We start from the raw sequence: 55,764 nt of genomic DNA on the forward strand, positions 1-55,764 counted from the left end.
AAGTTGCATTTTGAGTGTCCACGGTACAAGGTTGATTCATTTTATCTATTATTTGTATATCATAATTCTATTTCTAAATAGTTTTTGTTTTATCAGGACAACATTTTTCAGTGCCGGATTAAGGTAGGTACGTACTTATTGGCGTCAGGAGCAAATTCATTGTGGGTCTAAAAATACATAAAGCTACCATTTATTCTGCTCATTTTAAGTAAGGCCTCACGGCGAATTAAGATAATACAAAATGATTGTTTTTAAAAAGTATAAAATACCTATATAAGCTAAAGGAATGTTTTTTTTTTAAATTAAAATACAGTCGAGCTCGGTTATTACGATCACGGATATAGCGAGATCTCGAATGCAACGAGGAAACATTCGTTGTCATTTTAGATTATGATTTTCTCCATACGTTTATTCACTTTTATAAGGAGCTCCTTATCGGATATACCGAGCTAAAATAACGTCAAAAATTTCTTAAAACTGTAAACTGTAATGGTTGAAAAAAAATTCAAGGTTTGTGAAGTATGTAGGTACCTACTAGCGTTCATTACAATAAACAATTTCTTTTGTAGTTTGTGAATGCCATGCTTATTTCGGGGAAAAATTCTAATTGTGTTATGTGACCGCTCATTTAAAAATACCTATTGTCTCATATAACGAATAACGTTTATAACGAGTAAATTCAGTCGGTCCCATCTTCCTCGTAATAACCAAGTTCGACATAATAGGTAGATACCTACTATAAATAAAACTCTTAGCCAAATTAATATATGATTATATTCACCAATGTATCTATAATATCACTGCTAGTGACGTACGTATAATTAACAAAATTACGTGAATACAAAAATAGTTGAATAATCTGGCTAGTGGTCCACCATAGTAGTGTCTTCGGCGCAGAAGTAGGAGGTCTGCATAGAGTAGAGGCGATCTATGGGATTCAACGAGGGGGCGCTGTGCGCGTGCGCGTGTGGAGGCGCACCCAGAAACTGCTGAAGGGCGTGCTGGTGCTCCGCGGAGTATGGAAAATTCAGAAAGGCCGCGTCCATCTTCTCTGCCGGCGTCATGTCTGTAAATAAATAATTATATGAACTATTTTTTTTATATGCCTACTTAAAATATTTCATGTTGCGGTAACATCAGTTCTCCACATTTAAAAAAATTCAAACTAATAAAAAAGATCACTCAGGAACCTCTAAATGTTTAACCACCGAGGAATGCCAAAAGAAATGGCGTATTTCAAAAAAACACTACCTTATTCTTAGGTCAATAATTATTATAAATCAATCATTATTCATAGGATGTTTATCACACTTGAATGGTCAAAGACATAGCTTATAAATGGTATCTTTAGAATTATCTTCAAATGTGTTAATCTTGCCCAATTTTTGAATAATAAAATGCCTAATTCTTGTCAAATTTGGGATCACAGAGATTATCAATATAATATTTATCGTAAATATTTCACTATAATAATGTCGACTAATGGTTTTATAAATGCGTTTAATAATTAATAAATGTAAAAAATCGTAACACCACTGCACATGCATGTACTGAAATATGACTATATTCTAAAACATTAGAGCGAGATGTTTAAAAGAATACTATTTTATGTAATAAAAATACGTTATGCAGTCATCAAATGTTTAAAATAAATATAAAGGATAATAATTCTTCAAAATTATATAAATAGATTATCTACAACGTTTAAGGAATGTCCAGGATCATGCTTTGAAAATGCAATAAAGCTCCATTTTGACCTACGCTGAGCATGTCCCCCCTTAAATAATATTGATATTTTCATATAATATACATAAATTTATGTATACATAATAATTATAATAATACATATTTCTCAATTTGCTTGGGGGTGCTACAGTTCCGCAGTGCATATGGACGAGCCGCCACTGGTTATTACGCTTAGGTACTTTATTATATTGAATTCTCGCAAACAGAGGATTTGAACCATACAAATTATCGCTACACAGGCATATATTTACAGAAAATACGTGTAAATTGAAAAATAATTTTAATAGATATGAAATCTTTGCCCCAATTGATACATCCAGGAATTCTTGTATGGGTACTAGTTTAAGACGTTAACAAAAACTATGAAAATCAATTACGGTAAAGAGAATCTAAATATAATGCCTACTGAGCGGCAAACATTGGCTTATAACATCGTGGGTCCCAGATTCAAATTCGGGGTCTGGCAAACACACATGTTGTTTTATAATTTGTGTTTGGAGTCAAAGTACGTGTATGTACCTAATCAGTTGATCAAACATCCGTCCGAAAACAAAAATATGTCAATACAAAAATCCACTCTGTGGAGGCCCAAATGATCTAATTGGGTTCGGACATGGTCAAAAGAAGAAAAAAAAGAATGATAATCTGAAAAAAATAAGTAAATCACTACTCTTCCTTCTAATCGGAGCATTTGGACTAACACAATATAAAGGTTCTTTTAAAATATTTTACTCAAGTATTGGCTGTCAACCATTTGTCCAAACCGTTAAGAGCGTACATAAGTGAAACGGCAAATAATTTTCAACAGTATGTGAAACGAAATTTCGCAGTCGTTGCCAGTCGGAGAGTGATAGTCGACCTGTGAGTACGTCAATTTGTTTTGTGATGGCGTCGGAGGAATATATTCTTAAATCGTGTAAAGATGACTATAAAACGTTCCGCATGTACTTGGAAAAGAAAACATGTCAATGAATATACTATTATTATTACGAATATAATAATAAACATAACATACAAAGGACGCATGTTGAATTTTTATGACAAATTATATTTCGTTCGGCTCGCGTCATTTGCACAATCCGCACATCGCCTAGTCACGATTTTTTAGACCATTCCTCAGCTGAGGTATAGCCTTAAGTTTTTGTACTAGATTAAACACACGTCATGTAATTTTTAATAGCCGCCGCACGACCCACGGTTTCATATGACGGACGCTCTATAGACATGAATACAAATGATTAATCTATAAATATTAAATTATTTTCCCAACTGGCAAGGGAATTCAAATCAAGAAATTGCAATACTTTTTCAGTTTGTTCATATTTTTGACGTTATTTAAATTTACAGCATTGTGTATTTGATGATTGTTGAATATTTTCATTCGAATTTCTACGCCGTTACATCAATTTTAACGTTTAAACTCATAGTTAAAACAATCCACTCTCCCGTTCGCTTTCCCCCGCTGATGTCTCTTTCATCTTTCAAAACGACGTGTGCGTTAAAAATAACGACCCCTCACCACTCTACCCCACTGCTGTTTTATAGCGTGATATCGTTTTATTATTTTCCGTTTATTTAATGTTCAGAAAATTTTGCGCGACCCGCCAAGCGATATTGGATTTTATTTGACAACAATTTTACGAGATTTTTAATGTGGTTTCTTTCTACACCCCGCGCGCTATGGTAAATACATAATATGAGTGTGGTGGCAAACTTTTGGCAGAGATCGTCATGAAAAAAAATCCCTGTCCACGATCCCATTTGAGGTAATTTATCAATTTTTTATTCGCTCTAAACCAGTGGTCCTCATGTGCGGCCACCAGAGGATTTTCAGTATTTAATTTAATTAACTGGGCTAACGTTAAATATGCGTTATTGGAAATGAGTCATGACCAAGTACCTACTTAAAATCCATTTTAATAATACCAAGGTTGAAAAATTTTGGTCTAAGTTATACGTTGACCAAGAATCAAGTCAATTCAAAGAATTGGCAAGAATTGCTTTATTAATATCGATTTTTCCTACTACTGTATACTGTGAAAGATAATTCAGTATAATACATTTCATAAAAAAAAACCAAATATTGAAGCCAGTTGACAGACGTAAACTTAGAAGCAGCCATGCGGCTATTGGCATTGGAAGAAATTGGCAAAAAAAAATGGCATAGGGCATTGGAAAAAAGGAGTATTGAGGAATTTCCATTTGTATTATTTTTAAATAAATAGATATGTACTAAAATGTTCAAATGTCTTTTATTAAATTGATTTGTCTAATAATAAATTGATACATTTTTTCAGTAAATAAAATGTAGCTTTAATTTTTTCAATCACAGCAAAAGTGAAATTTGGTGCGGCCACCAGACGTTTCCATAGAACTGTCAATGTCAATTGTGCGGCCACAGTTAAAATTTACGCGAGAACCACTACGCAGCACCAAAGCAAAAAATACGATCATGAGCAACATGATACACGATGTTAACAATAACATAGTAGTTATATTATAATTTTAAAGATTCGTATGAAAATTAATTTTAATAATACCAATATTATGTCGAGGAATTTAAGAACTTAGTTTAAAATGAATATTTCATCAAGTAGCTTATGCAAAATAATTACAAGATAAAAAGAACTTTTTATATACAACGTTTTTAAATTTTCTATTGAACCATATAAACTTGACTTGACTAGCTTAAACGATCAAAAAAATTTGTACTTGACATGTCATATTGATTTCCATAGTAACGCACGTATATATTAATAATTTTGTTGCTAGGACCCCAGACCCGTTAGCAACCAATAATGGCGTCAAAATAACTTTTCATACAAAACAGAAGTAACTGAAAATGAACTCAATTCTACTTAAAGATGGCTAAAATTAAAAAAAAATGCATTGGCATCGTGTTCTGATATATTCTAAAAGTTTCAAATATCTAGCTAGTCGGAAAGTTAGTTAAAAATCGATTGCAAGATTTGTACCGGATAAAGAACCACCGGACAAATAAGAATACGAGCTAAGAAAAACGTTGTAAAAAAATAAACTATTTTAGGTATGCGCAGTAAGTAAAATCTCCGGTAGAATGAATCCGACTGATGTCTAAAAAAAACTTCTCGAATAGCAAAAAGGAATAAAAATCTCTGGATGGGCTCTAAACAGCAATTATTATTCGAGCTGCAATGAAATTATTTAGTTAGGATATCTCCAGGCTCAGATTTCCCATAAGTATTAATTTTTCTTCCACATTCATTCAAAGTATTATTGAATACTTTTATTTTATTACTAATTTACTAATTATTTTTTGTTACACATCAGTCGGATTCACTCTACCGGAAATTTTAGTAATCCCCAATCTAAGATTTATATTAAAATCAATATTCATATGCATCTTCAAAATTATAATATAACTATGTCTAATATAACCATCGTGTAGCATATACTGCTCATGAGTGTATTTTTTTTTTAATAATTTCATTAATATTGTAATAAATAATATTTTTTTACACTACATTTTTTGTATGTATAATAGTATTACAACCGGTTCGAGTAAGTAAACGAAATCCAATAATAAAATAACGAAGTCTTACTGGCAAAATCTGCCATCGCCATATGAGCGCCAGGGTCTTTGTAAAAACTGTCATCCGAAGTCAGTTCTTCTTTGATTGGTAAGAAGTGTCTATGTACTCCGCCGCTTTCTGCATCACAGGGAGGAGCTTCAGTGTCACTGCAACTGTCATTCAGGAAGGCTGATAATCCATGTGGACCTGCAATAAGAGAATTCAAAATATTTTACATAGTATCACCCATTGAAATAATATTATTTATTTATGCTCTCTTCAGAAACAGTTCTAGTTTTCGCGAAACTCATCATGTAACACACATTTATTTCACAACTCCTCACGTTTTCATAGTGTCTCGGGTGTATACTGCGATGCAGTGGCGAAGGGTGGAGGTAGGCTTTTAAAATCAGCCATAAATAGTGCACACTAAACTTTGTCAGTCATACGTCTTTGTTTTAATTGAAATGAGACTACAGCTTACAGAGGGTGTTTGTTAGTTTATAAAATTCAATTAAGCCCTGCGAAACCAAGCCATAATAAATAATAGTCAAAAAACACTCGTCTATCTATAAAACATCTAAAATTATGCAATTAAATCATACATAACTTTGGATATTTTATAGATAAAATAATATTTTTTTATCTATTATAGTTTGGTTTACGCAGGGCTTGATAAATTAAAAAAAATGAACTAACAATATGTGTAAGATGTGTTCTTAATCTAACGAAAACAAATACGTATGAATGAAAAAGTGTGCACAATTTTGTCACATCGTCCAAAATATACCAAAACTATAATGGTTTGGTAGGCAATGTTTAATTGATTTTTAACAAAAATCTACGAAAAGTTAAATAATTATTGTCCCTTGCAGAAAAAGGTTCCTATAACCGACGGATCTAACTAAAGGTCAAGCAGATTTGAGAAGGTCTTTTTTCAACCGATGCATGAGGAATATGAGGACCCATCAATGACACTCAGCTCGAACAAGTGAAATACTACATCTATCTGGACAACAAGTGTCTATAAGATGCATTTGATGAAATTGTTCGCAGAGTAAAGTTGGGCTGTAATGCTTTTAGATGCTTGAATAATATCTTCAAAAATGACGAGCCTAAAGCGTGAAGTGTTCAACCAGTGTGTGCTTCCCGTAATTACATATGCGTGTGAAACATGGACCCTAAGTAAAAGAGAGATTCAGAAACTTAGAGTAGCACAACGTTGTATGGAGAGGTGCATACTGGGCATAACGCGAAAGGACAAAAAGCGGAATAATTCTATTAGAAAACAGACATTTTGTCATGTAATAGAGTTTGTTAAAAACCTCAAATGGAAATGAACTGGACACATAGATCGAATAAGGGACAATCGCTAGATAAATCTAGTCATCCAGTGGTAGCCAAGAGGTACAAAACGTCCGCAACGTAGACCGAGGGACCGCTGGATCACTGAAATGATTAAGTTCTGCGGAAGTACGTTGCAATGCAACTTACAGGACCGAGAGAAGTGGAATCAGCGTGGAGAGCAACGTTCCCTCTAATTTTTCTATTATGTGTGCGGATCATCAACGCATCTGAGCAGTGGCGTAACTAGAGTTGGTGTCTCCCGTTAGTGACGGCCGTCACTCGGTGCGGTAAATTTACACCCCATAAAAGGTGGCAAATCGAGGAGAATCATTAGGTAGTTAGTTAGTAATAACGGAAATATCTTTCCATTAAAAAAACAGCTCGCTGTATTTATTAGATACCTACTATCAGTGACGTCCCGTGGGGGTAGGCAGATTGAGCGTCGCTTGGAGGCGGCAGTTATTTGAAGAGCGATAAATTGAGGAGAATCATTAGGTATATGTAGAAATAGCTACCCAAACTTAGTAATAACGGAAATATCTTTCCATTAAAAAATTAAGCTCACTGGTTGGAAACAAAATGAATTAATCAACATAAAAGGTTTCACAGGAGTGAATTTTTTGTCGGATTCGCGAAGTCTAGTTTACTTCCGTTGTTCTTGGACGTCAAGTTCTTGTCAAGTGCAGATTTGCGAATTATAGGTAGATACATATTTATCTAATTTAAAATTTATCCAAAAATATTTTGGATGTGTATTTCATGTGTATTTGTAAATGTATCTGAAACTGTAGAGATGGCATTTAAATAAAATTAGATTTAGTGGTAATTATATTTTGTTAGTAATGTATCCACACATCACATTTCTTATAATTGGAGTCATGAAAGAATGATACCCACGTGTTTTTTTTTATACAAAACGTATGTATGGGTAACAATAACAATATTGTTTTCATGCGTAAATTATTCCAAATTCAATGGAGCTTGCCTCGCTATAGGTACATTTCTTGGTGTTAGTCAATGTCCGCTGTGACATTATATTTCAAATTACGATGGTAGTGCTAGTTATTGATTATCTTTGAATGGAAAGCTGTAACCTGTTCACAATAAATGAAGATTTTTGGATTACATAATATTTTGTTCGAATTATTATCATTTATTTTAACATGCAACCTTCATGGCCACCACAAGGGGGCTGAATTATAAGAATTGTTACAATAACTGCTATGTTCTAACGGCACCTCTCTTGGCTGTGATACTGATAATTTTTGGAGCGAAATAGATAGTTTTTACAGTTCAGACCGCTAACTTATTGTAATTGTTACAATAAGTGTTAATAATTCGATACTTTCCTACATATATAGCTGCCGTAGCTGACCGAAAACAGTCCTGAGTATAGAATAGATGAGAACTGGAACTCTAAGGTTCCGCGGAATCTGGTTGAGAATCACTGATCTAAGCAATGGTTTGAATTGTTACGAATTGTACCTATATATTATTCTGCACCAGGCAGGATAATTATTCACATATTTCTAAAACTGACATATCATTATAAGTCCTAAGTTTTACTGTTCCAATTTATAATATGTAATAATTATAATATGCTCCCGACAATTGAGCGTGAGATTGCAAAAAATTCAGCGACACTAATTGGATGCAAGGAAAGCATTTTTTTTTTCGTTGCGTTAGGTCTGGCCAGTGCATTCTTATGCATGAGTGTAGTGTAGGCCGTAACAAAAATATCGATATTTTGAAGTATCAATACTTTCTGAAAGATACATCGATATTTTGCTATTGATAATTTCTTTCGATAACGATGGATATATAATAAAATTATAAATAATCCTTGGCAAACAACCATAATTTGACAACGATATTTACAAACATGGCCCCCACAAGGCAGGGGGGGGCTAACAGGGCTCTAGCCTGGGGGTCAATCAGATAAGTGAGATAAACATACATCAAAAATTTGCTCTAATAGTAAAAAAGTTGCCTGCGCACTATTTTATTTCAATGATATTAACATTTTAACAATAGTAGTACGATGCATTTTGTATTATCGTGTGTCGATACTTGACAACACCGCAATTCAAATAGATATAGATTCTAATGGTTTTAAGTTTTGTACTATTCCATTTGGATCGTTTTTTGCGATACGGGTATTGCCTTTCGGCATCTTCGGGCACTATGCGCACTCACCAGTGGTAATACAATTGACACACCGACCCAGGTCGTAAAAAAATGACCCATTCACTGCGTCCAACCCATTTGGTGCGTTGCCCATCGGGTGGCCGTTAGATATAATTATGCATGCTATTTAAATGTGGTAATTAAATAGTCCGCGGTGAATAGGGACTGCGGATCTTTTAATATAGAATAGTTCAAACTTATCCATTAGGATTTAAATTCAAATTTCATCAAGTAAGGACTCTTGGTCGATAGTATTAATATCAAGTAGATATATTAAAAAATACACAAAATCACTAAAAATACAGTGAATATCCTTAATTATTTTACCTCGAACACCATTTGAATGCTGTTTTTCGAAAACGTGGCCTGACACATTTTAAAAAACAGTGACATAAGTTGCAAAAATCATCATATTACCAAAATACACAAATGTTAGTAGTTTTTCTTACTATTATCTTACACTTGCTATAAAATAATATATTTTACAACTACCTACCTATTTATTTTTATACCTATAGGATTGTTTTCACTATTTCCACTAAAACACAATAGTGACTTGTAATGTTTTCAAAATATACCTATCATTCATTTTGAAAACGCTAATGTCGAGCGCTAATTGCTTTTAACCCTAAGAAAACTTAAAGATCCTGGCCTGGGGAGTGGGGGCCCGGTTCAGGTTGTGTGGGCCATCCTTTCCTTAAAGGACGATCCTTCGATACTTTACATCGATACGATACCCATTCCATGTATCGATACTTTTTCAATGGATTGACAGGTCTATATGCATTGTAACTTCGTTTTTGCTACCCGTTTCAACTTATGCTCGCCTAATACCGCGCAAGAACAATACTAAGAATGAACATGAACATAATTTGAGAGAACGAACTCGTATAGGTTTATTATTAGACTCATTTTGGTGGTGTTAATTGCCAACAGGGTGAGAAAATAAGCTACATGGCAGAAAAAGATTCTAAATTGTCTTATTATTGAAAGAGTGCCCCACACACCAGCATTTCAAAAAATATGTCGTAATTATTAAAATTATTTTTATAAGAGCAAAGATCAAAAAAGTATTTCGTACCTACTACCTCGTATGCAAGGACCTAGGTATGTCATAAAAAAATAACCTAGGAATGTATGAAATTATTGAAATTTATACTTTCTTCAATCATTTGAACGATATTAACTGTCGATTCTAGGTGAAAAGGCATTGTATTAATTAAAAAAAAAATTAGGACAGATTTCATTAGCCTGGGGTATTATCAACCGATAAAACGATCCTGATCAATGATCATTATTCGTTTATGTGGAATAAGAACCTAGGTACTATTAATTATTATACTATTGTGTTCAATGACTATTTGTTAAATTAGTGTTAAATTATATTTATTATTAATCTTTCATTATTATTATCCTACAGATTTGCCCGTTTTTGCGAGCGATTGTGTGCCTTATTCGTCACGTCCGATGGGTTAAAACGCCAAACACACTTATGGAATGTTCGAAATTCAAATAGGTCATATAGAGTATGACAGGAAGGGTTTTCCGAATTTAAGTTATCTTGCGATATAATATTGATGTTTCTCTAAAGCTTTCCGGCACATACGTCACATTATTGACAATATGGGAATTTATTTTTTCACAATGTTTGCAACACTCGAACCGACTAAACAAAGATGGCCGCTTTAAATTTAAAATGCGTTTTAACCGATATATACAATCAATTTTCACAAACTAATCATAATAAGATTGATCGATCAACATATTAGAACTGATTTATTTAAATTTTTATGAATTAAGTTCTCTGTTTAAGTTAAGTTTCTACACCTCTGACGGAAATCAAGTCTTTTGACACTATAAATTTATTACGCTATGTATACTAACATACGGTATTTCAATTGACTGACCACATATTTACTTATGAGATGCATTCGAGTGACTGTAAGTTGAAGTGAGCACAATTTTATATAACTTAACACAGTCACAAAAAAATCACTTTTAAAAACAAGGTAACATACGTCATTATTTGTTGTTTATGTAAAAAACGACAGGTGATATTATTTACGTCTCCTAATGATTTAAAAATGCACAGCACTATATAATAACTCACATTTATAACAAGCACCCATAGATAACTATAAATATTCAAATAAACAATAACATTTATACGAATTCCGATTAAAACTGATCATTTCATTGAAACGCGGGCGAATGACATATCGGCGTTTTACGACACCAAGGAAAATTTTAAAATATGATGTCACTTTTTTTTTTTTTTTGTAAGGCTGTTGAATCAATTTTTATTTTGAACCAATGAAACTTATATACATTTAATTAGCTCATTATAACCCAAAAATATTTAAAAGGTATCAACCAGTGTTGCCAACTAACATTTTCAAAGTTCAGTAGATTTTTTGATTTTTTCTTCAAAATACCATTGATTGACAAAAATGTATGAAATTCAACGATTGTGTTTGGTGAAAGCGTGCATATTGACATAATCTCACAAGTGTCTTTTAAAAAATCATGTAAAAAGTGACTTTTGTTCATCACAAATATCATTATTTCTTCTTTTCCTGACAACAATTTCAGTAGATCTAATGAAATTCCAGTAGACATGGCAACACTGACTATGCGATCAACCCAGTGTTGCCAAGTCAAAATTTAAAAATTCAGTAGATAGACATGGCAACACTGACTATGCGATCAACCCAGCAGTGTTGCCATGTCTACTGAAATTTGCCAATATACTGAATTTTTGATTTTTTTTCGAAATTCAAGAAATCTACTGATATTTGTGTTTCTCCATAATTGTAAATTAACTGATGATTCTTTCAATAATAAACTTGAAATGATTTACGCATGACCTTTTTTGATGTTATACACTTCTAAATTGACATAAAAAGCATTGTAACTCTACCCAAGAGCGCCATTTTACCCATTAATATCATCATTGTTTACAGTAAATTAATATTATTAGTTATTGTTATTCTTATTAGTTTATATCATATCTAATAAACCACATTTTTCAAAATCTTCTGAAATTTTAAATTTTGACTTGGCAACACTGGGTTGCAGTGTTGCCAAGTCAAAATTTAAAAATTCAGTAGATAGACATGGCAACACTGACTAATGCGATCAACCCAGTGTTGCCAAGTCAAAATTAAAAAAAAAAATCAGTAGATAGACATGGCAACACTGACTATGTGATCAACCCAGTGTTGCCAAGTCAAAATTTAAAAAAATCAGTAGATAGACATGGCAACACTGACTATGCGATCAACCCAGTGTTGCCAAGCCAAAATTTAAAAAATCAGTAGATAGACATGGCGACACTGACTATGCGATCAACCCAGTGTTGCCAAGTCAAAATTTAAAATTTCAGTAGATTTTGACTAAAAATTCAGTAGATTTCATAAAATATCAGTAGATTTTGAAAAATGTGGTTTATTAGATATGATTTAAAACTAATAAGAATAACAATAACTAATAATATTAATTTACTGTAAACAATGATGATATTAATGGGTAAAATGGCGCTCTTGGGTAGAGTTACAATGCTTTTTATGTAAATTTAGAAGTGTATAACATCAAAAAAGGTCATGCGTAAATCATTTCAAGTTTATTATTGAAAGAATCATCAGTTAATTTACAATTGTGGAGAAACACAAATATCAGTAGATTTCTTGAATTTCGAAAAAAAATCAAAAATTCAGTATATTGGCAAAAAATATCAGTTGATCTACTGAAATTTCAGTAGACATGGCAACACTGGATCAACCATAGAATATTATTTCAAAATTTAATAAAGTAACATTTTTTTATGGCTGTTAAATGATAATTTTTTAAACCAATGAAACTTATATACATTCAATTGGCTCATATAACCCAAAAATATTTAAAAGGTATTCAACAATAATTGGTGTTATACATATTATTTAAATCATTATCAACCAGGATCAATCCACTGCTATAGCAGGCCTAGCAGCCTGAAGTGGTGTCAGGTGATATTGTGAAGGCCTGACTCCAGAATAGACTACGCATATGACTCCAAATTTGTATTGGCAGTGACGAGATGCAAATCGTAAAACTGACAAATCAGCGAAATGTCAAAATGTCTGACGTAAATTAAAATCCATCCCGAAGGGAAAACTATGGCGCCGTTTATGCATACTTCACAATTATATTAATATACAATACCGCCAAGCCGTCTGCAAGACCTAGCGAGACAGACTGGCGAGAGCCAGCTGGCTCAGCTAGTATAAATTAATATGCAATTTTCTAACAAAACAAACTAGAAAAACTAATTATATTTTATAATATAGGTACAACGTAAATTATTAATCGTTAATCTTATGATTGTTTCGTAACTTTATTGGGGTTCGTAGTATTACTAAAATACTTTTTTTTAATAAAAATTATCCAACGATTATAATATTTTATTTATAGCAACACTATTTGTTCGCACAACGCTGTTTCGTTTACGTACCATCCTCCCGACTTTCTGTGCGCCTAATACAAATCCTTTCATGAAGAACGTAAGAATAGTAAGTATTAATGCGATTCGTATGCAAACTTGCCGTTTATTGAAATTATAACAATATCGACAGTATTGTGCAAAATCTATATAATACCTATGCATTATTTTGAGGTCGTGTATCCCTTATTAAAATAATCTCTGTTTTTGTGAATGCATCATTTCTCTGACAGTGGTTGGTTTATTCATAAGAAAATACTCTTGGTTCATGCGCTCCTAATACAAACTTTTATAAGTTGGCTGTATTATAAATTTCGAAAATACATCTTATTTAGTTATTTCATAGAAAGAATCGATTGAATTAAATTCAACTTTTGTATAAAAACGTGGAGAACGTGACGTAATATTTTAAAGTCGATAAATTATTATATTATTAATTATGAAAAATAAATATCAGCTTGTTAGAAAAACCAGAAAACAATCTCGGTTATCGTGCTTAGGTTTATAAAATGACAGTAGGTTCATGATGTAATGCGTTGTTATTGTAAGCACCAAAGCACCTACAAACAAATAACCAAATTAAGTCGTTTCATAATGTTTTTATTCAAAATATTGATCTCTTCGTTAATTATGGTGATAGTGATACGAGTAGTATAATATTATGTACTAATAATGTTGATTGATGCTAATTCTATAAATATTTTTAATTTTGAAGTTATACTTCTTTAGGCGCGTTTGGAAGAGTGTATTTTTGGCGTGTGACATGTAACACATAATTTATTTTTTCACACAAAAATAAACGCACTCGATTGGATTCGAACCACCGATTGTTCGGTTATCAGCCGAACGCACTACCATTACGCCACAGTATGATACTTCAATCGTGACGTATATACAGTATAATATTATAGTTTAGAATTGTTCCATTGCTCAGGCAGCGAATTTATTATTGTCGGCCATTTGCAATTCCTTACGTAAACAAACTATTAAACGTCATAGTGGCAGTTGTTACTTAAACAATAAAAACAACGATAAATAATTATATAATTTAGTAATATAAGTTAAAGTGTATAGAAATAAACCAACGGCGTTCCAATAAGCGGTCCTTTTTCTTGAGTGTGTAATTTAACAAGCTAATAATTAAGAGCTAGTCGATGAATCTAGGATATCACAAGTTTTGTTACGCCAAAGAAGTATAACTTCTAACGCGCGTACATAATATAAGTAACACCGATTTTTTTATTGATATTCAACTAGGCAGGTACAATAATATTAGTATGATTTTAACAATTTTGCAGAAACTGCAGAAAATGCCTAATCAAAATATGTCCATACAATATTAATTAATTAAATAGTAATGCAATATTCTAAAACAAACCCAAAAAACAGATTAAATAGGCAATATATTATATTTTATTATGTACCACGTAATTATTAATCGTTAATCTTAGGATCAAATAAAATATTGTTTCACAACTTTACGTTCGTACTACCTACACTAAAATACTTTTTTTATTATAGAAAATGTGTAACGATTATAGCAACACCATTGTTCGCCTAACGATGTTTCGTTTTCCTACCATCCTCCAGACTTTCTGTGCGCCTAATACAAATCCTAGTGGTATTAAGCGTTTCGTATGCAACCAAAGCGTTGAAATAATAATTGTAACAATATCCACCAACATTGGCAGCCGGTCGAATTTGAAACTAAAATTGTCTATCGAGGATAAATTTGTCACAAACGCCATTTAATTTTACAACATGTTTCTCGAATTATGGATTGCGCTTGCGTTTATCTAACTCTCATGGCGTCAAAATATAAAAAAAACACATTATATTTAGTGTTGATACATAACATATACCTACTTACAAAATATGAAAAAAGATCAACAAGTAAAAAAAGCTTTTTCCTTCTAAATAAGAAATGTACCTAATACATAATTTTTTTATATTTGATATAGTATTTTATAATCAAACGTGTGTTTGTTGCTAATTAAGTACGCTGATTTTCTTGCTCCCAAGATTTTTATTGTTTGTACATTTGTAAACATAAAAAGAGCATTTTAGATTATTAATAAACGAATGTGACCTTATAATATTTGACATTATTCGATAGCTACTTAGCACCAATTAATTTGTAAGTATTTAAAGTAAGCTATATTTGAATATAATCAACAACCAATTATAATGTCTCCACGAAAAAATTAATGCAGACGAAGCGCAATCTAAAAATAACTCAGTGGCGTTTACTGATTGGACGTTATGACAAATTTATTCCAGACTGAGTCAAATGTTTACATTGTCAAACGTCAGCGTGCAGAATTCGGGATATATATTTTGTTATTGAAAATAGAGAAGAAATAAGTATAGTGCATAATGGCAAGTAGTTCTAAAACAGTTCGTGGGAATGCCAGAGATATCATTCATCAAGTATTGCAGTTCTGCGATGACGAGAAAAGACAAAAGGGATTGATTATTCCTATTGATAACGCGATACAACGGGTAGCGGATAAAAAAATATAAATGTAGGATACAATATAAATTAATAGTTACTTATTATTTGTGAAAGTAAACGAATTTACAAAATTTAGTATATTAATTAAACTGACATTTACAAGTTCGAATTCCATAATAACGCCTCGACAGAATTATCAACATGTATTAAATTACGATAGATATATATTATATAGTAGTATTCTATATTTCAGGTGTATCAAGTAAGACAATTAGCCGAATTAAAATTGAAGCATCTAAGACGATAGATGAAAGACCGAAAATTCCTACGCCAGGGAAGAAAAGGACAAGGAAGAAGATAATAGAGCTGGATAGTTTTGACCAATGTGCCATACGCCATAAAATACAAGAATTATATTGTGTCAGAAAAGAAGTGCCAACATTTAATACAATTTTGGCTTCTATAAAAGAAGATATGAACTATAAAGGAGAACGAGAGACGCTCAGAAAAACGCTTCTTGCAATGGGATTTAAATTTCAAAAATGTCAGTCCAAAAGAAAAATTTTGATTGAGAGATACGATATTTGTGCATAGCGAGCAAGATACCTAGACATTTTACGTAAAAATAGACAGTTAGGTAATTAATCTTAAGCGCCCAGTAGTATAATATTGATGAAACTTACATTCATCCCACATACGCCGTATCAAAATGCTGGCAAAGTAATGAAGTTCACGGCGTTTTAGCTTCTGAATCTGTCGGGCAAAGATGGATAATTCTGCTTGCGGGTGGAGTCACTGGAGAAATGGGTTTCATCAAAGATGCTTTATTAATTTTTAAAGCGAAATCATCCACAGGAGATTAACACGATTCCATGAATGCTGACAATTTTAAAAAATGGGTAACAGAAAGACTTTTACCCAATTTACCCGAAAACTCTATCGTAGTAATGGATAATGCATCTTACCATTCGGTGCAGCAAGATAAATGTCCAACAATGGGTAATCGCTTAGGTGAAATGAAGAATTGGCTTCTTGAACATAGAATTCCAGTTGTTGACGAAATGCGAAAAAGCCAACTTAATGAATTAATTTTATCCTACAAAGGTCCAAAGAGATACGTCATTGCTACGAGCATACGAACTGCTTGCCAGCCATGGTCACACGGTAGTAAGACTTCCACCATATCACTGTGACCTTAATCCGATAGAATTAATCTGGGCCACAATGAAACGCAGGGTTGCTCAAAAAAATGTCGGAAAATTGAATAGCAATATAGGTATGTGGATTAACGGAAACAGCCTTTGGAAGTAGTACCACAGAAGAATGGCAAAATGTGTGTAAGCATGCCATAAAATTGGAAGAGCAATATTACGCCAGAGATGCTATTATGGATGGTTTTATTTTTACCGTAAATGGTCCTGAGAGTGTCACAGAATCGGATGATAGTCTATTTGGAATTGAACCATAATAGTAGTTATATAATTTCTACATTGTTTGTGTAATTTATAGTTTGTTATCGTGTTTTATTTAAAATTCCATTATGTTGATACTATTTTACTGTCTTTAGAGTGAATTTAATTTATTTTCGCCTTTTTTATTATATTTTTTCCATGACTAAAATATACACAATACTACTTTATATTTTACAATTTATGATTTTTCCAACTATGCATTTCTTCCTCGTGGTTATAAAGAAAGTAACGCGTTTTTATTTTGATTGTGTTTATTTTTTATTTTAATATTTGTACATAAATCTACTACCAATAAAAATTTATAAATAACCATTTTTGTTAGTTATGGCAACATTCTCAATGTCATACTAACGCCCTCACTGAAATGCCAATTTATGATGGTAGATCTATAGTATTATTGCATTATTTTGTGGTCTTATTAAAATAATCTCGGCAGGTTTTTGTGGGTGCATCGTTTGACTAGCACAGTCAAGTGGTTGTTCAAAGGAATACAATTAATTAATTAATAATGCAATTTTTAAACAAAACCGAAAAAGATAGGTAAATTAATTATATTTTTTTAATGCACAAAAATTATTAATAGTTAACCTATTATTATTATAAAGTATTGTTTCATAACTTTATTGGGGTTCGTAGTATTACTAAAATACTTTTTTTTATTAAAAATTGTGCAACGATTATAGCAACACCATTCATTGTTAACCTAACGAAGTTTCGTTTTCCTAGCATCCTCCCGACTTTCTGTACGCCTAATACAAATCCTTTCTGAAGAACGTAATAATGAGTAAATTATTGATCGTATTGAATGTCATTAATTGATTGTATACAAACCAATGCTTTGAATTAAACATCTAGGTTACTTATTAATTATTATTATATTGTAGTAGGCAGTTTTATGGAAATTTAAATGCATTATTTTCACACGCGTCACATATTAATATGGTCAAGTATCCCTTATTAAAATAATCTCGGAAGGTTTCTGTGAGTGCATCTTTTTACTTTCTGGGTATTACAAAAAATTACTCTTCTCGTTCATATTCTCCTAATACAAATTTCAGCTACAGGCAATTCGCGGTTCGATTTAAAATATGATGTGAATTATTATAATAATTACTTGGCTGCCTAGCTATTCACTTCGTGAACACGAATATTATTGTCGCATTCCTTCCATAGATTATTTAATATAATATGTCTATAAAAAATAGTTCTATATTATTTAAAAGCACCTAGGTAGATATATATATATATATATATATATATAGTATTTTATTATTTATACAATATGCTCTCATCATGAACCAGAGATATAACATTCGTTTTGGCAAGTGACATGCTGTACAAATTTGATTATGTATACAATTACAACTAGCCTTACAAATAAATTTTAATTCAATTCTAATCTGAATGTATCAGAATATAATATTATTGATATGTAATATACCTACAGTCGAATTTGGTTATTATGAGGAAAATGGGACCGACTGAATTTGCTCGTTATAAGCATTACTCGTTATATAGTTATAGAACATTTTTCGCGCCACGTTCTATTTAAGAATAGAACATAAAAAATCTGAAAACCATCGTACTAATCCCCGAAACAAGCATGGCATCTATAAACTACAAAAGAAGTTGTTTTTGTAATGAAGTGCTGAGCCGCCGGCACTACATAGTAACTCTTTGAAAAGGATTTTAAAACTAATTCTGATCAGACATGTAAGTAGATAGCAGTAATATCAATCAGTGACGTCCCGTGGGGGTAGGCAGATTGAGCGTCGCTTGGGGGCGGCAGTTACTCGAAGGGCGGCAAATCGAGGAAAATCGTTTGGAATATATAGAAATAGATAAGTACCTTAACTTAGTAACAACGAAAATATCTTTCCACTAAAAAAATCAGCTCACTGGTTTTGTCGGGTTCGCGCTATCTAGTTTACTTCCGTTGCCCTTCGACGTCCTTGGTGACCAGAAACGACACGTGCAGATTTGCGAATAATAAAATTACTCTGATATTTGGTTAGTAATGTATCCATACAACACATTTCTTAGATATTGGACTCATGAAATGATGATAAAAATAATGTATGAACAAATGAGGCGGCATTTTGGCGCTGCTTAGGGGCGGCATTTTATCTAGCGACGTCACTGGGTACTATAAAAGTTTAAGCAGGACTTTTTTTGTCGGGTTCGCGATGTCTAGTTTACTTATGTACTCTATCTTGGACATCACGTTCTTGGCGAACAGCAATGACATGTGCATACCTAATATAAATTTATCCAAATATGTTCGCCAGTCACTCGCGAGTTTTGGAAGTTGTCAGGTGTATTTTTAACTGTGCCTATCTGAAACCGTAGACTCGCAATATTGTCTATTGAAGCAGAGATGGCATTTAAACTAGATTTAGTGGTATATATCTTGTTAGTAATGTATATGTAACACATTTCTTAGATATTGAAGTCACGAAAGGATGATAAAAAGCACTGTATAAAAAAATGTTGCAGCATTTTGTCTAGGGACGTTATTGGCGGTCATCGATTTACAGGATTTGCTATAACTCGATAGATACTATGGAAATGAATATAAATTTAATTTATAATATTAAATTTAATATCGCCTGCTGACACATGTAATGAATTGTTTATCGCCATAAATACAAATAACTAAATTGCTGACAATAAAAATAGTTAATAATAATAATGAAAATATTTTATACTTAACTATGACGACATTCGGAATAAGACCTGATACGATGATCTAATTGTAAATTGATCTCCATACCTTTTGAAAACTTCTTAGATACTTAACTGCCTATATACTTAAGCCACAATATCCAGACGCATAAGTACGTATATTGCGGGCGTATATAAATAATCTTGCAGCGTCAGAGCGTTCAACTCAAAAAAGCTCTAAGAGGAAACATATGGTGCAAAGAAAAATAATAAAAGCTACTAAAGCGGTTGCTGTGGAAACACATCGCAGCCTCTACGCTGGGCTTCTATACCGTAGAGGGGCGCCGTAGAGGGGTGCCGTAGAGGGGTTACAATGCTCGTGCAATATCGGCCCCATTTAGTGGCGTGGTCAGGGTTGGCATTATTATTCAATAATTATAAACAACGATATAAATATATAACTTTTTAAAATAAATTTCTATAGCAGAATAGAAATTAACACAGTTTTATCAGTTTCGCAATTAATCGTGTTAATTTTTCAACAACTATGAGAAATAAATCTATAATAGTGAGCAATTATACAATTTATATTTTAAACAAGTTTTAACATATAACAACCGGTGTAATAAATATAACAATTAATAATTCAATGAGATTATAATAATTAAAGGCGTATATATTCAAAAACCAATAAATCCAATATTCAATATTTGAGATAAACAATAAAATTATTCTTTTTCGTTTTATCCGTAAGTGGTAGGTTTTAGCGCTTGTTTCTTTTTTCGTTAATTTTTAAGTTAGAATAACATGTTCATATTCATGAACCAATCACATATTTATTTCAACAAAGCAAAATTAAATTTGACATACCGGCATTTATTTGCATCATTTTAATTAATCGATTTCTGTAGGCAATTAAGTTTTTTTTATATGTTTTATATTCTTTTGGGAGGTTTTGGAAATACATGATAACGATGTATTATGTAAAAGTACATTTATATAATAATGTGTAGGTAGGTATATCAGTTAAGGTATGTTCAACTATGACAACTATTTGAATAAAAGAAATGTAGAAGAAGTTTTAAAACTAAGTATATGGTCAGCACACGCGACCAGGTACCGCTGCAGAATATAGACATAGGACAGCATGCATATGAAGGGGTGAACAAGTTCACGTATCTCGGATCCAGCCTAAATATCCAAAATAAGACAGCAGAGGAAATAAAAATCCGCCTTATCTCCGGGAATAAATGCTGGCATGCCTGCAAGCGACTGGTGGGGTTGAAAATTCTAGGCCGAAGAAGTAAACTTCTAATTTATAAAACAATTATAAGGCCAGTGGTCACTTATGGCTGTGAGACTTGGTGCTTAACTCAAAACGAGGAAAACAAATTAGCTGTCTTCGAGCGCAAAATACTCCGCAAAATCTTTGGACCCACGTTGAAAAATGGGAACTACAGAATAAAAATGAACCACGAGTTGGAAAAGCTGATTGAACAGCAAACAATCATAAGATACTGTAAGTCCCAAAGACTACGATGGGCGGGACATGTGGAGAGAATGCCTGAAGTTAGAGCGACAAGGATCATGACGAAGTGGCTACCCCAACGGAAGAGACCCAGAGGCCGTCCAAGAAGGAGATGGGCTGACGCCGTAGAAGTGGACTGGCTTCATATAGGAAGACCCGGTAACTGGAGAAGTGTGGCGAGAGACCGGAGTGAGTGGAGAGCGGTTGTGGAGGAGGCCAAATCCCACCCCGGGATGTAGCGCCGTGGAAGAAGAAGATAGAAGAAGTTTTAAAAATAAAATAAGTAATTGTGTTTTTAATTATTAAATAAATTGTTGTTTAATTCTCAGAGCTAAAATTATTATTCACTTACTTAATTATTATTATGCTATCTATTGTATCTAGGTTCCATGGAAAATGTTCAGTATACCATATTGCATTATTAGAGCCGTATAATATTTAAAATCGCAAGATTATTTAAAATGTGATGCATACTATATTTATTTATTAAAGTACATATTAATAGATTAATTGGTGGAAGCTTTTTTTGTTGACGATATTTCAATTAATCGAGAAATAGTGAAAAAAAAATTTCATTATGAATGTTGACAGCCCTGCACTTTCTTTGACGGTTGGAGATTGCCTTCATCCTATAAATTAAGCGGCGCCAATATTGCCAACCAAAAAATGTAGCAAAACCTTCCAAATATTATTTACTTAAAGTTTTTTCCTGGTAATTTTATAAAATAATGCCACAATAAAATTTGTTACAAAATATTGTTTTCTTATTATTACTTATTTTATTCTTTTTTCTGATTTTGCAAAGTAAATTGATATAATATAAAATGTAGAATATTTCTTGAAGTGACGGACATACCTAAGACTAAAAAATGTTGTAACTGATTAAGTAAACTTTTCATCAGACTAATTTAAAAAAAAGAATTTTTGCTAACATATTTTTAGAGATTAGGAGATGACTTTATATATAATCAAACTCTATAAAATAATTACAATTCATAAACACATCCTACATCGGTCTTTGGCTTAGAAATTCGACATATTCCAACATAATATTTTTCACTACCCTACACAACGATATGGCAAACAATGTATTATTTTAATATAATAATTAACTGTTGACTTTAATTACGCGTCACACGACTGAACTGGACCGTATTCTCGGTAATAAAATACAAAATATATATATTTGAATGCCTCACATCTCTTAGACTGAGATGCTACGCACAGAATACAAAAAATAATAAATATTACAACAAAAAAACATGTTTCAAATTTCATACTTACTTTGATCTTCTTCTTTGATTTTTATTTTGGATTTTTCTCCGCCGTCACTGTTATCACAGCTGTCTTTGGACCCTCCTGAGCCGCCCTTGTTGTCTCGCGCCTTTTTCTGAATCTTTTTCATTTTCGCCCGTTGATTTTGAAACCAAACCTGTGAAAAAATATTTTTTTCAATTTTATTTTATAAAAATGCCGGATACAACTAATTTAAATCGTGACTAGAGATTGTATTTTCTCGATTCTCAAGATTCAAGATTTTGAGTATTTATGAATTTATATGATTTACGAGAGTTTGAGATTGGTTTATTGATATCTCGAAAAGGAGATAAAATTATATGCGATGACTGAATATTCCCAAATAAAATCTACGTTTTGTTTAATATATTCCCGTCCAAAATTTAACTCAATCGAGAGTTTTTTTAGATTTCCTCTCAAAATATTTTTTTTCAGAGCTATTTCCATTTTTTCATATTTTGAAGATCTTCTCTTAAAATAAATATTCAATGTGAAAAAATTCTCGAAATTATTAAGAAACTCATTTCAATAGCAACCTCTCATTTTTTTCTTGATAATTCGTTTAATAACCACTAATTTTATTGTGATAATTAAAAAACCATGTTGATGTAAGATTATTTAATAATGTTTTTAATATGCTTTATAAATAGATATATAAATTAATTAAACATCTAAATAAAATGATTAGTACATATTATTGTTTTGAACCTAACAGAGGTCAGATCCTATTTGAAATATATGTAAGTAGGTACAATAATAATATTTAAAACTCAGTTAATTGAGGTGCCGTGGATTAAAAGAGTACAACTGACATAGGTATTAAATGACGTTGGAGCCGTTTTCATATCACCACGTACGGAAACCTTAGGTACGCGTGAAAGAGGATTGAAACGAGTAAGTTTTATATGAAAAGTTGTAAGCATTTAAAGCCTAACGTTTTAACTTTAATAACTGAATCATTTTAGGCACAAATACTATTTACTATTTTTTAACTTAAATTACACATCTTCCTGAGCAATTTATCTTTAAATAAATATTTTTTTGACCATGTCCGATCGTAATTAGATTATATGGGCCTCCAGAATAGTAGAGGTTTGTATTAACAAATTTTTGTTTTTATTTGAAATGGATGTTAGCCACTTGTTCAACTTATTGTGTCCGTACTTTGACTCTAAACACACATTGAAAAACAATATGTGTGTCTGCCAGAAATAGGATTCGTACATGGGACACACAACATTATTAGCCGAGGCGCTAGACGTTCAGCCATCGTAGCTATTAGTAAGTATTAACTGTGCCTTAAATATTTTGTTTTTGGCTTAGATCTGTACAATATAATAGTAAATATACGTGATACTGGATATACACTTTTAACAAAAGGTCAAATATATCAACGATTATCAATATACCTAACATTATAAAATGGTAAATCAATCAATTTTTAATGTTACCTAATAAAAATAAGCTTAAATTTTAGTTATGTTCCTTTTGAAACTTAAAGACCCACCCTATGTACATTTTAGACAATATGTAGGTACATTACTTAGTATTACTACAAAGTACAAAGGTATTAAAAAAATACACACACATTGATACAGTAAACTGACCGAACAAAAATTGTAAAATCAACCTTGTTTGCAGTTGGAGAAATGTACATAACTAAATTATAAAAAATGATGCCATTACCTGAACTATTCTCACGCTAAGTCCTGTATCCTTCGCCAAGCCCTCTCTTATCTTCCGACAGGGTTTTGGAGACATCTCGAAGGAAGCCTTGAAAGCTCGCCTCTGCTGTGTTGTGAGGATTGTCCTTGGTCTTTTAGGTCCTCGCCTTCCATCAGCACATCTCGTTGGTAGTAGCTCATCGCAGGAAAATTCGCCTATATTCAAAATATTTTATTTAAATAATAGTCTACATATAACTATAATAACACCATTACATTTGCAAATATTTATTTCGCATAATTCCAAGTCTAGACCAAGATACATATGTGCGTGAATAAATGAATATTGTATAAAAATGTTTCGATACAAATTTCCATGATTTTTTGTATTTCACCATGGATAGAATACATCAAGCGCGACCATATTTAATGGACTTATTTCATAAGAAGTAGCGACACGCGGTCTCGTGGAATATTGTTTCGATAAAAGCGCGCTAAATTGTCCAAACTACCTATATGTAACGGATATACACATGCGTTGAATGAAGATCCCCCTGTAGTCTCACACGTAAAAGTGGGGTGACATCGTTGGGCAGGCCATGTCTCAAGGATGGAAGACACCCAACCACCAAAGAGGCTTCTCTTCAACAGACCAGAAGGGAAAAGGAGGGTTGGGAGACCTAGACCGCGGTGGCTGGACTGTATAGAAAGAGACACAGCATCCATGAGACTAAGGCGATGGAGGGAGCTTGCGGCAGACAGAGAGGAGTGGAGACGTTTCCTGGAGGCGGCCAAGACCCACATTGGGTTGTAGTGCCGATGATGATGGCCTATATGTAATTTGATCTGAACTAGGCATTCCCAATAAAACGCCACAGCTTGCAAAAATTTATATAGTTAGAACTAGCCCCTTTTGTGGGGAAATTTTGAATTTTGGTAGCGTTCGGTTATGGGAAGCTGGATTTACGCTATCGTATTTTCGACTACAAATTGCTACTAAAGAAGTTTTCAAACAATAAGTTTTGTCATACCTATTCAGACTGGTTTTTAGATTTTCTCATTGTGCTTTATTATATTTCAAAAAAATATCTCAAATTATAAACTTAATATGAAGCATTTACTTTCAAAAGCTGCTAAAACGATTTTATGCAATTTTGGGATAAATTGAAATAACATAATATAATATCTTTTACTACCGTTTTAGCCGATTTTGAAACTAAGGTAGATTTTTAATAATTAATATTTACGTATTTAACTAAGTTTTTGAATTAAAACTCAAAGCATACTATGCTAGACAAATACATTTAACAAAATATATATCCAAATCAAAATACTCGAAAAACCGTTTTAGACGCTTTTGAAAGTAAACGCTTCATATGTGTTTTTGAATAATATGTTGACATTTGAATAACATTAAATTCGCATGCAAATTATTAAATATAGATGTATTATGTAGATAAATATCGCTTTTCGACTATAAACTATTTTTTTTTAAAAATAATAAATGAGTAGGTATCTACCAACTTTTCTTAGCAATACAATATGACAAGTTAGAAAATGCTATATCTAGATATAGACATATTTGATATTAAAACAAGAGAGGCATAAGAATGAAAGAAAAAAGATACAATAATAATAATGCAGTGAAATTCTTTTGTATTCATAAAATTTTTGCTCAAAATGAAATCGTGAAGGGGGAGAGTAATAACGTTTTATTAACATTCATGCATAGAAATTTAAAACTCTTCCAGACAATATCTTTATCTTTTGCCTACGCGCAACGCAAAGATTTTTATTATTAAAATCTAAGTTGTAACACGTGTACAGTTTAATAGCCAACGCAATTAAATGAGTAAGATCTCTCGTAGTTATTTGAATAAATATTTTTCAATGAGTGACATGTTTTATATATTTTTCACAGACAATATCTTGTAACAATAAAAAAAATGTGATAAAACAGTACCTAATCTACATTTCTAGAATAAAAAAATTCAAAGTTTCCCCCTTTCACCTTTCTAATATCAGATTTCTTAAAAATGAAGGATTTTTTCAACCATATTTATTCATCATAATTGTCAATAAAAGGCGAGGTTAATCCACTACTAAATTAAGACCTTCTCCAATTCCTTATAAGCATACCACTTTGTTTCAATTTAGATTCTAGTAGGATTTAGGATAGGCTTTTCAGTAGCGCAGTACTACTAGGCATTATTCCAGGCCATTGCCATTTCACATTAATTTCTAACCAAAATCAGTATGACTATAGGAAAAAATCTTATATTATATAAGACTTAATAATATTAAAATAAACACATTAATAAAATAGTTAAAATACATGAACATAAATTGTAAATATGTACTTTTATTACAATATAGTTTGAGTTATATTTTAACGATATAAATTGATATAGTTTTTTTGTGACATAATAATTTGAGCGGATATATTAATTACCAGATTATGGCAACAATATTTTCAATACAATTTTCTGAATACACCCAGTACGATATAGATATAAATTATTTTATAGCCATATGCTTACAATCTACCATGTAAATTGATTGGTTGATGCATTTGAGTAGTGGGATGGCCCTGTAGTAATTTAATGCTCCTCGGGTAGCACTATATGCAGGGCTCGAAATGGACCGGAACGCACCGGAGCGCCGTTCCTATTCGTGAAATCGGTAAAATTATCGCTCCGTCTCGTGGAATAAATAATTTGACCGTCTGAGCTGGATAGGCCATATAATAGAAAATCTAACACACTTATTTTTATGAAGAAAAAAAACACATAAACTTTGATAACTTTACTATGTAAAAATCTTCAGAAAACTGTCGAGCGCTCCGGTTCGTAAATTTTTCCATTTCTAGCACTGACTATATGTACAGGGATTGTCTATTTGCTCATCAACGTGTTCAGACCATTGCCACTTCATATATATGGCAACCTCTTACTCATGTCTGCATCCACTTTATTCGGTAGTCTTCCTGTATAATCTCCAACTTGCACCACTCCATGCCACGATGCGATATTCTTACGTGTCCTTAAAATTCTACGTATGCAGTTCACCATGTAATGTTCTATCGGAAATATGTGGTCGTATATTAAAGACCGTCCAACCTCTTTGGGTCGTATAGTACTGACATAAAATTCATCTCATGTGTTCATGTAGGTTAGATTTGGTTAGGTTTTCATTCTTGAACTCATGAATTTTGTCAAAATCAGCTATGAAAATTGAATTAATGTTTATATTGAATCTAATAAAATTGGAGACCGAATAGTAGGTATACGGTCATCTTTTTCCGATAGTAAGCTCACGACGAACTGTACCACGGTGAAATGTTTTACGTACAATTTACATGTAACCATATTCTTATTTGTTTGAATTTTTCATATAGTTCGAGTTTATATTGTTTCACATGCATGCGCAAGCACTGGTAAGACACATTAGTTGAATACTTTACGCTTAAGGTATAAACGAAGGTTACTTTTGAGTTTTGAAGCGCTTCAGTGCAGAAAATTAGGTTCAGTTTATCATTAGGTACTTTTGTATTCGATACATTTATCTTATATATCTTTTCCAAATTGAAACAAATATTTATAAAATGATTTTTATTTAAATATGGATGACATTGATTCGGACGATATGTGGTTTTAACATGATGGCGCAATGTGCCATACGGCGACCGCAACCATCGACTTATTGAAATCAAAATTTGGCGATATGTTCATGAGAAATGGACCTGTGAATAATTGGTCTCCAAGGTAGTGTGATTTGACACCTCTAGGCTATTTACTGTAGGGTTACATGAAGTCACTGGTTTATGTTGATAAATTAGCAACAATTTTATTATCGACACCTTTGAAACTAACATTGTTCGCATTATTTGTGATATAGCCAGCAGTGTTCGAAAAAGTACCTCAAATTTGGACGTCCAGAATGCACTTCACTAATAACATAGTGGTAGCCATATCCACGAAATCATCTTCAAATGATAATGACATCTTTCGAATAATAAAAAAAGCTTTTTGTGTATTTATATGGTTGCAATTTCAAGTTGTATTGGGTTTAAAAATCACCCATATAATCACGGTGATGGTTATAAACTTGACAATTTTATGTATTAATAAATACTTTTTTTTGTACTTGATAGAAATACTGAATAAATATAGAAAACTGAAATGTCATTTTGACATTTCATATTGATTTCCATGGTAACGCACGTACACATTAATAATTTAGTTGCTAGGACCCCCTTAGCGACCAATAATAGTGTTTTACTTTTTACGAATTTTTTCCGAAAGAACTTTCCATACAATTATACAAAATTAATTCAATTCTGCTTAAAGATGGCTAAAAGAATGCATTGCCATGTTAAAAATCGATTGCAAGATTTGGACAAACAAGAAAAAATTTGTACTGGACAAACAAGAATACGAGCTAATAAAAACGTGGTAAAAAAAACATAAACGTCATTTTCTGAATAAAAATAAAAAATCAGAATGATGGGTGACCAGTATTTGAAACCCAAGTCGATCTCAGGAATGCCTACAAAATCATCCACGCCTACACACTATTCTTAAATCTTAAAATACTTTTATATGTAATATATTATAAGGAAGGCTAAAGACTAATAATTTATATATAGTTCATTATTTTATTTTTTAACCTTTGTTTCATAGCTTGTATTGTGTTATTTATTTTACCTAATTGTAATATTTTATGATATTATTTTTAATTGTTTCATCAAGTCTGTAAGCGAAACATAAACTATGGTAAGTCTAGTTGGTAATATTCAGGGAACACAAAATTAATGGGAACTGGCATAAACTACTAACTGGGTATGGTATAATAGAGATCTTGAGTGTGGAAAAATATGGGATCAACTTAAACACGTATTAAAGAATATGTTATTTGCAATAGTTACGTCTGTATCATAATATGCATTTTAGTTTGTCACGTTAATGTAACGTTATTTCAATCTTTGGGAACAGTCGACGCGGTTTTTATACTTGGGGTTTATGGCGGTCAGGCCATAAACTACCCTGCTTCAGAACTTTGGTCCGTGGCGATGGCTTTTACGTTTCATATTATAAATATGAATCGAAATTTTAAATGATAAAATAATTATATTATGCAAAAATATATAATAAGAATTTTATTTTTACTTAGAGGAAGGTTGCGATCATTGGACCAGTGCTTTCATTGGACCACGTAGGTATATCAGAAATAAAAGACGTTAGAAACCATCAGTAACCTCACAAAGCCAGCTTTCCATGCCTCTTCCGCGCCTCTCTTATTTCAGTCTCGTCTTGGAAGTGGTAAATGAGTCACGTTCGTTGGTGTATTCATCGTGCATAAAATATAACAATCAAGTAAAACCAAAACGAATGTAAGTATGATTCTATTAACTATATTTGGTTGTACTTACATCAATTATATTAGGTAATTTATTACTATTCGCAACTATGATAATAGTTGTTACGCTAATACTTTGGTTTTTTTGTGAAACTTGTTTTTGTGACAGCACCCGTAGTTGCTATCATTGGACCATGGGTAACCTCTACCATTGGACCGGTCCAATCATGGGAACGATTTTATAACATTTTTCACATTATATTCTTTTTGCACTCCATAATGGCGAAGAGAGGTAATACTATACCTGGAATGAGCCCAGCATGTCATTGGCATTACATGCATTAAGGAAAAAAGAAGTAGGTTTGAACAAGGCAAGTCGAATGTTTGGAGTTCCAAACGAAGACTAGATGGAAGCAATCTAAAAGTCAAGGAAGAAATTCAGATAGTTGGTTCCGAAGGTGACCTACCATTAGAATTATTAGAGACAGAGCTTTGCGAATACATTCTCGAGCTTGAAAGTTGTTTGTATGGTATCACTCCAGTAGATGTCAGGCGATTGGCATTTCAATTTGCTGAGCAAATTAATATAAATAGATTTAATAAAGAAAAGCGAATTGCAGGAAAGAAATGGTATTACGGGTTTATGAAGCTGCGTCCAAATTTGAGCCTATGACAACCGAGAGTTACTTCATTCAACAGAGCTACCAGATTTAATCAAGCTACAATTAAAGACTTTTTTGATAAACTTCAGACATCTATGGATATGCATGACATTAACGATGCTCGGCGTGTATTCAACATTGATGAAACGGGTCTCTCCAACTTGCAGAAAAAACCTAGAAAAAAATTGGCATTGAAAGGTAAGCACCAAGTTGGAGCAATCACTAGTGAAGAACGTGGTACAACGACCACAGCTGTATGTTGTGCCAATGCCTATTCGTTCCCCCGCTTATCATATTTAAACGGAAGAGAGCAAACGATGAATTGAAAGATGGAGCACCACCTGGTTCAATATTTGCTTTCAACCCAGACAGTGGCTATATTAATAAACAAATATTTTTTCTATGGATGCAACATTTTGTGGAGAATGTAAAGCCATCTCCAGAAAAAAAAGTTTGGTTATACTGGACGGTCACACAAGCCACACCAAAAACTTGGATGCAATAGATATGCAAAGAGATATGGTGTAGTATTACTTTCACTTCCAGCATATACATTCCACAAACTGATGTGTCATTTTATAAGCCGCTGAGTAGTTATTACATAGATGAAACCGAAAAATGGCTTCGTCAAAACCCTGGGAGATGTGTGACGACATTTCAAATATCTATGCTCTTTGGAAAAGCCTATTCCAGGGCTGCTTCTGTCGGTACGGCTGCAAATGGCTTTCTGAAGACAAGCATTTATCCTCTGCATAAAGATGTATTTTCTGACTATGAATTTGTGATAGCCCATGAAGAATCAGAGAATGCTTTTGTTTCATTTTTATAAAATATTATAAAGCACCTTGATTGGACCACGTGTGTAAATTATTATTATTTTTTCAAAGTCCAATGATGGAAACTTAGTGGTCCAATCAAGGAGCATGTGGTCCAAAGACGGCCACAAACAAAAATTTGGTTTTCCTGTTATATCTCGAAAATGGTTAATTTTATTGGACTAATGCTAAGTGTATACATAATAAAGTAAATAATACATTGAAATGAATAATTTGTTTTATTTTATCAATAATATTTGATGAGTTACACCATCACAAAGTTAAGTGGTCCAATCATAGCAACCTTACCCTATATTATAAAATTATGTGTTTTATCTATCCCGTATAATAAACATATTAGATTCATTGTATTTTAGATGACCTACTTCAGGAACACCTTTAAAAGTAAATAGAAGTAAGTTCATTTTAAGCAATAAAAATAAATTAAATTATAAATAACAAGAATACGACTAGAATAGAATAAAATAAAATATAAAGTATTAAAATGATAAATCACCCATTTTCCTGTCTTGAAAAAAATATTTATTAGCTTACCGCACTATCGCATACAGAATAATGATTATTGTTTACCGTATTTTCATTAACTTATAACTAAAAACTGTAGGTACATGCGCTATATGTAAGCAAATAAATAAATATAGTAATGCCTTTTTATAAACCCATGTAGATACATATAGAGAATAAGTTGATAACCTCATTAAATATTCTTTGTGAATATCATAATTGACTTTACCACAAATTGTTTTAACGAGTTGTTGTGTTACCAACACCATAAATTATTAATTTATACTTATTATCTTTTCCTCAGATTAATGGGCGGGTCAACGGAGTTTCCGTTGATATAATGTTGCCAACTACTAACAACAGTTAGTACAGTAATTTCTTTTTTTAATTAAGTTAGTATAGTAAGGATAGGCAGAAGTATTCTGCACATAATCTTGAAATATGCACAACATTCGCTTGCAGCAAGAAATACCGTCCTCATAAGTCGCACCTTGCGCGTAGCCCTGGAGCATTTCCACCTCCTTCTCGTAGTCAGGTCTGCAGAACAGCTGGCCCTGCTTCACAACGTAGTGGTCTCCACGTTGAAGCCGACCTCCGCACACCACGCAGACGAAGCACCTGACGTGGAAGACCGCTTCCTGGGCTCGCATCACCAGCTCCTCAGCTGCTACTCGCTCTCCACAGCCAAGACATTTCTTGGCATATAGCCTATAACACGAAAAAATAAAACATTCATTGGTGAAAACATAATAATTATGTCCCCTGCCAAAGTTTCCCTAGCCCACTATCGCCTTTAAAAAAACATACTCGACTTATTTAAACAAACAAACCTAAAGATTCAGTGACAAAAATATATTTGCGTTTTTTTTATATACCTATTTATAGTATATATTATAATACCGTGATGCCTAAATTATAAAATTATTTAACATACATAATTTTCAAAACACTTAGAAACACTGAGAAAATATATTATAACCAATAGAAAAAATCTATTTGAAAAAAGTAAGCCACCCGGCTGGAATCGAACCAGCATCTCTTAGGTTTACGCCCCGTCCGCGCATTATCCTCTATGCTACGAGGCGACATACTAATTGCTATTAGCCTTTTAATACCTGCTCATCAGCGCTCTTCTAAATCAAGCTACTTTGGCAATCGGCAATCTTGTGAATTATTCGTTGCATAAAAGAAATAGTTAATTAAAAATTATCAGCAAGTTCAAGTAAGTTACATCATAAAAATATTGGAGAAATCCGTGACGTCGGTTAGTAATTGAAGTAGTAGGTACCTACTTTGAGTTAATAAATAAAAACCGATTGCCAAAGTAGCTTGATTTAGAAGAGCGCTGATGAGCAGGCATTAAAAAGGCCAATAGTTAAAATTTGTCGCAATTAGTATGTCGCCTCGTAGCATAGACGATAATGCGCGGACGGGGCGTAAACCTAAGAGATGCTGGTTCGATTCCAGCCGGGTGGCTTACTTTTTTCAAAAAAGATTTTTTCTATTGGTCATAATATATTTTCTCAAAATGATGTATGTTCAATAAGTAGAACGGTGAATTATTCGTTGAACAAAAGAAATAGTTCATTAACAAAACAATTACATTCCTATTACGAATCGAATAGAGAATAAAGATAACGACACAGAATGAGAAGGATGTACCAATGTTTTTGTTAGAGACTAAATAAAGTAATATTTCAAATATTCAATGCTATATTATATTACTGTCTACATTTTTCTTATGTTCAAACTAGGGATTGTAATACCGAATGAAAATATCTCTACCGGTTTTTCGGTATTTCTTATTAAATACCGGTATTAATAAGTACCGGTATTCGTTAAAACAAAAGTACCTACTTATCGGTATATATGGCTATTACAATCTCTTTCAAACATTATTTTATAGAAAAAACCTACCTATCTACATTTATTATGGTGACATTTAAAAATATGTATTAATCACAATACTGTAGAATAAGTGATTTTTACACATAATTTGAATATATTGATAATTTCAACGAAAGCCCTCAAACGGGCTAGTTCACTGAGCGTAAATAAGCGCGGCTGCAGGAAAAGTTTCTTCAATTCAAAACTTGTACAATCATCAATAATGTTATTATAGAATAATTGAACATTTGTCACGGATGTTTTTTATTTAGAAATAATATCAGTAGGTTCAAGACAATTTTATATATGGGTATATTTAATGAATTGTGTTATATTGTTATTTCTCCTATGTTGGATTCAATCAATATTTAGCATTTTATCAGCAAATCACTTAAACACTCAATGGAATAGGAAATACAGTATAAATTAAATTCATCAATTTCGGTATTTTGGGTTTTTAAAACCGGTATTTCGGAATTGATAAATACTGGAATACTGGTTTTGAAATACCGGTATTGCAATCCCTAGTTCAAACATTATATTATTTACGATACGATTTTAAAATGTAAACCTTGCAAACAATTTTGACATAGTAAATTTAACGCTTATGAAATAATAATAATAACCCCAGTATTCGTCTAGTCACGTGGCTGTAAACCTCCCGCTTTCCACCCTCGCTCATTCCAGCCGCACCCTGCACCTTCTTACTCTTCGATCCGCTGATCTTTCCAGTCTCGTTGGGGTGCAAACGACACCCTGCCTTGCATGTAGGAATTTACCATCTACCTATATACATATCTGTGCACATATATCTATCTACCTTGTTTGCTTCTTATAGAATTTTCTAGGTAGAGTCAAATTCAGCACTCATCCGCGTTCAATTTATATCGTTTTTACAATACAGAGAGCACGTATTTCATTCTCACGAGATTGTATGTTGAAGTGTTAATATTTACTCACGTAAAAATACAAATAACTAAAATATAATATAATGCATTACTCATGAAACATTTGGAATTACAAAAATACATCAATAAAACAGCGGTAAATAGATTTGAATTTTAAAATTAAATAAAATGTTGCTGCGTTACAAAATAACACATCATATACAAATTTTTAACAACAATGTGTATTACTATTTTTTCTGAATATTCAATTATTTTTTGGTTTATTTATTTTAATTATTTTTTGTACTTACTTTTCGTATTTAAGTGTTATAATAATTAACATTGTTTTATAAGCCCACTGTGGCCCAAAAGCTAGCATGTCGATCTCCTGTTCGACTGGTCATGGGTCGATATCTTGGACCAACGGATTTGCGCGGATGATTAGCAACCATCATTCGTGAAAACTCTATTGAGATACACCTCCACACTTGTAGAATATTATTTAGCCTATAGTAATAAACAATCATCATCTATGGTTACAAGTTTTAAATTGCAAATTTGAAAAAAAAATGCGATGCTCGACAGGATTTGAACCCGTATATCCACTGGTTTCGCGCCAATATGCTTTAACCAATTGAGCTATGAGCCTCCTACCTAATTGCGATAAATTAAACTAGTAGGTCCTACATGAAATGCTTATCAAGTTATGTATGTTCAATATATGGAATGTTACATTTTCAACACTTGTGAATTATTCGTTGAATAAAAGAAATGGTTTATTTATAAATCTGATTATGAGATCGTAATTGTAGGTACCTGTTTATTTAATGATAAAACATTTCTTGTGGTTTCAAAATCATTATTTATTTCATGATAATATTATGACGTATTGATGTTTTTTCAAAACTTGTTTATATTTCATTTTATATGTATGTTCACTATGAGCAATAATAACAATTATATTTAGGTGAACTATACTACAAATTTAATATATTTAGATATGAGCACTTGAATGTTGAGTTTTGTAATATCTGACGGCAAACAATAGTTACCTATTATATGCAACGTACTTCTTTTCAAAAAAGCAATATTTGAACTGATGCCAACAACGTCAGTAAAAGAAAAATACTTTGTCTCGGGCAATAATACAATACCTTGTACAGTTCAGCTGTATTCATTTTCCTTATGGAAATATTTAATATAATAATATTATGTAAAGTTTATTGGCAATATGAAACAAAATAACAATAAAATAAGAAGATTGATATAATATTCATATTTGCCTTTTACGTACCATTTCGGGATGGTTAATCATTAGTCAAAGATGTATCCATGCGATTTGTCGATTGCCATATAGCCAATTTAAACTATATGGATGAAGACAAAATACTATATATCTATTGTCGAACAAGAATTTCTTGTCTACGTGTTAAAATTGTGAACTAACAAGCCCCTACTATACAGTTAATCGTACTTCCGTTTCAAATGAGGAACGCCCCTAAATTTATCATTTCATTTTACGCTTCCGTGGTGTACGGATCTATCAATTAAGGTAATTTGATTATAATAAAAATATATATAAAACGATCATGAGTGATATTAAAATTATTATTAGTAAACTTTTGGTTTATTGCGAAGAATAAAAGGAGTCACTTCTAAAAAGAGAGTCGATACAATATTTAAAAACGCGTTTCCGGCATTACAGTTACGTCGCTGATAATTCTTCCATATGCAATTACGGCGACTTCCGGTTATCGGCGAGATCTTGTTGTCGGACAGTATCTAGTATCAGTATCAGTATATATTGAATACGCAGTACAGAGAAACCAGAAGTAAAACGAGGCCGGGCACTTATTTTAAATAACAATACATTAATCGTCTTTAATTGATTTGGATGGCTCAAGATAGAGAGTGAGAGAAATTTCTAAGATCTCTATTTTACAAATTTATTTTTAGTGGCTAGTTTCATCCTGATTCTAGTCCACTCACAAGTGAAGCGACACATATGACGTTATCTTAATTAAAATTACTTACATCTTATATAACTTATTGATTTTATGACAATATGTTACTTATTATATTTTAAATCAGTAAGTGTCAAAATATATTGTGACTGCTATGCAAAAAAGCATAATATGTGACAATTTGCATCTCTGCTTGAGACCAATTTGAAATAAAACTTTTATTGGTTTCGTGTAATTAAATTTTTCATTACCTACCTAATAATCCTCTATTAGAAAATGACTGTAACTTTATTAGGCAATAACTTTTACTGGCGCATGTTAAGATATGATATTATAAATAATCTAACCAAATAAATAAATCGTTTTATGTAAAATGTTTCTTACGCCCTTTTTAGTTTAGTGTAAATTAATGTGATCTTTGATTCATGCAACAACATAATTAATATAGACCCCACCAAACCGATCCAGCCCATACCACACTCTTAATCGAGTGTATCGCGAAGTTCAACGTTTGAATATGATCATCAGCAGTTATTTACGCCTGGTAATGTCAAAAGTCTTACACTCAGGACGTGTTGGCATTTGACTATCAATAATGTTAAAAAAAGATATATACATTAATATGATATATAATTATAGAAATAGTATTGATTCAAAACTGACAAAAATCCTAGGTCAAGCGATCTTCATGTCTACAGAAACACGCCACATTTTTTTTTAAATTCAATAAAATTAGTTTTTATGGCGACCAGGTCGGATAGCCCGCTCGACATGCCGACTCGGATAACTCTTCCTTGTACACATTTCAGGACATTCCCAAGGAACAAATGAATTTAACCTCCACGGTTATTTCTAAAAATTTATAAGACGTGATAAATTGAAAAGATCCACTGACCGATTAGACCTCCCAAAGGACGGATAAATAGCTGAGATTAAACTCGGCAAAAACCAGAAGAATCAAAATTAAAAAAAAAAAACAGTCATATACTTAATAAGAAAAAAATATATAAGATCACAATAACCAAGCGGGCCTACTAAAGGTTGTACAGTTACTTGGGTAACTTTTCCATTTCAACCGTCATAAATGGGAACACTTGACTTTGAAGTTAATGGTCCCACCAAACCATACCCACCCCGCTACATCTGTTGTGAAGCATTATTTTTTTATGACCGGGAATGTCTCAGGAGCAGTCACCCAAGATAGGTTACCATGCAGTTAAATATGCTTTGACTGAATTTACATGACTTTAGATTAAAAGTACCCATAGGAGAGAGAAGCAGGTAGAGGCAAAATTAAAAATTGTAGTTAGTAACAAAACCTAATACAAAAGAGATCTTCACGTTGGCAATATGACGGCGCATATTTTCTAAATGCAACAAAATTAGTCTTTATGATGTTTGTATCCTGTACATGGACATGTTGAACGGGTAACAAGACCAATCTCCTAGAGCATGCCAGCCAAGCCACCATATCCAGCCAAGAATTGACTAGACATGGTGACACTTGACAATTTCTCATACTATTTACGATGTTTTCTATTGCTAATAATTATTATTGCATTCCGTCGTACCTCTGTGCTACGGTTTGTTCTACGCCGCGTAGAGCTTTTCACAATACATTTCTAATAATTTATATTGCAGCTGAAAGTACTAGAAAAGATCAAGATATCTTTGCGCAAATTCTTTTGGTATGAAATTCTTTGTAAAATATCTGCTTCGTAGTCTTGATGTCTCTCGTGTTGTTTTATATAGGTACTATATTAAATATAGTATAGGTATCTATACTTTTACTGTTTTAAAAAAAAATCGGTTAGGTACATGTCAAACACGCGCGTTACCATGATTTAACTCCCTACTTCATTTATCGTTTGTCAATTTATGGCTACGGCCGTATGTTGTAGCTTAGCCACTGGAAAATGCTAATAGAAATAGCGTATTTCAAAAAAATACTACCTTATTCTTAATTAGTCAATAATTATTATAAAGCAAACATTATTCATAGAATGTTTATCACATTTGAATGGTCAAAGACATAGCTTATAATTAGTATCTTTAAATGTGTAAATCTTGCCCATTTTTTGAATAATAAAATGCATAATTCTTGTCAAATTTGGGATCACAGAGATTATCAATATAATGTTTTATTGTAAATATTTCACTATAACAATGTCGACATAAATTTTACTAATGGTTTTATAAATGCTTTTAAAAATTAATAAATATAAAAAATCTTAACACGACTTCATATGGACGTACTGAAATATGACTATATTCTAAAACATTAGAGCGAGAGGTTTAAAAGAATACTATTTTATGTAATAAAAATACTTTATGCAGTCATCAAATGTTTAAAATAAATATATAGGATAATAAGGCTTCAAAATTATGTAAATAGATTATCTACAACGTTTAAGGAATGTCCAGGATCATGTTTTGAAAATAGCATAAAAGCTCCATTTTGACGTACGCTGAGCATGTGGGCTGTTAATTATTGAAATAGACAATACTGAGGAAATTAAAATTTCTTCAATGTTTTAATAAGTTTAAGTACTTAGTTAAAAATGCAACGTTATGAAGCGTATACTCTACACATATCGTAATGGATTGTTGGGTTTTTATCGCGTGTACTTCTTCCTTCTTTCCTCGACGATCTCTTGATAATGACCTCTGTAACAAGCCCGAAACGTCGAAGTAAATACACGCAGTGGAAAAACGAGAATATATTACGAAAAAAAGACAACCGTGAAAGTCTCAAACATTATAATATGTACATATATCGTTTTTCAATTTGTGTTAGGCTAATAAGTTGAGCAAGTAGCTAACATCTCTTTCTCGTAAAAAAAAACAAAATAAAACTGTTAATATAATTATCCACTATGTGGAGGCCCATCTGATATTATTAGGAGGAAATGGGACAACTAGGCGAAAGGACAATCGGGCGCCGCACTATCGAATGAAATAAATAAACGTTCGTTACGATATTATACAGAAAGTAGACGAAGATTTTTATTAGTTTTTATGTACTACTTAGTAGTTATAATTCATTTTGTTCTTAACATAATGTTTTTTATTGCCGATTGAGAATTATCATCCCTGAGGCTTTATATAAAAATAAAAGAACTCTCTTCTAGTTGGAACTTAAGCATATTATGCACAATTAAATCATTATTTACGTATAAATAATAATATAATAATATATAAGTGTTAAATATACATTTTCAAGCGTACCTATAATTCATGAACGACTATTTATTTTCGAATTTCATTCGATTGCGCGGTGCCCAGTTGTCCCGGCACTGAATCGTCCTAGACCCTTATTAGGATCAAGGTCAAGAAAAAAATACTTAAACTACATTTGAATTAATGAAATTAAGATGATAGTGCAAATTTCTTTATCGATATAAGCCATGACATATCTGAAAATAACTATCCCTCTCTCATTTAAACCTTTTAATTACATACTGTTATCTGCCCTCTAAAAACTTTCGCCATGTTCAACTATAAAATACTATGGTCTAAATGTGTCTCTATTAGGGATTGCAATACCGAATGAATATATTAATACCGGTATTTCTTATTGAATACCGGTATTCGTCAAAACATATTATAGAAAAAAATAAGTACCTATCAATAATTAAAACCTATTTAAAACACTATTTTATAGCAACATAAAGTAACTTTGCAAATATGCATAGATCATAATATTTTACAACTGCTCCGGGTACACAAAAATCTCTCCGAAATTCAACGTTTGTTGGATATACTATCAACATTGGATCAATAGTTATAAAATAATTGGAAATATTAGCCACGAATATTATCTTTTTCGAAATATCTTCATTCATTACGACAATTATTATTCTATGAGTATATTTGAGGAATTTTGTTTTAATATTATTTAACCTTTGTTAGTTTCAGTCAATATATTTACATTTTGACAGCATGGAATTTATATTGCATTAAATTTAATATCGGTACAATATAATAAGTAATGTCAATTTCGAAAAACATAAATGTGTATGCTTTCTTAATACCGAAAATACCTGTATATTGGATTTTTGAGACCGGTATTTCGGTATCGAAAAATAATTGAATACCGGTTTTGAAATACCAGTATCAGTACAATCCCTAGTCTCTGTTATTTGGCTCACGTTGCATGTACGTCATGGTGTTCGGACAGAATGCTCGCTTAATTATTTGACGATCGCTGCGGAGCAAAAGTAACGCGCTTCGTCAATAAATTAAAAGTATAGCCGGCCTTATTAAAAAGGGGTCCCACCCACTAAATGGATAATAAATGGCATTCCGAGCCAACTCGAGGGGTATGCATGAAGAAAATAGATGATTATATAAAATATACTTAGTACCTACACATCAGCTGTAGTTCAATGCTAATAGGTACATTGTTATCATTAATTAATATAATAATCTATTGCAATTATAAATAATATATTGTGTTAGGTATGTTACAAATAATAAATATTGTAAAATATTAAACCAAAATAAAAGTTTCAATCATTAAAATAAATAGTTGGAATAGAAAGAAAATACCACGCACGTAATTTTATATACTAATTATTTTATATATCATGTTGATACCCATATCATTATTTTTACCATAAGTATATAATAAAACTGATTTTATAGTCAGTACGTATTGCAGTGGCGAAGGGAGGATGTAGGCTGTTAAGATCCCATATAAATACTGCAAATTAAACTTTGTCAGCCAAACGTATTAGTTTTCATTGAATTAAGACTACAATGTGTAGATAGTGTTCGCTAGTTTTTAAAATTCAATTAAGCCTTGCCTCATCCAAGCTATAGTAGATAAGTCAAAAAATATTCGGTTATCTATAAACTATATAAAATTATCTATTGTTTAATATTTTATAGATGGAAGAATATTTTTTATCGATTATGGTTTGGTACAGGCATGGTTTAATGAATTCAAAAAAACTAACCAACACCATCTGTACCATGTATTCTTAGTTTAATGAAAACAATAAGTATGACAGAAAAAGTGGGCACTGTTTTTCTTGGGCCGCCCATAGCATAACTAAACTACCTCACAGGGAATCGATCCAGGAATTCGAGGGTGAGAGCCCAGTGCCTTGCGTAGGACATACACTATGCAAATAATACAGTGACAGAAATATAACATCTAATTTTTAAAAAATCCGTGTGTATAGATACTCATGTACGCGCATTAGAAGTTATACTTCTTTGGAGTAACAAAATAAAAACAAAACTTGTGATAACCTAGATTCGCCCCAAACGCTCCATAAGAAGTATAACTTCAAAAAAAAAGCGAATCAGACACGGCTACAATTGAATGATAAGACATAATGAGGATTGGAAGACTGCGCTGGCTACGTCATTTGTACCATATGAACGACAGTAAACTAACTAAACAAGGCTCATAAAAAGAGGCTGGCCAAAAATTCGCTGCTAGATGGAGCTACCAGGGACTGGAGAATGCTGGGGAAACCATTGGAACGAGTTGTTTGAGAAAACCAGCACAAGAATAATCGTACTGCCTGCACTGAAACCGCCAACTCGTGAGCCATTACTGGATCATAGTCACATATATTATAGAAGATCTAATAATACGTGTGTTAGACTCCACAGGTTGATTGAAAGGCTAAAAACCTTTCATCCTTAAAAAGGTTCATCACATTATCTCCAGTCCATTAAGGACGTTGCAGGGTATGCTCATACACCCGACAAAATGTATTAGTTTTTTCCACTCAACTCTATAATGCGGGTCGTGACTATTTTTCTTTATTTTAGGTTATTCTACTTTTTCTTCGGTGACGTCATTGGTTCCGTGTGTACCCCAGATTGAGAGCCTCTGTTATAAACGAATGCAAGGTGTAGCTTAGTATTCTTATTCAGCAATATCCGCTTCTTAGCTAGAACATAATGTACACCACGCATCGCCTCCAAGAATCCATGTCGCTAGTCAGTCTTCTTGCGATGTTCCATGTCATACCAGCATCCCGTAGCTCCTGACGTATACACTCTATAGATAGTATTTAGCGGCATTCCAGGACGCCGGAATCCGGTTGACTTGAATAATAGGCGAACCAGGTTATGGTTCTCTTTTGGCATCTGCAGCACGTGACCGAGTCAGATCCAACGTCGCCTCTTCACAATCATCGTGATGAGAGGCTGCTTGGTGCATTCTCTTATCTCCTCGCTATTCGTAAAGTCATATACTAGCCGATGTAGGTATATTGTATTTTTGTATTAGGTATTTATAAAATAATTCAATCAGATTTAGGTTCATTTAGACGAAAATTTTAGAGTTATAAAAAACAAGTCTTGATTTTTATTAAATTATGAAGAAAATATCTTTTTTTTTACTTTTCATTGCATTTTTTTAAATGCTGATGAAAATAATATCTAAGAAAAATTTCGGAGAGTCTTTTGAAAACTCCGGTAAATTTATTGCATTTCCCTTCTCTATCGCAATATGAAGGCAAAGTTGTACCCAAATAGGGGTTGTTAAGCCGACCGGGCTCATATAATACGAGTATGAGGTTTAATGCTTTCAATATTCACACAAAACAAGTAAGTATTTTATAAGAACTTTCATAATATGGATAAGGGGGTCATGTTTTGATAATACCGATTTATCGAGCTTTAACATGAAAATGGAAAATATATTTTTATGTGAACTTAATGCTTTATTGAAATAAAACTTTTTGTGTGAGTTTTTCAAGAGTAGCTTGAAAAATTTATAACAAAAATTGTAACGGAAACTACGCCTTAGAGTCTTATAGTAAGTACACATGCACGTTCTTGCTCGATGGTTTTACGCTCATTCCAACATGTCTCAACGTGTGCACCATCTGGTTCGATGGTTTTTTGTTCGACATCGAACAAATTGCGCTATCCGGAAAATATTGAAAGTCCGTAATTCTTGCTTGATGCAATTTTATTTAGGGAGTGAGGACGCACCGGCAAGGTTCGTGTGGCCTCGCTCTCACTAGTGGTCAAAGTCGTGGCGGAGCGACGGTGGCCTCATAGCGTCTTGTGTCGAGTTGCTCAACTGTGTGGATGCAACGACGAGCATGCTTCCAAGTCAACATGCTCAATCAAGCAAAACCGTCGAGCAAGAACGTACGTGGGTACTAGGCTTTAGACACAAAACATATATTTGTGTATCTCACTCGTCGAAAGCTAAGCGCATGCGTCAAATTATAACGGAAGTGACAGAGCATATTTATTTCTCCTTCTCAGCGTCTAGATACGCAGGTACAACTGCAGCATGCGAGTAATATCATTATCAGCACTCGAAATGGAAAAAATTACGAACCGGAGCGGTCGATAGTTTTCTGAAGATATTCATATATTTATCAAAGTGTATGTATTTTTTATAAAATAAGTGTATTAGATTTTCTATTACATGGGTTATCTAGCTCATTGGGTCAAATTATTTTTTCCACGAGACGGAGCGATAATTTTACAGATTTTACGAGCAAGAACGGCGCTCCGGTGCGCTCCGGTCCATTTTGAGCCCTGATCATTATAATAATAATACTGAACCTGTAGTTATACCATCAATTACCAAATAGCCAGAAAAAATATCTGAATCATCGACAATCTGCAATCCTCTGGCGGGTGGAACTCTCAATCAACACCACCGGTGACGTCCCTGGGCAAAATGCCACCCTTAAGCAGGCTTAGAATGCCATCCCTCTTCATTTATTGTCTCAAGTTGAATGCTAATTTGTCGGATAGCTACCAACCTATTTTATTAGTAATCAGCATTTCCACAAAAATAGTCTCAAATAGCGGTGTTTTTAGGAAGATATAAGTCTGAGCCCTTGACAGGTTTGGAGACTCCCCTGTGAACATTTTTTCTGTTCGATATACCGCCATTGGTTATTACAATACAAAAATTGGAATAATATGATAGGTTACGAGGATTTTGAATCCAAAAAAGGTCGGCTCTTTTCAATGAATCGATTGCATTATCAGTTTCATGAGAAACTCCGACTGCTCTCAGAAGTTGTAATATTTGTATTAATTCCTTCATTCGCCGCCCTTTATAATATGCCACCCTTATGTAACGCATGACCTGGCTTCCCTCAAGGGAAGTCACTGATGCCATCATCTGATCGTACTTTTTTCACAATGTCGATGTTATTGTTACCGTCAATTCCGAACATTACCGTAATATATGTATTTTACCACGTTTTTATTAGCTCATATTCTTGTTTGTCCAGTACAGATTTTTTCTTGTGTGTCCAGTACAAATTATTTCTTGTTTGTCCAAGATTTGTATTGGACGATTGAAGATTTTTAACTAACTTCCCGACTAGCTAGACATTTGAAACATTTAGAATACTTTTAGCCGTCTTTAAGCAGAATTGAATTCATTTTCAGTCAATTCTGTTTTGTATGTTTCGGAAAAAAATCTTTAAAAGTAAAACACTATTATTGGTTGCTAAGTGGGGTCCTAGCAACTAAATTATTAATATATACTTGCGTTACTATGTACATCAATATGAAATGTCAAAATGTCATTTCAGTATTCTATATTTATTCAGTATTTCTATCAAGTACAAAAAAAAGTATTTATTAATACATAGAATTGTCAAGTTTATATGATTCAACAGAAAATTTAAAAACGTGGTATATAAACAGTTCTTTTTATCTTGTAATTATTATGCTATGTAATTAAATGAATGTGAGGCAACAAAACAGCTCCGCACATCCCATCGGCATCAAGGCATACCTATAGGTACCGATCTGTTTATTGCGCTTGAAATTCGATGATCAAATCTTTTTGTCTAAAAACCAATTCTCTAAAAACACTTCAGCAATGGAAATACAGTGACAGTCAATCTGCCATAGTGCCATATTATAATATCGTCACCTCAATACAACAACTACATAACTCTGATTTGGCCATTGTTAAGAAAATGAAATTTAAACTTTACTTGATTAACATAAATCTATGCTATAATTATTATTTAAAATAAAATTTGAAAATTTTGCTTATCTAATTAAGAATAATTAAAAAATGTTCAATTGTAAGAAAAAAATATTTTAAATGTATTATTTTATGTATTTATTTAATGCATTTATGGTTTTCAAGTTATCTTATATTTTCAAATACAATATTAATACAGTTCCCATTAACTCCTGACTTACCTAGTTTTATCATGTTGTAGAGAAGGAAATGTAAAATCATATTCAATATCTCAAAAACAGTGAAAATCAAGTTATATAGTTGTAGTATTGAGGTGACGAACAACGACAAATTTTAGGTATTGCAAAATATTTTCATGACACATGCATACATTAACATGATCTTACTCCCTACTTCATTTATCGTTTGTCAATTTATGGCTACGGCCGTATGTTGTAGCTTAGCCACTGGGAAATGCCAATAGAAATGGCGTATTTCAAAAAAAATACTACCTTATTCTTAGGTCAATAATTATTATAGAGCAAACATTATTCGTAGAATGTTTATTGCATTTAAATGGTCAAAGACATAGCTTATAATCAGTATCTTTAAAATTATCTTTAAATGTGTAAATCTTGTCCATTTTTTGAATAATAAAATGTCTAATTCTTGTCAAATTTGGGATCACAGAGATTATCAATATAATTTTTTATTGTGAATATTTCACTATAATAATGTCGACACAAATTTTACTAATAGTTTTATAAATGCTTTTAAAAATTAATCTTAACACCACTTCACATGGACGTACTGAAATATGACTATATTCTAAAACATTAGAGCGAGAGGTTTAAAAGAATACTATTTTATGGCTTCAAATTATGTAAATAGATTATCTACAACGTTTAAGGAATGTCCAGGATCATGCTTTGAAAATAGCATAAAAGCTCCATTTTAACGTACGCTGAGCAATAGAATTTTATAAACCAACCAGCAATATCGAGTCCAAAAGAAATTTTTGAGACTCCTTTACTTTCGGCTGTATGGATATTATCCGTGGCTCTATCCGACTGACTATCTCATAGGTATGTTTACATACTGTAGCTTAAAATTTAGAAGGGATCTTTATTTAGCTACATATTTTTTCAAACTTATACGCAGCGTAAATGTGAACTATGCCATTCTTGGTGGTGTTGGCTTGTGTGTCTCTGATAATAACCTTAGGAATCGAGGGCATCCGGTGTTTGTTCTCCCAAGGTGTAGAACTAACCTGCCATTAGTAATGCCAATTGGGAGGGCAATAATATATATATTCCACTTACGTGAGGGTGAATTTAGATGGACGTTGTTTTATAAGTTATTAAGATAGTGTCTATCAAAGTTCACTATGTGTGCTTCCATCTACTTTTATTTTTGTTATTTTATTAACTCACATTTCTCTGTATTTTTATTTTAAAAATTATTAACACTTATTTTATGTCATGTCGTAAACGCTTTAAATTTATAATTTGTTATGTTCATTATATGTAAAATAAATAAATTTGAATTTGAAAAAAAAATATATTTTAATCTACTCATTGTAGTCTTAGTTCAATGAAAACAAATAATAGGTTTGACTAAGTTAAATGTGCACTAATTCATGTCGAATATTAACAGCCTACCTCCACCCTTCGCTACTGCCTCATTAAATCCACTTCTCTCGGTCTTGCCGACAACCACTTGGTATAAATTCTCACGAATTGGTTGATATTGTATATGTTAATATTTTTAGGGAAATTTACTCCGGTTCTTATTTTTTCATTTAAATATCACTATCTATCGGCTTTTGATACTTCAGAATTTTACTTCAGGTTGTTACTTTTATTGGTTGTATTATTATATACAATTCATCTCATTTTTCATATAGAAACGTATGTTGATATTTCATTTCTGATATTAAACGTAGCATTAAAATATTTATTCACATGGAAAAATATATTTAAGTCGGTGAAATGAGAATATGTAGGTATATAGCGTATATAGTATACTTATACCTGCTGTAGGAAACTTTTTCATGTTGGAAAACGGCATTAAATTAGCTGTAACCTAATAATATAGTCAATGATAAACCTACCAGAGGCACCCAGGACCTTGCAATTATATTCGATATAAATAAAAAAAATACACATATTCTTTTTTATTATAAATATGAAATACATTAAAACTTTGAGTTATTATTTTTTGTGCTGCGTTATAAAAGTCCAAACTACACTCAAATGATAAACATAACCGTATACACGTATTGATTAAGGTGAATCACCTTTTGGAGGCACCTAGCGGAGAAATAGGTAGACTATAAATATTCTAAATATTAAAAAAACTTAACTTAAAACATTAAAAATAAAAATATTTTTATTGTCTGATGTTTTGAAAAGATTTTAGACTAGTAGATACTTTTAATAGTCGTTTATGTATGAAATATCTAAAAGTATCCCATTAAACGATACACAATCTTAGATATTTTGTAGATAGAAAAATATTTTTATCGATTATGGTTTGGTTCAGACAGGAACCTTAAAAAAACTAACCAATTATCTGTAATATGTTTTCTTAATTCCAGGAAAACACATAAGTATGACTAAAAAAGTATGTGATATTTTTGTCGGATCGCCCATACTATACCTAAACTATTATGCTTTGACATAGGCAGGTTTTAATTGATTTTTAAAAACTAACCAGCATCATTGCAAATTGTATTCTTAGTTCAATGAAAACAAATAATAATGACTGACAAAGTTTAGTGTGTACTATTTATGTTGAATCTTAACAGCCTTCCTCCACCCCTCACCACTGCTAGGTACTTCATAGTTTTAATGATTTTTTATATTCATTTTTAAAAAAATATTTTTTACAAAAAATTAAATGTGTATAACCTGAAATCCTTTTTACTTGAATACTTGCTTCATTTTTAAATTTAAATTTAAAAACTTTACTACAAACAAAATGTTTTGTGAATTTAATTGCAAACATTGCATTTAAGCCCGTGGGTTCCCTAACCCACCCATGGCAATGCACTTGTTTTTTTTATTATTTATTTTCATTACCAACATACATGTTTAAAGCCGGCCGACAGTTGGAGACTACTTGAAAATTTTATTTATATACCTAGTAATATTGAAAATAAATTTGGGTAACCGGACAAAACAGAACATGACACAACAAAACATGACAAAACAGAACAGCCAGGGGAAAAATGAAACATTAATTTTTGTCGAATCTATTTAGGTTGGGTTAGTTTAGGTCATTATTTCGTTGTAACTAGTCACCCAATCATTTATTACATTTATTATATTGATTAATGTTAGATAATATCCTAAGCTTGCCGGCAAAAAGGTGAAGCCTTTACTGAGCCATTTTTAAAGAGGCACCTAGCGGAAAGATACGAAGCTTTCAATTTGATTTTTTTTGGTAATTTACAATTTCAACTGTATTAATTAATAAATATGTATCTGAAAACATTAAAAAGAAAAATATTTTTTATTTTAAGTCAAAGATAAACTTACAATTGTAAAAAATGTAATAAATGTGAATTGGACCGCACCCTATTAGGTATTACATATATTTTATGGTCATATTTATTATTAAAATTTAGTTTATTAAGTTTCCAAATATCACCTAAGCGATTTTTGACTAATTCATAGTTTTAATATGTTTTATATCTATTTTAAAAAAACATCGATTTCTATAAAAAATATAAATGTGTATAACTTGACATCCTTTTTAATTATATCAAATCAAGCTTCAATATTGGGACCATACATAAATAAAATTTGATATAAATAAAAAGGATTTCAAGTTATACACATTTATATTTTTTTATATAAATCGACGTTTTTTAAAATAGATATAAAAAATATTAAAACTATGAATTAGTAAAAAATCGCTTATGTGATGCTTATAAAACTTAATAAACTAAATTTTAATAATAAATATGACCATAAAATATAATATGTAATAATAGGGTGCGGTCCGATTCAACAAATTCACATTTTATTTCATTTTTTACAATCCGAGTGCTTAAAGTCAGACAACGTTATCTACAAAAAAGTGGTTTTTTTTTTTTTTTGAGATAACGTTATTATACATTTACGGCTACATGATAGTCAAACAACGTTATGTCAATCTTTTCTAATTTCTTATTAAATCGTCAGTAAAGTTTAACGCTAACTATATAAGTTACCCTTGTTTTCATATTTTTTTTTAAACTATCCCTATAAATTTTAACATCATCATAAGCAAGATAAATGTACAATACACAACAAATTATAAAATATTAACATAAGGTTATAAATAAACATTTCCCTTGTTGAGTTACAAGAATCTAAAATAACGATTTTTGGCTCTCCTGTAAAGTTGCACTTTTGTAGATAGTGTTGTTTGACACTAAGCCCTCGAATCGTAAGTTTATCTTTGACTTAAAATAAAAAATATGTTCCTTTTTAATGTTTACAGATAGATATTTATTAATTAATACTTTGGACGCTGAAGACGCGCATGCGCGTAATGGCCAGGCGGCCGATCGATGTAATTAACGTGCATTTTAAAGGGGGCAATTAAAATCTCATTATATAGTTCGCAGCGAATGCGTTAATACAGTTGAAATTGTAAATTATCAAAAAAATGTCTCAAATTGCAAGCTTCGTATTTTTCCGCTAGGTGCCTCTTTAAAAAAGGCTCAGTAAAGACTTCACCTTATTTGAGGCTTTCTAGCGATTAGGAATGCAGAAATTAGGTATATAATTTGATGTATTATGGCGTATTGAAAATCTGTGCTATTAAAAATCTATCAACATAATAGAGATAGGACAATTTCAATATTAAATTTATATTTTTCTGAAAGGTCATAGTTATATTTATCGTTATTCTGTTTTGTCACTGTTCTGTTTTGTCATGTTTGTTTTGTCATTTTCTGTTTTGTCATGTTCTGTTTTGTCATGGAACCTAAATTTGAATATTCAAAGAACAAACAGGTATTAATTATAACAATAAAAACCTAATATTATGCTACGTACCTACATATTTTTCTTAGATAGGTATAGTTGAACTTGATTATTACGATCATGGAAATAGTGAGATCTCGGATGTAATGAGGAAAAATTCGTTGACATTTTAGTTTATGATTTTCTCTATACTTACATGTATTCACTTTTACAACGAGCTACTTCTCGGGTATACCGAGTAAAACTGTTAATGTGTCGATCGTTTAAAACCAACATTTTCGACCCTAAGCAATAAAATCCGACCGGGCAGTTAACTAGACCGATGCCGCCGTGATCGGATTACGTTCATGAGTTAAGTTCACTAGTTAAATGTCTAAGTACCTAATTGATGTTTTCGCTGACAACATTGAAAAAGTATCCACGCATGGTTGAAATTACATGTAAAAAATCCAAGCTCTGTGAAGTCAGTCGATACCTACCAGCGCCGGCGGCTCGGCACTTCAATAGAATAAACAACCTCTTTTGTAGTTTATGAATGCCATGCTTGTTTTGGGGATTTTTACGATGGTTTGCAGATTTTTTTTATTGTATGCTTGAATAGAACGTGGCGCGAAAAATGTTATATAACGAGTCATGCTTATAACGAGCAAATTCAGTCGGTCCCATCTTCCTCGTAATAACCAAGTTCGACTGTAGGTATATCGTCTCTGTTTTGGCAGAACACACTAACTGGAGAATACTAGTTTGGAGTAATTTGACTTTGAAGTTGTTATAATGTTTGAAATGGTCTATCATGTGAGTTTATTAAGTAATCGTAAAAAGGATGACTTTAAAATAAAAACTGTTTATTTATTAAGAAGGTTTTCAGACGGTAAAGTTTGAAATAAGGAACATTTTAGTATAACTAACTCAACATGTCATTTTTTCGAATTAGTGTCTTCTGCCAGAACAGTGACGATATGAAATAATTACTGGGTAAATATTGTAACCTCTTTCACCCTGCACCAATGTTACAATACGAATCTACGCGCTGTAAATTTGACAAGGCAGAAGACGCAGAGTGTGGCGCAGGACCGAGAGAAATGGCGTGACATCCTATTCAAGAGCGTGACGGTTTAAAGTAAGAAGGTACCTGTCGTAGTCGATTCTGCAATATAGTTTTGCCTGTCTTGAGTAACATGTGTGTTGCAGTGGCGTACCGCAGGCAGAACATGAGAGGCATCGTTCATGGTAAGATACGTCGCTGACCCTCAGCAAGTAGCGGTCGCAGATGGGGCGGCCGCAGCCCCCGCACGCCACTGATCCAGCCACCTACAACAAGTCACACAATAAGCAATTAATTCTCTCCTTGGTCAAAGAGGTTCACCATTTAGCATACTTATATATTTAAAGGATAGGAAAATAATTAATTATTACGAGGCAATACATTTTATTAGTTTACGTCGCATGTGTCATTGTAAACCAAATAAATACCGTGACCGGAAATTTGTACGTATGCAGTTCGCAGTATCTTCACCGTGAAATGTTGAATCGGAAATATATGGTCGTATATTAAACACCGTTCAACCTCTTTGGGTCGTATAGTTTTTTCCCCCCACCATGTCCGATCCTAATAAGATCATATGGGCCTCCACAGGGTGGAGGTTTGTATTAACAGGTTTTGTTTTTACGAGAAATGGATGTCAGCCACTTACTCAACCTATTAGGTCCATATTCTGACTCAAACACAAATTGAAAAACAATATGTGGGTCGTATAGTACTGACATAAAATTCATGTCTAAATAAAACACGGTTCTTGTCGATTTACAGGAAGCCAGCGGCAAACAGATTTTGACAATTGCCGATATACTGGATTATTTGTTTGGTTAGATTAGGTTTTCATTCTTGAATTCATGAATTTTGCCAACATCGGCTATGAAAATTGGCGCAGTACTTAAAACACTTACTTACAAAATGCGTAATAAAAACTACCGCAATACGATGGAAGGATAGTAGAAAATATGTATGTAATTAAATAATAAATACAGAACAACGCGTAATTTCTTCATCTCTGTGCTATAGGGATGACCGTACAGTATACGGTCATCTCTTTCCGATAAGAAAGCTCATTGTGAACTGTGCTACAGTGAAATGTAATACGTATAATTTACATGTTACCAATAAGTACATACTCTATGGCGATTTTCCGTGAATCAGGTGAGCCGATTGATTCGTAGGAAGTACTGAAATCTTGTAAATAAGAGTATTTTTAATAAATCTATCATTTATTTTATCCTGGCAATATTATTATCATATTGAACAATTGGCTGTTAAAATATATCACTATTTTACTTAAAACACAAACACGCCCTCCAAACCAAACCCGTCCCGCACCACACTCGGTCTTAATCAAGCGTATCACGACGCACTACGTTTGATGTGAAGTATCTGTACGCTGTTTACGCCTGGTAATGTCCCAGGAGCAGCAGTTCAGACAGAGCAGAGCAGACTGAGGTCGCCACGCTCTCAAGTGAGCTTTGACTGAGTTTACTAATTTTACTCTAATGCAAAGTGTCGGGGAGAGAAAAGGCACAAGGAAAAAAACAAAAGAGAAAGGAATTTAATAAAATTATGTGAAGAGATATATTTTGTAAATTAATAAAACAAATCACAGCCTGCTTCTGACGTCTTCCTTTGGCTTTTTTTGATTATTCATCTAAATAGCGCTGGTTCATTATATAAATAAATTTATTTCAAAATCAATCTCAGATCTCACGTGTGAAGCTTTTTGCACATTATCTACATTACAAAATTAACTGCACATCTTATTGCAACTGGATAGATTACTATTAGTAATATTTTCATGTATACTTCACTTTAATATATTTAGGCTTCACCTTCATATAAAAGGGTTTTCTACAATATTTTTGAATGTTATAATAATTATTGTATATTCAGCGTGAACCAAGTAAGCACCAACCGGTGACAAAAATCGACACTGAACGATAGTTTAACGCTTATTTTAATTTGAAAATAATTGACCTAGGTACGAGAATTTGTTAAACATACATTATTATTATTCAATATAATATTAGCAAATAGCGGTTTATTTTTCAACCCATATAGACTGAGGCAAGATTAACGTGAAGCGTGGTCGTTTCGAGAACTACAATACTGACAATCCGTTCATAATATATCGCAGCGCCCCGACGGCGGCCATTACACTTCAACTTATAATTTTCGCACTCTAGGTACGTACATTTTGAATTGAATTAACAAACAGCAAACTAGCTCCGGATATAATTATATTGTATTTTCCAGCGACATGTTTCATTGACGCAAATGACGCAACCGACTCATCAGAAAGTTTAAAAGGGGACCTCCGAAGAGTTAAAAACCAGTAACGTCATTAAATTATATTTATATTTAAAAAAAGATGTGTATTTCTCACAAACTGAGTGTAAAACATTATTTGGAAAATTTCAAATACATTGCCATTTTTTATCGTATCGGATCTCTAAATCAGTCAGTGTGTCGGGCCACTGGCAATGCTTGAGTGCAGTAACGTCCCTTGTAAAAATGCCACCATAAAGCAGACTTATAATACCTTCTCCTTTCATGGTTAGTTTTAAATTATCTGCGAATTCGTTAGGTCGGTTAGTCTTTGAGTCGTTACCTGAAGTGACCGAATTGGAACAATTACTATTTTGGGCACAATCGTATCGAATATTTAAAATACACGAATTAACCTTGAGCTTGCTTGCAAGAGTGACCGCGAAAGTGTGTCCTGTCTTGCGATTGATATCACAACACAATTTTGATGTTTACATAATGAATACTGAATTTATTCATTATTTTAACAGTCAATTTACATAAAAAAAACTTTCGTGATTTTGTGATATATTTCTCCCTAACTACCATGCCAAAAAGTAGTGGTATCTTTATTTGCAAACGCATTTTTGAGAATCTGGGGGTGAAATAATCTAAATAAATAATCTAACACCACGATTAAATCATTTTCATCAATCAGTATCCTTAGTACCTACTTAAATGTAAACAAATCTTGAAACTATAAATTATTCGGTCAGGAGTCCTAATCTAAAATGTATAAAAATAACAAACGTTGCACTACGAAAAATAATAAAAAAAAAATCAATAATCATTGTAAAAATACGTGAGAAAAGCTGACAATCAAGGTTAAAAATTACTAAGTAAAAAAACAAAATTACACATTCATCTACTTACCCCAAACTCTTTCATACACCCACCGAAGAGATCGTAAGATTTTGTCTAAACGTGTAGACTACCCCAGATTAATATAAATACAATACACCATGTTATGAATCGATTAATCATGCATCGGTGGAGCCTGATAATCCTTTATATATTCAATTAAGGACGCCCCACTGGTTATAGCTAACATTTGGCGTTGAGCCCCCCTCTACTAAGCTTTTATTGGGGCGCCACTGAACCTGCGTTGCGCGAATATTTCGCTAGTTTCTTGAAATGGCTGAATATATCTTTTAATATTGCATTCATCGCAATATATAAAATTATTTTATACCACTCAATGTTTCGTTTACATTGTTATCCAGATATTATATTTGTTCCAATAATCCAAAATCATTTTATATCAGTGCGGCCCGGGAAAATGAATTTCAGACTACAAATAGTGTGAGTTCTGCTACAAATGAATCTTCAATGCGAAATTACTTGCATATACCTATGCAATGTGCATCATTATGCAATTTAGATATAATTACTTTTAAACCACATAAATATACGGTGTACGATCCTATTTGAAATTATTTATTATATCGCTAAGTAGCAAGGACACCAGTGTTATAAAAATGCGAGCGTGAATTTATAATAAACACTTATAGACATGTGGGTGGAGTTAATTTTTCAACCACACTTATCCATATTTATATAATTAAAAATTAAATTTTTATGTACAAACCCATAGTACCTAAGTCAATGTTGGAAATTTAATGGTTATAAGATAAAACACGTGTTGAATAAAAATAATTAGGTACAAGATAAAAAGAACTTTTTATATGCCACGTTTTTAAATTTTCTGCTGAATCATATTATAAACTTGACAATTCTTTGTATTATTAAATATTTTTTTGTTCTTGATAGAAATACTGAATAAATATAAAATACTGAAATGTCATTTTGACATTTCATATTGATTTCCATAGTAACGCACGTATATATTAATAATTTAGTTACTAGGACTGAAAACACAAGAAAAAAATTGTACTAGACAAACAAGAATACGAGTTAATAAAACAGTTTCATATGTGGTGAATATTTTATGAACAATGATTTTAACGATATTATGAACTATCACAAAGTTACATCCGAATCCATCATCTAATGAATCATCAAAGA

General features: G+C 32.2%; 1 protein-coding gene across 1 annotated transcript; it reads right to left on the minus strand.

The window, feature by feature from the left end:
* Nucleotides 1-863: 863 nt before the first annotated feature.
* On the minus strand, nt 864-32,412 carry LOC147079967 (LIM/homeobox protein LMX-1.2-like). Its single transcript, XM_085946035.1, has 5 exons — nt 32,238-32,412; nt 24,410-24,603; nt 22,712-22,859; nt 5,328-5,504; nt 864-1,066 (listed from the first exon to the last, which is right to left on the minus strand). The coding sequence occupies exons 1-5, from the start codon at nt 32,395-32,397 to the stop codon at nt 864-866; spliced, it is 882 nt and encodes a 293-aa protein (XP_085802161.1). The 5' UTR covers nt 32,398-32,412.
* Between the last annotated feature and the right edge of the window lie 23,352 nt (nt 32,413-55,764).

The sequence above is a fragment of the Rhyacophila brunnea genome, unplaced genomic scaffold (genome assembly GCF_057557595.1).
Source record: "Rhyacophila brunnea isolate RB1 unplaced genomic scaffold, BYU_Rbru_1.0 scaffold_1, whole genome shotgun sequence".
Lineage (NCBI taxonomy): Eukaryota > Metazoa > Arthropoda > Insecta > Trichoptera > Rhyacophilidae > Rhyacophila > Rhyacophila brunnea.

Excerpts from the sequence above, each read along its gene's own strand:
- LOC147079967 (XM_085946035.1), bottom strand. The coding sequence starts at position 32,397 with ATGCGAGCCCAGGAAGCGGTCTTCCACGTCAGGTGCTTCGTCTGCGTG. Across the intron at positions 5,505-22,711 it reads AATCAAAGAAGAAGATCAAA|GTCCACATGGATTATCAGCC; the intron begins GTAAGTATGAAA and ends CTCTTATTGCAG. Across the intron at positions 1,067-5,327 it reads GGCGATGGCAGATTTTGCCA|ACATGACGCCGGCAGAGAAG; the intron begins GTAAGACTTCGT and ends ATTTATTTACAG.